Genomic DNA, 72,089 nt, shown 5'->3' with positions numbered 1-72,089 from the left:
GCTATGTAGAGTTGTTCTAAGTTCAATCTGGACAGAAGGGGTTTTAGGGTTATTTGGGGTCCTTAATCACCTTGGATCAAGGTGAAACTTTACGTGGACACCAAATATGGCTTAGGTATACCACTGGAATTTTCTAGGATTTTATTGAGAATATTTCCTTTGGAAATATTTCAAAAGGTCAAAACAGACATAAATGGCTTCCAAGGTTTTATTCAAATATTTATAATATAAAATAGGGTTTAAAATCTTATGTATGGAAAATATATGTCCTTCTGATCATCTCCAAATTTAATCAGATTTTTCTAGGGCAGAAAAGTATTTTTCCATGTAGGAATACCAATTCTGGCCTCAGAAATGGACATGCAATTAAATTAGGGAAATAATTATAAAAATAATTATTTTTGTGGTTTTGGAATATAAAGACAAGTTAAAATCAGATCACCAACTTTGGGTAGAATGACCTCTTGCCATCAAGGGCATGTAGTGCAACTCAAAGTAGGGTTTTTACCTTGATCAGAAACAAGTAAAGGTTTTTAGAAACAATACAATATTGTGAAATGGGTTTTTGTCATCTCATGATCACACACACAAGCATACAATGACAATCATGGCACTCACATCATTAGTTTTGAAAAAGTTTTAACAAGCTCAGATTTGCACAATACAGAGAATGTGGTAGTAAAAACGGGGTGTGACACTACCATATTTCATAATCGAAAAATGCAGCTATTGCTAACATGATTCAGACGTACTTAAGCATCGCTACGGGTGAGAAACTCTCATCATAGTCAACTCCTTGAACTTGTGAAAACCCCTTTGCCACAAGTCGAGCTTTATAGACGGTTATATTACCGTCCGCATCCGTCTTCTTCTTAAAGATCCATTTGTTCTTAATAGCCTTTCGTCCTTCAGGTAATACTTCCAAAGTCCATACTTTGTTTCCATACATAGATCCTATCTCGGATTTCATGACCTCTAATCATTTGTTTGAATCCAGGCCCACCATTGCTTCTTCATAATTCGTAGGGTCATTATTGTCTAACAACATGATCGACAAGATAGGATTTCCGTACCACTCAGGAGCAGTACGTACTCTTGTCGACCTACGAGGTTTGATAACAACTTGATCCAAAGTCTCATGATCATCATCATTAGCTTCCTCGTCAACTGGTGAAGCCTCGACATAAATTTCTTTCTGCCCTGCACCACCATCTTGTTGAAGGAGAGGTTCCTCAACCTCATCAAGTTCTATCTTCCTCCTACTCAATTCTTTCGAGAGAAACTCTTTCTCAAGAAAAGTTCCGTTCTTAGCGACAAACACTTTGCCCTCGGATTTGAGATAGAAGGTATACCCAACTATCTCTTTTGGGTATCCTATGAAGACACACTTTTCCACTTTGGGTTCCAACTTTTCAGGCTGAAGCTTTTTGACATAAGCATCACATCCCCAAACTTTAAGAAACGACAACTTTGGCTTGTTGCCATACCATAGCTCATATGGTGTCGTCTCAACGGATTTTGATGGTGCCCTATTTAAAGTGAATGCAGCTGTCTCTAATGCATAACCCCAAAATGATAGTGGCAAATCGGTAAGAGACATCATAGAATGCACCATATCTAATAAAGTAGATTACGACTTTAGGAAGTATCATTACACTTTGGTGTTCCAGGCGGTGTCAACTGTGAAACAATTCCACATTGTCTTAAGTGAGCACAAACTCGAAACTCAGATACTCTCCTCCTTGATCAGATTGCAGGAACTTGATCTTCTTGTTACGATGATTTTCCACTTCACTCTGAAATTGCTTGAACTTTTCAAATGTTTCAGACTTGTGCTTCATCAAGTAAATATAGCCATATCTACTCAAATCATCAGTGAAGGTGAGAAAATAACGATATCCGCCGTGCGCCTCTATGCTCATCGGTCCGCACACATCAGTATGTATGATCTCTAACAAGTCACTTGCATGCTCCATTGTTTCGGAGAATGGAGTCTTAGTCATCTTGCCCATGAGGGATGGTTCGCATGTGTCAAGTTATTCAAAATTAAGTGACTCCAAAAGTCCATCAGCATGGAGTTTCTTCATGCGCTTTACACCAATATGACCTAAGTGGCAGTGCCACAAGAAAGTGGCGCTATCATTATTAACTCTACATCTTTTGGTCTCAATCTTATGGACATGAGTGTCATCACTATCGAGATTCAATATGAACAAACCCCTCACATTGGGTGCATGACCATAAAAGATATTACTCATAAGAATAGAACAACCATTATTCTTTGATTTAAATGAGTAACCGTCTCGCAATAAATAAGATCCAGATATAATGTTCATGCTCAACGCTGGCACTACATAACAATTATTTAAGTTCATCACTAATCCCGATGTTAAATGAAGTGAGACCGTGCCGACGGCGATCGCATCAACCTTGGAACCATTCCTGACGCGCATCATCACTTCATCCTTTATCAGTCTTCGTTTATTCCACAGTTCCTGTTTCGAGTTGCAAATGCGAGCAACAGAACTGGTATCAAATACCCAGGCACTACTATGAGAGCTGGTGAGGTACACATCAATAACATGTATATCAAATATACCTTGTTTGGCATTGGCCGCCTTCTTATCGGCCAGATACTTGGGGTAGTTTCGCTTCCAGTGACCAGTCCCCTTGCAATAACGGCAGTCAGTTTCTGGCTTAGGTCCAGCCTTGGGTTTCTTCGTTGGAGGGGCAACAGCTTTACCACTCTTCTTGGAGTTACCCTTCTTGCTTTTGCCGTTTTTCTTGAAACTAGTGGTCTTATTGACCATCAACACTTGATGTTCTTTCTGGATTTCTGACTCAGCGACTTTTAGCATCATAAACAGCTCACCGGGTGACATATTCATCCTTGCATGTTATAGTTCAACATGAAGCCTTTATAGCTAGGCAGCAGTTACTGAAGAATTCTGTCAGTGATAGCTTCTTATGAGGGTTCAATCCCCAACTTAGCTAGACGTTAGAGTACCCAGACATTCTGAGCACGTGTTCACTGACAGACGAATTCTCCTCCATTTTGCAAGCATATAACTTATCGGAGGTCTCATACCTCTCGATCCGGGCATTCTTCTCAAAGATAAACTTCAACTCCTGGAAAATCTCATATGCTCCATGATGTTCAAAATGTCTTTGAAGTCCCGGTTGTAAGCCATACAAAACTGCACATTGAACTAGTGAGTAGTCATCCTTACGTGCTTCCCAATCGTTCGAAATGTCTTGGGTTGCTACAGCGGGTGGTTCATCTCCTAGCGCTGCATCAAGGACATATTGCTTTTGGCCAGCAGTGAGGATAAGCCTTAGATTACGAGCCTAGTCAACAAAGTTGCTTCCATCATCTTTCAACTTAGCTTTCTCTAGGAACGTGTTAAAATTCAGGGTTGCTACTGCGCGAGCCATTGATCTACAACATAATTTTTTTGCAAAGATTACTTAGACTATGTTTAAGATAATTGATTTTAGCTAATCATATTACTAATAAACTCCCACTCAAATTGATATCCCTCTAGTCATTCGAGTGTTGCATGATCCAAATTCACTAACTCAAGTTCGATCATCACGTGAGTTGAGTATAGTTTCACTGGTGAACATCTCCATGTTGATCATATCAACTATTGAAAGTGCATTATATCGACTAGAGGGGGGGGGGGGGGGGTGAATAGGAGATTTTGAGAATTTCATCACTGAGGAAATTCCTTTTGAGTAAATTCCTCACTAATGGATAACTTGCAGCGGAACAACGGAGGATCACGGGTGCAAAGTATCACTATAGCAGTTTTCAAGATGAGGAGTATGAAAAACAGTTTGCACAGTACGCAATCACAGAGTAAGCAGGTGATGATTAACTTGCATGAAGAATTTGAGGTTGAGGAAATTCAGAGAAAGTCTTGAGCAAATTTTTCAAACAAAGACAATGAAAATCTTCAACATACAATATTGAGGAATTTAAAGAGTTGAAGAAATAGAACCCGTATCACAGTGAAGACAGTGGTTGATGACCCAGTTCCAACTGCTGTGACAGTTGTACATCTGGCTTGGAGCGGCTTGGTATTGAAAACAAAAGACACACAGTCCCGAAACACACAGTCCCTACCGTATTCTCCTTGAGCAAAGGACACACATTCCTCACTCAACTCTCGTGGTAAGTCTTCAGGACAGACTTCCAAACCCTCACAAACTCGGTCACCCAGCGATCCACAATTGACTGCTGGATTGCTCTAGACCATGATGCGTAACCATCTGGAGGATGAACAGTCCTCAAAGATAAAAGGCTTCAGTTCCACACAGGAACAAATTCTTCAGTGATGCTCAATCACTTGGTTTTAGGTTTGTGGTTTGGTGTATTTCCTCACTGATGATTTACTCTCGAAGACTCTGAGGAATTTGGGTTGCTCTCAATGACAAGTGTTAGTTTCTCACGGAGGAGCCAACCAGCTAATGGTTATGGGGGCGTCTATTTATAGCGTGGGAGCATCCCGACATGACATGACATAAATGCCCTTAAATATTATGACCGTTGGTGTGGATAAGATTAGTGAAGTGGCGCGAATTGCGGTAACGGTCGGGACCCTCAACTGTGGGAGTCCTCATGTCTCTCATATTCCTCACTTGAGGCTTTTGGTAGCATTAGGCTTGGGTTGAGCATCATGAGGAAATTCATTCCAAAGTGTTACCTCGACCCCCTTTAACAGTACGGTGTTCCTACGACTCAAGAGTGAAGAAAATAAAACAGAAAGAATAATTCTTCATGCTTCAAAGTCTTCGAACTGATTTTCTTCAAGACACACCGAATTCATCATCTTCAATATCTTCATGAGGAATATCAATTCCATTGCAATTTCTTCGCGATCCAAATCTTTAGCATTAGACCAATTTCTCCAACCGAAGATATACATATTTAGGGGTCGATATTCATCGTATAACTCAAACTCCTCAGCGACTTATAGATCCCGTGTACACTCATGAACACATTAGATACTTAACCTATAAGTCTTCAAACCACCAAAATCACTAAGGGCACTAGATGCACTTACAATCTCCCCCTTTTTGGTGGTTGATGACAATTAGGTTAAGTTTTCAACGGGGATAAAAATATGAAGTGTAAATACTCAGTTGAGGAATTTGAAGTCAAGATACTCAGAGACTCTCCCTGAAGATGTGCATACTTTGAGGAATTTGCTTTTCACAGCAAATGCACATTGATGATTTATATCATGGAGATCTCCCCCTGTATCTTGTAAATCATGCATACATTTGACATATAACATGAGGAATTTGAGAATGCATGATGACAAATGGTATTTGACGAATTTCAGCATGCGTGCATTAAATTTTTGAGGAATAAGCATGCGAAGAAAAACGATCAAAAGCGTCAGAGTACCATCGGACTTAAGTTACAACTCATTACATGAAACACTTCAGAAGAGCCAAGAGTTTGTACCTTAATAGAGTTCATAAGTCCCAAAATATATCCCGCGTGAAGACTAACTCTCAGATTTCTCCCTCTTTGTCATCAAGTGAAGAAAAGGGACAAAACTGAGAATTAACTCCCCGTGAAGACTTTCACTTCTTGGCTAATGAAGACGACGTGTGAGGATTCTTGGCGACGGGCTTCCTTCTGGGGCCAGTGGCAGTGTCTTCTGGTTCTTCATCAGATTATGCAATGCGGAATGAAGAAAAGGAACTGTCCTCAAGGTCTGGAATTGGAATTGGCTTGAATTTCTTCTTGGGAGGCCACGACAAGTCGAAGTCTTGAGTAAACTCCAATTCATCAAGTTCTTCTTGAGTCTTCAGATGAGCCAGAGTGGCCGAGGTGCGATCAAAAACCTCATGAAGATAGTAGTAATTTTTCTTCACTGCATTCTGGGTCTCGTTGAGGGTTTTCACAATGGCACTGAATTGACGTTTTACCCATTTGTGATTCTGATCGACCTTCCAACAAAGACTGAGGAGTAGTTCTCTGTTAGTCATCACCCTTGGGGCATCAAGGCTAGGCGGCTCCTGAGTTTCAGTGTCATCCCATGAAGAATATGCATCTGGTTCACGAAACTAACCATCAAGGGGCCGACTTCCTTCATCGATGACAGATTTTCCTTTTCCTTCAACAGGCTCAAAAGTCTACTTGTTGACTCTGATAGGAGGCATATATCCAATGTGATTGTTGAAATCAGCATGATAGTTGATGCGTGACCTGCGTCTGACGAATCTCATGATCCATGGAGCGTAAATCTTCAGATCGAAGGGTGACATAGCATTGTGAGCCAGAGTCCCGAGGAAGTAATCGTGAAGGTTTATTGGGATGCCATGGATGATGTTGAAGAGGATATTTTTCATGATGCCTACAACATCTTCTTCATCATCATGACCCTTGATTGGAGCGATGACACTGCACAAAATCCTGTAGACAGTCCTAGGTTCATACTTCAAATTTTGAACCAGAAAAGTCGTTCTTGGTGGTTGACCCTTGGCCAAAGGCTTCATGAGGACTTCCATCAGTTTGTTGGGAAATTCTCGTTAATCATATATCATCATAGCTTGTTCTGAGGGAATTGAAACCGTAAGCACTCGCAGCAGCTCAGTAGCAGTGGCTTTGTAATGTGTGTGCTGAGTCTTCCAGTCCAGCACCCAAGTGTTGATATTTTTCGGGTCTCCAGAGATGTGCAAAGTAGCATAAATTTGAAGAATGATATCAATGTTCCAATCACAGATATAAGTGTAGAGAGGTAGCAGTCCAGCTTCATGAAGAACATTGAGGACTGGGGCGAAGCAAGGAATTTCTTCCAACTCAACATGAGAAACATGCTTGTGCTGAAATATCTTGTTTCTCCCACAGAGCACAGAGGCATAGTAGTTGAGCTGAGTCCTCGTCCAAAAGTTCCTGTGCATGATGCAAAGCTTGTCATATGGATTGTCTCCGATAAAATACATGCGTTCTTCATAGAACTCTTCCTTCTGAAACTTTGGCCTCTTTGAAAAAGGCTGATTTTGCTTCAGTTGAAGATTATGCTACTTGTCTTGAGGAGATACTATCATTGCAGTCTCAGTGTTGACCACAACAATAGCAGTTTTAGTATTGGGTGCAGGAGCATTTTCTTCAGCCTGTACCTCAGGTTGAGGATTTTCCTCTAATGGAGGATTTTCTTCAGCTTGAGGAGTTTGCTTGGAGGAGGAGGCAAAATCTTCAGCTGTTGCAGCTCATCCTTGAGCAGGTTCATCAGACGTCTTGTGAGGAATGAAAGAATGAGGAATATCATTATTTTGAATTTCCTCATCCATGGTTTCTTCAGAATCAACATCTTTCATTTCCTCATCAATCGAATTATCCTCATCTTCTTCAGGAATGACATAGTTAATTCCGAAGGGAATCAAAGTATATGATGGAGCAACCTTCAGAGGCACAACATCGAGTGGAGTAGTTTCATCAAGTGTTTTGAGGCGCTTGGCCTCTGATGATTCTGGAGTTAAAGAAGCTTTTCTTTTCTTCGCTTCTTTTTCAGTAGCCTTGGTTTTCTTCACGTCTGATGCAGATGGAACCATTTTCTTCACTTTGAGGATTCAGGTGAAGCAATTTTCTCTTTAGGAACTGGTGCAGTGTCAGTCCTATCAGTTTCCTCAGCTGAAGCATTTTCTTCAGCTGGAACAGATTCATTAGCTGGCACAGATTCATCAGCTGGAATATACTTAGGGATTTGCTCAATTACTGGTTCATCAGCTCGACTTTCTTGAGGCATTTCCTCAGCAGGAGGTTCTTCTTCTTCATCTTCCTCACTGAGCTGAACATAATAGCTAGGCGCAGGCTGCTTTGGTTTTGCTGGAGGAGCAGCTTTCTTGTTATATTCATCAACAACATCAGTTGCAAACTTGATGAAATTTGACTTGAGACTTTGACGGTCAGATAGTTTTGAGTACTTGTCGGTCAAAGTCTTCAGTTCAGCCTGGGTGGACAAAAGATCTTCAGGCGTTAGGCTGAGGATATTCTGCCTGAGGAATTTCTCCTTCTTCTGTTTTGTAGCCTTTGCTTGCTTGGCTTGCGTCTCTTTCCATTTGGCCTCATTGATGAATGTGGCCACCATATGACTGATACCTGGGGGAAGCTTCAAATCATCAATGGGTGTGTTTGGGTCATCATACCAGACATTGATGTAGTCCAGCAGAACCTTTAGATCCATGGCAAGAGGAATAGAGCTGCCTGAAGCTTGTGCAACTCGTTCCTGCTTGTTCCTGATGATGGCTTGAAGAGTTTCATCATCAAATTCATCACTTCCTTCTGATGCAGAAGGGATATTGATGACTTTGCTTGGGCTGGGCCTGAAGCCCCTTCTAGCAGTCATTTTAGTCTTCAGAGGTGTAGGTTGTCTCTGAGCTTGTGCCAGAAGGTACAAAGTAGCTGGAGTGAGCATGCTGGTGCTTGACAATCTTCTTGTGTTCAGGCTTTGAAGCCTGTGTGGTTGCTGAGGGTTTTGGAGCGGGAGCAGCCTTCTGAGGCAATTGCTCTTTAGGCTTTGAAGCCTTTGGTTTCTTTGGCACAGACTTCACTTGAGGAATAGCTGTACGAGAGGCTTCAACAGCTTCTGCTTTCTTCTGAAGTTTAGACAAGTGTTTGTCTTTCTCCTCAGGATAATCATCAACAATTTTGATGCTTGAAGGATGTGCTACCTGATGATCACCGAGAGGAGGCCTTTTGCAAGGTGGCTTGAGGGCGAATTTCTTCGCATACTTGGGAGTGACGAAGCGATATTCCTTCCACTCCTTAGTCCACCTGCGTTCTATCCTTTGAAGCTTGATTTTCCTTTTCGCCATAGGTTGTTGATCATCTGACGTACAGTAGTCAAGGTATATATCCTCAGGGGTATCAATTGCAGTGTTATATTCCAGTTTCTTTCCACCCTTTTTCTTTCTGTCATCTTCCATTTTCTTCAGCTGAGGCTTTTGCTGAGGAATTTACACTCTTGAGGATTTTGATGGCATTGGCAAAGTTTCTTCGAGGAACGCTGCAAATGAGTTAAGTTGGTGAGAACCTAGAGATTCATCAGCTGGCATTTTGTACCTGTGAACAGAGTATAGGTGTGAGGAATTTGGAGAGGTCATATGCGTTCTCAGATTTGAAGAAAATTGAAATTTTTAAAAGTTGAGGAATTTGACCAGTGGGTTGAGGAATTTGTCTAAGCACTCTGATCTTGGGTTCCAAAGTTGTGCAGATTAAATTTTTTGCACAATTGAGGAATCACGTGAAGAATTTTAGTGGCTTAGTGAAATTCATCAAGTGTTTCAGGAATAGAGTGTGCGAAGCTGATAGACACTGAGGAAAAACAGATTTCTCGAATCTAAGGTAAAATAGTAGATCGAAAGGGACAATAAAAATAGGATTTTATTTACCATATTTGGCAAGCACGAAGAACAGAGGCAACAACAGTAGATGCTCTTCGCTTCGAGTCCGCTGCGCCCTAAGTTGGCGGCAGAAGACCGCTACGACGGGGGCGGATGTAGATGTTCCGCTTCTGGCGTGAGTTCAGCAACGGGGAGGTCGAGGAAGTGAAGCTGATCCTCGCTGGCAACGAGATTTCTAGCGGTGGCGCTAGGTTTTGCTTCAGGCAGAGAGAAGGTCAAGAGAGAACGAAGAGTTTGGACAAAAGGGGTAAGGACGTATTTATAGCTCAGGTGAAAACTGTCCGGCCGATACTTTCGGACCAAACTGCCCTTGCCCATTCGTCTCCGCACGACACGTGTAGCCAGAGTTTAAAGCGGTGGAGATCGTGCTTATCTGATCATGGGAAGTGGGGTTCAGTTATTGTGTAACAATATAAAAATCATTTTTGAAGATTTGAGGATTTCGTTGCAAAATCCTTAGCTGACAAGGACACAGTGAGGGCTTTGAACAAAGTTTCAAGTAGAACACATAAGAAGAATTGAATAGACTGGGTGAGTATATCATAGAGGGGAGTAGGGTCCGATCACATTCACTTAGATGAAATATCAAGTTGAAGAAATAGCTATAAGTGAATGCTGTTGAGGACTTTGAAATCACAGTCTATATATATATATATCTAGGCAAATGAAAATCATCAAATATTTTGAGGATTTTGAAGATTTGAAAAACTTGAGGATTTTGTGACAAAGCGTCAAGTTGATGAATTTCAACTTTGAAGAAAAACAACTTGAACAATTTCAAAGTTGGGTGGTGGCGTGACCCACCGTATAAGAATGGTGATTTCAGGCGCCGTGTACCATTGTCGTAGGGCCCTGAGAGTCAGATTCTTCATTGATTTCCTCACACTAAGGGTGATATTCTTCAGTGATTGAAGAAAATCGATTATTCATGTGTTGCACATCTAAGTCATCAATTTTGCATAAGTGTTAGGATGTGTGCATGTTTTTACAAAACATTTGAAGATTCTAAGATATTTTGCTCACACCGCAACTTGCAAAACCTTTTCTCATCCAAGGGCTTAGTGAAAATATCTGCTAGTTGATCATCAGTCTTCACATGGTCGATGAGGATATAGCCCTTGAGGACATGGTCCCGAAGAAAATGATGACGAATCTGGATGTGCTTAGTCTTCGAATGTTGTACTGGGTTGTATGCAATCTTGACTGCACTCTCATTGTCACAGTAGAGAGGCACATTCTTCATGTTAATGCCGTAGTCCTTGAGGGTTTGCTTCATCCATAGCAGTTGAGCACAACATGATCCAACAACAATGTACCCAGCTTCGACAATGGAGAGAGAAACACAGTTCTGCTTCTTTGAGGACCATCACACTAATGATCTTCCAAGGAAATGACAAGTGCCAGAAGTTGACTTGCGATCCACACGGTCACCAGCATAGTCAGAATTAGAATATCCCACAAGATGAAGATTTGAGCCCTTGGAATACCATAATCCTAGTGTTGGTGTGTGAGCTAAGTTTCGAAGAATATGTTTCACAACCTTATGCTGTGATTCCTTCGGGTTTGCTTGAAAACGTGCACACATGCAAATACTAAGCATTATATCTGGCCTAGATGCACACAAATACAGTAAAGAGCCAATCATTGAGTGATATACCTGCTGATCGAATTATTTACTATTTTTGTCAGTGCAGAGGTGGCCGTTGGTAGGCATTGGAGTCTTGGCGCCTTTGCATTCATGCATGCCGAATTTCCTCAGAACATCCTTGAGGTATTTTCCTGTGATATGAAGATCCCATTGCGTTGTTGACGAATTTGAAGACCTAAGAAGAATTTCAGCTCCCCCATCATAGACATCTGATACTCTTCACTCATCATGTAAGCCAATTCATCACTGTAACGTTTGTCAGTATAGCCAAATATGATGTCATCGACGTATATTTGACACACAAATAGTTCATTGTGATAGGATTTTGTGAAAATAGTTGGATCGAGTGAACCAGGTTTGAAGCCTTTCTTCATGAGGAATTCCTTTAATGTATCATACCACGCCCGAGGGGCTTGCTTGAGGCCATAGAGTGCCTTTTTGAGTCTCAAGACTTTGCCTGGATTCTTTGGATCCTCAAAACCTGGGGGCTGAGCAACATATACTTCTTCCTCAAGGTTACCATTGAGGAATGCACTTTTCACATCCATTTGATATAATATAATGTTATGATGATTAGCATAAGCAAGTAGTATTCGAATAGCTTCAAGTCTAGCAACAGGTGCAAAAGTTTCATCGAAATCAATTCCTTCAACCTGTGTGTAGCCTTGGGCTACCAGTTGTGCCTTATTCCTCACCACTTGACCATCCTCATCTTGCTTGTTTCGGAAAATCCACTTGGTGCCGATGATATTGTGCTTGCGAGGATCTGGTCGTTTGACAAGCTCCCACACATCATTTAGCTTGAATTTAAGAAGTTCATCTTGCATGGCTTGAATCAACTCAGGTTCCATGAAAGCCTCAACAACTTTTGAAGGTTCTGTGATAGACACAAAGGAAGAATGACCACAAAATTTAACTAACTGTGAAGCTTTTGAGCGAGTGAGAGGACCTGGCGCATTGATGTCATCGAGGATTTTGTCAATTTCTACTTCATTTGCAATCCTCGGATGAGCTGGTTGAGGATTTTGTCTCGGCTGAGGAATTTGTTCTGGAGAAATTTCCTTAGGAGCATCTTCTTGATTATCATCAGTGCTAGGAGTGATTTCTTTAGTAATTTCCTCAGTGGGAACAATGTCTTCAGTAGCTTTGAGCTTCATTGCTTCCTGAGGAGACAATTTATTTGGACCAGGAGGCAATTGCTCTCTTTGCGAGCCATTAGTTTCATCGAACCGCACATCTATAGTTTCAAAAACCTTGTTGTGATAGTTGTTGAAGACTCTGTAGGTGTGCGAGTCTTTTCCATAACCGAGCATAAAACCCTCATGTGCTTTAGGTGCAAACTTTGAGCTATGGTGAGGATCTCTAATCCAGCATTTTGCACCGAAGACTTTGAAATAACTTACATTGGGTTTCTTGCCAGTGAGGAGTTCATATGAAGTTTTCTTGAGGAATTTGTGAAGATATACCCCGTTGATGATATGGCAAGCAGTGTTGATTTCTTCAGGCCAGAAACGACAAGGAGTCTGATATTTTTCAAGCATGGTTCGTGCCATCTCAACTAGAGTCTTGTTCTTTCTTTTGACGATGCCATTCTGCTGAGGAATATAGGAAGCAGGCAATTCGTGAGTAATACCAAGTCCATCAAGATAATCATCAAGACCATTCTTTTTGAATTCTGTCCCATTATCACTCCTGATGTGTTTGATCTTGACACCGAAGTTCGTCGAGGCCCTTGAGGAAAATCGTTTGAAGACTTCCTGCACTTCAGTTTTATATAGAATGATATGCGCCCAAGTGTATGTAGAGTAATCATCTACTATAACAAAGTCGTATAGAGATGCTGAATTTGTTAGAGTGGCATAATGAGTAGGTCCAAATAAATCCAGGTGAAGCAATTCAAATGGACGAGTAGTAGTCATGATAGTCTTCGAGGGGTGTTTGGATCTGGTCATCTTTTTAGACTCACAAGCACCGCAGAGGTGGTCCTTGAGGAATTTGACTGATTCGATGCCAATGACATGCTTCTTCTTCGCCAATGTGTGCAAGTTCCTCATGCCTGCATGACCAAGTCTTTGATGCCATAGCCAGCCTTCTGAGGTTTTTGCTAATAAGCAAGTGGCTGGTTGAGGACATGTAGAGAAATCAACAATGTACAAATCCCCTCTTCTAACACCTTCGAAGACTTTGGATCTGTCAGATTCCATGATGACAACACATCTATATTTTCCAAAGATAACTACCATATCAAGATCACAAAGCATTGAGACCGACATGAGGTTAAACCCAAGGGATTCAACAAGCATCACTTTGTCCATGTGCCTGTCCTTGGAAATAACCACTTTGCCAAGTCCCAATACCTTGCTTTTACCTTTGTCAGCATAAGTGATTTGCTTCACTGGTGATGGAGTCAGTGGCATATTCATCAGCAAGCTTTTGTCACAAGTCATGTGGTGTGTGCAGCCACTATCAAGAACCCACTCAGTACTCTTGGATTTGCCATCCTGCAGATGAATTAGTACAGCTTACCATCTCATATGCTTCTACTTGAAGAATATGATATCAATTTCATCATAAATAGTAATATTTAGGATGTGTGAAATGTTTTCATTTCATCAATGTTAGCTTGCGTCCTATCAAGCATTTTACTCATGTCTCCAGCAAATTCTTCAGATGATGATTTTCATCTGGAGACCTGACCTGCAGAAGTGATTAGTTCACTTTCTTCACCACCCACATCTGAAGGGGTGGTAAAGAATTCATCATCCTGCGAGCACCATATGAGAAAGGGGGCATTGAAGCTAATTCACTTCTTTTTACAGTAGGGGGGGGGGGTAGAGTACTCAAATGAATAAGCAGAGAAGTTCTTTGAGGATTTATGAACATAATGATTTGAAGAGTAATGCTCATATTCATATCCCTTGTAATTTCCCTGCATATTAGAAGCATTAGCACAAGTACGAGCATAGTTTTGACTACTTGAGGATTTTGATCCTCTTGAAGACTTTGGTCCTCCTGAGGAATTTGATCTGGGGTTCAGATTCTTCACAAGTGGTGTCATGAGGACATTCACGTGAAGATTTTCAAGGCAACTTTTGGGGACCCAGATTTTCCCCAGGGGTGGTCCATTCCTGCAGTTAGTTCCAACATATCGAGCAAATACTTCACCAGATTGATTTTTGAACAATTTATAGTTGGAGTCAAATGACTCATCTGTGGAATAAGATAATTCACATGCAAAGCCTGTTAGATTGGATGGATCAATAGGAGGCCCTTTAGCAGCAACCCATGAGGTTTTGGGGTACTGCACAGATTTCCAGTATGATCCATCGGCATTGAGTTTCCTTTCAAAGGCAATTCCTTCTTTCCTTGGGTTCCTGTTCAAAATCTGTTTTTTGAGCACATCGCAAAGGGTTTGGTGTCCTTTGATACTTTTGTACATGCCTGTCACATACAATTCCTTCAGTCCTGCATTTTCATCAGTAACATTTGTGGTTTCCTCAAGTGAGGAATTTGATACCATATGAGCAATTGAAGAATTTGTAGCAATAGAAGCATTTGATGATTCTGGTGAAGAATTGGCAGTTTCACGTTCGATGCATTTAAGACATGGAGGAATGAATTCAACCTGAGCGGCACTGATCTGTTGAGCGAGTAGTGAATCATTTTCCATTCGAAGATCATCATGAGACATCGTCAGCTTCTCAAGATCAAGTTTCCTTTGAAGGAATTCATAGGAAAGTTTCTCATGATCAACAAGGAGTGTGCCATGACGATCTTGAAGATTATCAAATCTGGACTGAAGACTTTTCATATCTTCAGTGAGGATTTGGGTAAGATTCATTTCATCATTCAACAGGTCATCCCTTCTGTCTAGCAGTTTCTGAAGCTTTTCAAGGCAAGTTTGTTGTTTAGTTGAAATGGTGGCAAGTTTACTGTAACTCGGTTTCTTATAATCATCAGGTTCACAGTCACTTGAATCAGAGGAGGAAGTATCATTCGGTACCTTTGAACCTTTTGCCATGAAGCAATAGGTTGGAGCGAAGTCATCAGCATAGTCATCAGTGTGGATGAAGTTATCGCTTTCTTCAAGGTTGAAGATTGACTTGGTGACGAATGTGGTAGCTAGAGCAAGACTAGCCTCTCCAGATTTCTGAGTCTTCTTTAGATCCCTCCTCGTCATCACATTCCTCAGATTCTTCCTCAGAATCCATTTCCTTGCCAATAAGTGCCCAAGCCTTCCTGAAACTAGTCTTCTTGTGCGATGAGGATTTTGAGGATGATGATTTTGAAGATTTCTTCTTTTTCTTCGAGTCATCAGAACTTTCATCCTTGTATTTCTTCTTCTTTGATTCCTTCACCCAATGAGGACAATCAGCAATATAGTGACCTGATTTCTTGCATTTGTGGCAGGTTCTTTTCTTGTAGTCCTCAGATGAAGATTCTGATTTCCTCATATCTCTTCTTGAAGATTTGCCAAACTAGCCACATCTTGTAAACTTCTGGAATTTCCTCACGAGCATAGCAAGCTCCTGTCCAAGTTCTTCAGGATCACCAATGCTGCAATCCAAGTCTTCTTCTTCAGATGAGGAAATTGCTTTTGCCTTCAGTGCACAAGGTCTAGAATAGCTTGGTCCATATAGATATCTCTTTTCTTCCTATTGGAATTCATGAGTATTGAGTCTTTCGAGAATATCAGCAGGATCAAGCATCTTGTAGTCTGGTCTTTCTTGTATCATCAGAACCAGTGTATCAAATTATGAATCCAAAGATCTTAGCAGTTTCTTCACAACTTCGTGGTCAGTAATGTCTTGAGCTCCGAGTGCTTGCAGTTCATTTGATATGTGAGTGAGGCGATCAAAGGTATCTTGGCAGCTTTCATTGTCAAGCCTCTTGAAGCGATTGAAGAGATTGTGAAGAACATCAACATGAGAGTCACGCTGAGTTGATATCCCTTCATTGACTTTGGACAACCTTTCCCAGATTAGTTTTGCTGAGCCCAAAGCACTCAATCTGCCATACTGACCTTTGCTCAGATGGCCACAAATGATATTCTTCGCTTGAGAATCAAGTTGCTTGAATTTCTTCACATCAGCGGCAGAGACAGTAGCAGTGATGAGGGGAACACCATGTTCCACAATATACCAAAGATCAGTGTCAATAGCTTGTAGATCCATCTGCATCTTGGTCTTCCAGAAGGGAAAGTCCTTTCCTTCGAAAGTAGGACATCCTGCAGTAACCTTGATCATGCCTGCAGTCAACATAACTAAAAATCTAGGTGGTTAAACCAAAATCACACAGAACAAGGGAGTACCTTGCTGTGATACCAATTGAAAGTGCGTTATATCGACTAGAGGGGGGGGGGTGAATAGGAGATTATTAGAATTTCATCACCGAGGAAATTCCTTTTTAGGAAATTCCTCACTAATTAATAATTTGCAGCGGAACAACGAAGCATTAGGGGTGCAAAGTATCACTACAACAGTTTTCAAGATGAGGAGTATTAAAAACAGTTTGGACAGTACGCACGCACAGAGTAAGGAGGTGATGATTAACTCGCGTGAAGAATTTGAGGTTGAGGAAATTCAGGGAAAGTCTTCAGCAAATTCTTCAAACAGAGACAATGAAAATCTTCAACATACAATGTTGAGGAATTGCAAGAGTTGAAGAAATAGAACCCGTATCACAGTGAAGACAGTGGGTGATGACCCAGTTCCAACAGTTGTGACAGTTGTACATCTGGTTTGGAGCGGCTTGGTATTGAAACCAAAAGACACACAGTCCCGAGACACACAGTCCTACCATATTCTCCTTGAGCAAAGGATACACAGTCCTCAGTCAACACTCGTGGTAAGTCTTCAAGGCAGACTTCCAAACCCTCATAAACTCGGTCACTCGGCGATCCACAATTGACTACTGGATTGCTCTAGACCATGACGCCTAACCGTCTGGAGGATGCACAGTCCTCAAAGGTAAAAGCCTTCAGTTCCACACAGGAACAAATTCTTCAGTGATGCTCAATCACTTGGTTTTAGGTTTGTGGTTTGGTGCTTGGGGTATTTCCTCATCGATGATTTACTCTCGAAGACTCTCATGAATTTGGGTTGCTCTCAATGACAAGTGTCAATTTCTCGCGGAGCAGCCAACCAGCTAATGGTTGTGGGGGGCGGCTATTTATAGCCTGGGAGCATCCCGACATGATATGACATAGCCCTTAAATATTATGACCGTTGGCATGGATAAGATCAGTGATGTGGCGCGAATTGCGGTAACGGTCGGGACCCTCAACTGTGAGAGTCCTCATGTCTCTCATATTCCTCACTTGAGGCTTTTGGTAGGATTAGGCTTGGGTTGAACATCATGAGGAAATTCATTCCGAAGTGTTACCTCGACCCCCTTTAAAAGTACGGTGTTCCTATGACTCAAGAGTGAAGAAAATAAAACAGAAAGAATAATTCTTCACGCTTCAAAGTCTTCGAACTGATTTTCTTCAAGAGACACCGAATTCCTCATCTTCAATATCTTCATGAGGAATATCAATTCCATCGCAATTTCTTCATGATCCAAATCTACAGCATCACACCAATTTCTTCAGCCGAAGATATACATTTTTAGGGGTCGATATTCGTCATATAACTCAAACTCCTCAGCGACTTAAAGATCCCCTACACACTCATGAACGCATTAGATACTTAACCTATAAGTCTTCAAACCACCAAAATCACTAAGGGCACTAGATGCACTTACAATCTCCCCCTTTTTGGTGGTTGATGACAATTAGGTTAAGTTTTCAACGGGGATAAAAATATGAGGTGTAAATATTCAGTTGAGGAATTTGAAATCAAGATACTTAGAGACTCCCCCTGAAGATGTGCATACTTTGAGGAATTTGCTTTTCACAGCAAATGCACATTGATGATTTATATCATGGAGATCTCCCCCTATATCTTGTAAAGCATGCATACATTTGACATATAGCATGAGGAATTTGAGAATGCATGATGACAAATGGTATCTGACGAATTTCAACATGTGTGCATTAAAATTTTGAGAAATAAGCATGCGAAAAAAAACGTTCAAAAGCGTCAGAGTACCATCGAGCTTAAGTTACAACTCATTACATAAAACACTTCAGAAGAGCCAAGAGTTTGTAACTTAATAGAGTTCATAAGGCCCAAAATATATCCCGCATGAAGACTAACTCTTAGATTTCTCCCCCTTTGTCATCAAGTGACGAAATGGGACAAAACTGAGAACTAACGCCCCGTGAAGACTTTCACTTCTTGGCTGTTGAAGACGACGCGTGAGGATTCTTGGCGACGGGCTTCCTTCTTGGGCCACTGGCAGTGTCTTCTGGTTCTTCATCAAATTCTGCAGTGCGGAATGAAGAAAAGGAACTGCCCTCAAGGTCTGGAACTGGAATTGGCTTGAATTTCTTCTTGGGAGGCCACGACCAGTCGAAGTCCTGAGTAAACTCCAATTCATCAAGTTCTTCTTGAGTCTTCAGATGAGCCAGAGTGGCCGAGGTGCGATCAAAGACCTCATGAAGATAGTAGTGATTTTTCTTCACTGCATTCTGGGTCTCGTTGAGGGTTTTCACAATGGCACTGAATTGACGTTTTACCTATTTGTGATTCCGATCAACTTTCTGATGAAGACTGAGGAGTAGTTCTCTGTTAGTCATCACCCTTGGGGCATCAAGGCTAGGCGGCTCCTGAGTTTCAGTGTCATCCCATGAAGAATATGCATCTGGTTCATGAAACTGGCCATCAAGGGGACGACTTCCTTCATCGATGACAGATTTTCCTTTTCCTTCAACAGTCTCAAAAGTCTTCTTGTTGACTCTAATAGGAGGCATATATCCAATGTGATTGTTGAAATCAGCATGATAGTTGATGCCTGACCTGCATCTAATGAATCTCATGATCCATGGAGTGTAAATCTTCACGTCGAAGGGTGACATAACATTGTCAGCCAGAGTCCTGAGGAAGAAGTCGTGAAGGTTTATTGGGATGCCATGGATGATGTTGAAGAGGATATTTGTCATGATGCCTACAACATCTTCTTCATCATCATGGCCCTTGATTGGAGCGATGACACTGCACAGAATCCTGTAGACAGTCCTAGGTTCATACTTCAAATCTTGAACCAGAAAAGTCGTTCTTGGTGGTTGACCCTTGGCCGAAGGCTTCATGAGGACTTCCATCTTTGTTGGGGAAATTCCCGTTCATCATACATCATCACAACTTGTTCTGAGGGAATTGAAACCGGAAGCACTCGCAGCATCTCAGTAGCAGGGGCTTTGTAATGTGTGTGCTGAGTCATCCAGTTCACCTGAGTGTTCCACGTGTGCAACTATTTTGCACCAGTTGTATGTGAACGTTGAGTCTATCACACCCGATCATCACGTGGTGTCTCGAAACGACGAACTGTCGCAATGGTGCACAGTCGGGAAGAACACAATTTATCTTGAAATTTTAGTGAGAGATCACCTTATAATGCTACCGTCATCCTAAGCAAAATAAGGTGCATAAAAGGATTAACATCACATGCAAATCATAAGTGACATGATATGGCCATGAACTTGTGCTTCTTAATCTCCATCACCAAAGCACCAACGTGATCTCCATCGTCACCGGTGCCGCACCATGATCTCCATCATCGTGCCGCCATCGAGGTTGTCGCGCTATTTATGCTATTACTACTAAAGCTACAACCTAGCGATATAGTAAAAGCATCTCCAAACACAAACGTTAGTTTAAAGACAACCCTATGGTTCCTGCCGGTTGCCCTAGCATCGACGTGCAAGTCGATATTTAACTATTACATCATGATCATCTCATATATCCAATATATCATATCATGTCTTTGGCCATATCACATCACATGCATATCCTGCAAAAACAAGTTAGACATCCTCTAATTTGTTGTTGCAATTTTTGCATGGCTGCTATGGGTATCTAGTATGATCGCATCTTACTTACGCAAAGCCACAATGGTGACATGCAAATTGATATTTAAACTTCACCAAGGACCGCCTCGATCAAATCCAATTCAACTAAAGTTGAAGAAACAAACACCCGCCAGTCATCTTTTTACAACAAGTTGCATGTCAGTCGATGAAACAACTCTCTCGTAAGCGTACGAGTAAAGTTGGTCTGGTCCGCTTCAATCCAACAATACCACTGAATTGAGAAAAGACTAAGGAGGGCAGCAAATTAAACATCAATGTCCACAAACTCTTTTGTGTTCTACTCGAGATATCATCTACGCACGAACGTAGCTCATGATGCCATTGTTGGGGAACGTTGCATGGGAAACAAAATTTTTCCTACGCAAACAAAAGACCTATCATGGTGATGATCATCTACGAGAGGGAGATTGGATCCACATACCCTGTAGATCGCTAAGTGGCAAGCGTTAAGAAACGCGGTTGATGTAGTGGTACGTCTTCGCGATCCAAATCGCCGTCCCATGATCCATCCCGATCTAGCGCCGAACGGACGACACCTTCGCGTTCACCACACATACAACTTGGTGATGATCTCCACCTTGTTGATGTAGCAAGAGATACGAAGAGGTAGCTGAATTCTCCAGCAACACAACAGCGTGGCGGTGATGGGTGTGGAGCTACTCCGACAACCTCACGAGGACGTGGAGAGAGAGAGGGTTGCGCTATGGCTTGGGGTGCAAAAACCTCTCAAAGCTCCACTATATATAGGAGGAACAAGAGGGAGCGTGGTTTGCCTCTTACTCCAAGTAGGAGGGGTCGTCCGAGCCAAGGAGGAGCGTCTCCTCCTCCAATTTGGTTTGGTGGAGGAGTCCTTTCCTTCTTGTCCACCTCCTTCTTTTTTCCGTTTATTTTCCCTTTTATTTTGTTTCACCTGAAATAGTCTTATTGGGCTGGTATCAGCAGCCTACAAAGGGCTGGTGCGCCACCCATGGCCTATTAGGTCTTCTCCCGGGTGAGTGGCCCTTCCCTGTAAAACCCCGGAACCCATTCGCCACTCCGAGTACATTACCGGTAATGCCCGAAATCCTTCCGGAAGCCAAATGCAACATTCATATATATCAATCTTCATTTCCGGACCATTCCGGAGACACTCGTGACGTCGGGATCTCATCCGTGTGGGGACCCTGACTAGCAAGTCGAGTTCGCCGTGCCCAGTGACCCCAAGGATCAATGTTCACTGAACACAGATACTGAATAATAGAGCCTTACATCCAAGTACCGAAATTATTACATCAAACAACCAGAAGGTCGGGTTCAAGAGCGAGGCCTAAAGCCAAATTAAACAGATACATCGAGTAGTGGAAACTCGTAAGGGCTAAGCGGTGTGCATGCCATCAAGCCTACACCAACATGCATTCTGACTTGGAAGCGTCCTAGATCGCAGGTTCGTCTCCGACGACGTACTCATCGCAAAACTCCGGTCCTTCCATGTTTGGTCAATAATATAACCAGTGGCAAGCCAATGAGTACTTTGAATGTACTCGCAAACAGCCCATGATATGAACATTTATAGTGAAGAATAACAGTTACATGTATCTTTAGTGGGATGCAATTTGATGGAATGATCAGGTATATGCAACAAGTTAGATAATTACTCTTTAAGAACAGGTTACTGATATCAACATATCTGCTAAGGGTTGAACACACCGGATCACCCTATATGCCAAGTCATCGGACTTGTCATAACCTCAATGTATTAATGAGGGCTAAACCATCCGGGTTTACCCTATATGTCAAGTCACCGAACTTGATCAAATTATTGTGATTATCATAACAACACCTTTTTAACAACACACACACTCTCTTGGTTTATGCGGAAACGCTGGACGTAGTTTAAGCAGCACCACCCAACTGTCCTTGACCGTGGACACGGGTATTCGAATAGTTTACACTCTGCAGAGGTAGTACGCTCGACCCACGAGAAATGGGAAACTTCCGTGTCATCCACGACTCGCGGTATATCACATATACCCGAGGTAAGTACCCGATCATCATCTTTCCCTTGACGATAGTAGACAAAGAGGTCCACTCGATTGGTACCCAGCCCACATGTTGTACGTCTTACGAGCACCGACTCTGGACTGTATCAACCATGCAGGGACCAACGGTGTGCCTGTAACTCATAATAATGGCATAGTCGTCCTACCTGGCACGACCCCATCACGAGAATGACACCGATCACTCCTGCCACTAGTAATGTGGCTCTTTGATAACACCGACCAGAGTAATCAACAAAGCCCCGTCCCATAAAGGGGTATCGTGGTAGTCCTGGTAAGGTTGGGACGGTCGACACATCATAAATCTAATCCCATTTCCGAAACCATACTCACACAAAATCACCGGTGCATCACTTCACCAAAAGTGATTACCAACTCATCATCACCCTCAGGCATTAGTGGCACCCGACGGGGTTTTCATAAACTCTTTATTTTAACTCATCATCATGCTCATCATAATATGCTCTATCTTTCCTTGTCAACATGGTAATAACATGACCCTCAAGGGGTAGGGTCAAGCTCAATGCAATGGTCTTACTCTACTAGTCAACATGACAGTAGCATGATCCCCATAGATGGTAGGGTCAAGCTCATCATGCTTGTGCTCCGAGGAGCCATATGAATAACATCATCAACATGCAAGTGCTTTGAAGAAGCCTTCGGTACCATCACCGCAATGATGAACCGGCATCGTGATCACATGCAACGGGAAAATACCAACTACGCTAGCATGCACCAATGTTTGTGCTCAAGTCATGGTCAAAGGGCTGCTTGCCTTGGTCAGCTAGGTATCCGGGGTCTTCGAGGTCTTCCGCTCCGGATCCTCCGTCACTCGGTTACTCTACCGTCGAGAAAGGAATAAATAAATAATAGCTCACACTAAAACAGATCACAATGTGCTTTTAAAAATGTTGCAAAGTTTGAATAAATTCAGTTTATTATTTTGGAAAATGTTTCCTATAGTTTTTATCAGCAAAGCATATTTGTTTGAAAGCAAACAGAAGCAAGAAAATGCTTTTAATATCATTTCATTATACCAAACTAGTTTCTGTTTTTGATAAATGTCAAAAATTACAGAATCAATTACTACACCTTTTTTAGAAAAATACTGGTGGAAGAATCATATTTTTCTACTAGCTACATATTTTTATAAAAATCATTTAAGTTGTTGGATTTAAATAAAAAGAAAAAGGCCAGGGGGGTTGGATCCACCCGGCCCAGCCAGCAGGCCTGGCTAACAGGCGCGCGTGGGCCAGGTTCAAACTTGACCTGCGGGCCCCTGGGGTCAGCGTCAGCGGCTGCGCGCGCTGGCTGCCCCAGGACACCGACAGGTGGGCTCCACCTGTCGGGTCCTTCTCCTACCTCCAGCCAGAGAGGTGGAGATGGACGCCGGCGAGGCTACCGTTGTCCGCAGGCCAATCTAGGAGCGGGAACGGTTCCCTTGTTCCTCCGCCTACCTTCTCGTGGTCGGGACGTCACTGGAGGTGGTCGGGGTCGCCGACGACGAGGTGATTGTGGCGGAAGGGTTTCGGGTCGGCGTCGAACTAGTGGCTAGGGGCACGGATTCGCTCGGGAAAGTTAGGGGAAATGATCCTGGCGTCAAGGGGAGTGTAATGGGAGGTCGGGCAGTGCAGGAGCCGACGTGTAGCCGGAGATCGACCGGAGCTCCGAGGCGGAGGGGCCTCGGTCGATCTCGAGCATCGGGGCTCTGCGAGCTCGATTGGGTGGCTAGGGGGTGTCTACTGGTTGTGCTGAAGCTGCTTGAAGGGTGCTGGGGTGCCGGGGGGACCTATTTATAGGCCAGCGGCGGTGAGCCGACTCTGGTGCGCCGGTGACTCACCGTGGCGCGCGTGCGAGCATAGTGAGGTGCTGGCCGCGAAACCACGGTTTCGGGACGTGGTTTAGGACTTCCTGGTGCATCGGCCGTAGAGGGAAAGCGAGTGGGGTCGAGTCGCAGCGACCGTGCATGCTCGGCCGTGTCGGGCGCGCACGAGCACGCGTCGCCTGAGCTCTTGCGCGAGGGGAGAGGGTCCGTGGGGGTAGCTTTGCACTGAATGGTTGTCGGGGGAGCGCTTGGACATAACTAGGGAGGTTGGGACCGGTCGGGGCGTCGTCCCCTTGCTGGAGGCTCTCTGCAGCGCGCCCAGAGCGTAGTTTTGGAATGCCACGGCATGCTGGCACGCTCTGGGGCACTTGGGACGTGTCCTCCATGTCCTGAGTGTTGCTCGGAGTGTGCCTAGCCATTGTGGGTTAGTGGGAGCTCGAGCTGGTCAAGGGAGCAAGGAACACTAGTGTTGCCAGTACTGCCCTGCGGCTCAAATTGGAGTTCTTGTCACTTGTGCTTGGAGTTGGGGAGGGGCTGATTGACTGGGTGCTCAGGGTGTTCTGGGCTCTAACCCACCAAGTTTGGGGCCTTGCCGTTGGGTAAAACAGTGGCTAGGAGGGTTTTTACCTTCCTGTCAGTAGGTGTTCGACAATGACTTGGGGTGCTTCCACTCCACCACTGGAAATGAAACTTAACAGGTTTGGTCTTGGGGTAAAAACACGGGGTTCCACCAAATTTGAGCTCCATTGAACAAGTTTAGATTTGTAAACTTGAAAATGCCTCAAAATGACCAGTACTGTCCTTTACGAAGGAAGTGTGGCCAAACGGAGTCTCACAAATCCCATCTTTGGTGCGGAGTCCTCATTTGGGGTGTCAAACACCTCTGCAAAGTTTCAGCTCCATTCGAGAAACTTTGCAATGTAGAGTTGTTCCAACTCTTCTCTGGACAGAGAGGGTTTTGGGTTCATTAGGTGCAGTTCCCCACCTTGGATCAAGGTGAGATTTTATGTGAGCACCTAATATGGCTTGGGAGGGCTCGTGTAATTTTATGGGAAATTAGTGAGACCATTTCCTTTGGAAACATCTTAAAAAGCTAAAACAGACATAAATGGTTTTCAGGGTTTTACTCAAATAATATTAATATAAAATAGGGTTGAAAATCTTATATATGGAAAATATATGTCCTTCTGAGTTTCCATGAATTTACTCAGAATTTTCTAAGGCAGGAAAACAATTTTCCTTGTGCGAATATCATTACGGGCCTTAGAAACATACATAGATATAAAATAGGAAAATAATATTTGAAATCACCAATTAATATTTTTAAAGAATGAAAATAATATTTGGATCAGATCACCAACTTTGGTTGGAAGTGTCACTTAGCTTCATGAGCTAGTAGTGTATCCCAACATGATGAAGGTGATCTTGATATAAAGGAAAAAGGGTTTTTGAAGAGAGCAAAATAATAAGTTTTCATGGGTTTGAGTCATCAAACAAGCAAGCATACACTCAAACGAAGGCTGACATAGCACTCACAACATTATTTGAAAAAGTTTTAACAAGCTCTGATTTTTGCAACATAAAATACTTGTGGTGAAAAACAGGGTGTGACAGACCTATCCCTCTTACAAGAATCTCGTCCCCGAGATTCCTGAGCTAAGCGTTAAATAGCTCGGGAAATACTGATCGGAGATAGTCTTCACGTTTCCACATGGCTTGTGCTTCGGTATGGTTGCTCCACTGAACATTGAAAAACTTGATGGTGCGGCTTCTGGTGCAACACTTGGCTTCATCCAAAATGCGGATCGGTTTCTCGCGGTAGGTAAGGTCTGGTTGAAGGTCAATAGCTTGATGCTCAATGTCCTTGTAAAGATCAGGACGGTTTGGCACTTGTAAACACTTCCGGAGCTGTGACACATGAAACACGTTGTGCACACCCGAAAGCTCAGGAGGTAGCTCCAACTAATAAGCTACTTCCCCGCGCCTTGCCGTGATCTTGAAGGGTCCAATGAACCTTGGAGCTAGCTTCCCCCTGACGTGGAAACGCTTGGTCCCCTTGAGAGGCGTGACTCGCAAGTACACCTGGTCTCCGGGAGCAAACTCCATGTTTCTGCGGCGAGGGTACGCATAGCTCTTCTGCCTTGACTTAGCTGCCTCCAAGTTCCCTCGGACAAGCTGAACCTTGTCCCCTGCTTCCTGCAGTGCTTCTGGTCCGAAAACTAGTCCTTCACCGGTTTTGGACCAATTGAGCGGGGTGCGGCACTTCCGCCCATATAACGCTTCGAATGGGGCCATTTGAAGATTGGACTGGTAGCTGTTGTTGTAAGAGAACTCAGCAAACGGCAGGCAGTCTTCCCACTTGGCACCATGAGCCAAGACACAGGCGCGGAGCATGTCCTCAAGTATCTGGTTTACCCTCTCGGTCTGTCCGCCCGTTTGCGGGTGGAAAGCCGTACTGAAGGAGAGTTTGGTTCCGAGAGCTTCTTGAAACTTCTTCCAGAATCTTGAGGTGAATTGGTGCCGCGGTCGGACACGATCTCCTTGGGAACTCCATGGAGACTCACCACTCGATGAATGTACAGACTGGCCAGCTGGCTGCCATCGTAGGTGATGTTAACGGGGATGAAATGGGCCACCTTGGTGAAATGATCGACTATGACCCAAATGGAGTTATGACCCTTATTCGACCGGGGCAACCCGGTGATGAAGTCCATGCCGACTTTATCCCACTTCCATTCCGGCACTTGAAGAGGTTGTAGTAATCCAGCAGGTCGCTGGTGTTCAGCCTTGACTCGCTGGCATACATCGCATTTAGCGACATAGGAGCCAATTTCCCTCTTCATGCCATGCTACCAGAATCGTTCTCGGATGTCTTGGTACATCTTGGTACCACCTGGATGGATAGAGTACTGTGTGTAATGAGCCTCTTGCAGGATCAAATCCTTAAGTTCGGCCTTGTTAGGTACGCATAAGCGCTTCCCGTACCACAGTACTCCTTGCTCATCAATCGAGAATCCTGGGGCTTTGCCTTCTCGCACCTTCCTCTTGAGGCCTTCGATACTCTTGTGCCCCTTCTGGTCTTCCTTGATGTCATCTGCCAGAGTAGGCTTGACTTCGAGGTTGGCCAGGTACCCTGGTTCGACGATCTCAAGTCCGAAGCCCTCCATCTCTTCATACAAGACGGGTAACCTTTCCTTGAGCGTGACGTTCAAGGAGCCTGCCTTCCGGCTTAAAGCATCGGCTACCATGTTTGCCTTGTCGGGATGGTACTGAATGCTGAGGTTGTAATCCTTGATTAACTCAAGCCATCTCCGCTGCCTCATATTCAGCTCCCTTTGAGTGAAGATATATTTCAGACTTTTGTGGTCTGTATATATCTCACATCGCTTCCCCAGAAGGAAATGTCGCCACGTCTTCAGAGCATGCACTACAGCTGCTAGCTCGAGATCATGGGTGGCGTAGTTCTCCTCATGCGGTCGCAGTTGCCGTGACAAGTATGCCACGACCCTGCCATCCTGCATCAGGACTCCACCGAGCCCGGTTCCAGAGGCATCACAATATATCATGAAATCCTTGTTGATGTCTGGGGTAGCCAATACCGGGGCGGTAGTTAGCCTCTTCTTCAACTCCTGGAAACTTGCTCCACACACTGGTGTCCACTCGAATTTCCGGGCTTTCTTCAAGAGCTGAGTCATAGGTCGGGCGATGTTGGAGAATCCTTCTACAAAGTTGCGGTAGTATCCCGCGAGCCCGAGGAAACTCCTGACATCCTTCACGTCCTTTGGTGATTCCCAGTTGGTCATTGTAGCAATCTTGGACTGATCTACAGCCAAACCGCGTGCCATCAGGGTATGACCCAGAAATCCAACTTTGTTCAGCCAGAACTGACACTTGCTGAATTTGGCATAAGCTGGTGCTCTCGAAGCTTTCCCAGAACTAACCTCAAGTGTTGCTCATGCTCCTCTTCGGACTTGGAGAAGATTAATATGTCATCGATGAACACGACGAAAAACTTGTCCAAATATTCCATGAAGACCTTGTTCATGAGGTACATGAAGTAGGCTGGGGCATTTGTCAAACCGAAGGGCATGACAGTGCATTCATATAGACCGTATCGGGTCATGAATGCAGTCTTGGGTATATCTTCAGGTCGAATCTTCAACTGGTAATATCCCGATCGAAGATCGATCTTGGAAAATACCCTGGCCCCGTTTAACTGGTCAAACAGGTCTTCGATCTTGGGGAGCGGGTACTTGTTCTTAATTGTGACTTCATTAAGAGAAGGTAATCGACGCAGAGTCGAATGGTACCATTTTTCTTTGAAACAAATAGAAGAGGTGATCCCCAAGGTGATGCACTCGGACGGATGAACCCTTTCCTGAGTTGCTCATCCAGCTGCTTCTTCAGCTCTGCCAGCTCTTCGGAACCCATCCTGTAAGGCTTTTTATATATAGGCCTTGATCCGGGCATGAGCTCGATGATGAACTCGATGTCTCGGTCAGGAGGCATTCCGGGTAGCTCGTCAGGAAAGACATCCGGGTATTCACAGACTACGGGCACTTGCTCAAGCTCTACCTCGGATAGACTGTTGACTCGAGCCACTTGAGCCGATACTGGCTCGGAGACAAACTTGACCTTCGCCCCATGGTTGCTTGTCATGGTAATGGCGCTGTTGGCACAGTCCAAAAGACTCTGGTGCTTGGCCAACCAATCCATGCCAAGGATTACTTCTACACCTTGCGATTTAAGCACAATGAGGCCTGCCAAGAAACTCGTCCCATTGATAACTATCTCGACCCTTCTACACCCTAGGTTGGTCCTCAATACTGCTCCCGGGGTTTGAATTGCCATCTGTCCATGGAGTAGAGTGGGTTTTAAACCACACTTCTCTGCAAACCCTTGAGTAACAAAAGAATGCGAGGCACCACAATTAAACAACACTGTTGCTGGAGTTGAGTTGACGAGGAACGTACCCAGAATGCAGTCCGGGTCTTCCCGCGCCTCTTCTGCAGTGATGTGATTGATCCGGCCCCTGCCATTGAACTGCTGGTTGCGGGGGGCCTGGTTTCTTCCTGGTGCACCTCGACCGGGGTTTTGGTGCATTGGGACGCGGTGCGTCGGGCTTCTTGTTGGGGCACTGCCTGGAATAGTGCCCAGTCTGACCACACCCAAAGCAGGTGACCTGCTCCGGAGGGTTGGTCTTCATTCCACCGCTGTTCGGCGGGTTGACTACTGGCTTGGCTTGCTGCTGAGGCTGATAATTCTGGCAGAACACCGGGTACTTGTACATCCGCTGTTGAAAGTTGGGTCTTGCAGGTGCTGTCTGCCATGGTCTTGGTCTTGCGTTACCGGGTCCTCCACTGCCTATCAGTTTGCGCTTGCGGGTGTCGTCCATCATACGAAGATTCTCTTCCAGCATAAGCGCTTTGTTAACCAACTCGCTGAAAGTCTGGCAGTCGCAAACCACCAGCTGGTATTGCAGGGACTGCTGTAACCCTTCCATGAAGCGTTCCACCTTAGTGGCCTCAGTGTTAACATCTTCGGGCGCGTACCTCGACAAGAGGTTAAACTTCTGCAGGTACTCCTTAACAGTTCCACTGCCCTGCCTCAAGGCTCAGAATTCCCGCTTCTTAATGGTCATCAGTCCAGGTGGAATGTGAGCCGCGCGAAATCCTTCCTTGAACATCACCCAAGTGATGACTTGCCCAATCCGCATGATCTGGAATCCATCCCACCATGCCCTGGCGGTGCCTCCGAGACAGTGAGAAGCATAAAGGACCTTCTCATGATCGTCGGTGCACTTGACCGGCACAAGGAGGTCCTCAATGGTACGGATCCAGTCATCGGCGTCCAGTGGTTCAGTCGTCTCCGTGAATATGGGGGGCGTAGTCCGCATGAACTCAGAAAGAGTAGAGCGACCACCTCCATTCCCATTCCGCGGCGGGTTGTCCACCAGGACTTAAGTCAGCTGCTGAATAGCGGCATTGCTGGCTTGACGCTCCTCCCGAAGAGCTTGAAGGAACTGAGCCATCGTCAAGTTCTCAGGAGGAGGTGGTGGCGGAAGGTCTCTAGGCTGCTCGTGGTGACCTCCAGCGTGAGCTTCTCCTTTGGTTCCCTGTGGCGTCCCTGAGGAGCCAGCGCCGGGGTTGCCGAAGGTGCTGTTACGGGTTGCGTTCACCATCCTGTCATAAAAATAGACAGGTCAAAATGCCACCTAGCTCGGGAATACAAGGATTCGCTCCTAGTAAGAGGGGGTCCAATACGTGCATGTGCCAAGTTTTTTAAAACCAAAGTTTTTGACAAACTGGAAATTGCATTCATAAAAACTAGGTGCTGCAGTCACTTACAGGCTGCCTAAGGCAATATGTGACTTACATCATGCACACATACACAAATTAGAAACGGATACATGGATACCCTATGCTCGGGGGTACTCCTAATAGCCTACGCTAAATCCTACGCGGCGGACTGCTCGGTCTCAAAGGAGGATTCAACAGGATCCTCATCTTTGTCCTCGTCTTCATCAACTTCTTCTTCCTTTATAGGAGTGGAAGAAAGAATCCGCACATCACGGCGTCTCTTAGGCGAGGCGGCGGAGATGTCAGTGTACCCTTCCGCTGTCAGGCGGCGACTCCGAAGAGGGACTGCCTGGATGGGTAACACACCACCCCTAGTGGCAACAGCTGTCTTCCCTTCAAGTGCGCTTGCCTTCTTTACTCTGCGGTTCTGCATCTTCTCAGTGTGGAGCAGGCCCTTGACTAGATGCAGCTCTTAGCGAAGCTTGACTGATTCCTTAACCAGGAAGTGCGTCAGGGTGTCCGACGAGAGACTGAAGCAGGTCTGAAACCTTAATGGCATCCCATCCTCCGTGGCTGGGGTGAGTGTCCAACTCCCATCCACTCCTTCCTTAATGAAAGGTAGGTGACGAGTGACAGGCTCATTAGCCATCTGAGGGAGGATGCTGCGGAGATGCACGAGCGCCTCTCGTGCGGCCGTCTCCACTGCCAACATCAGCTCTCCCATCTGTGGTCCTTCAAAGAAGCAACTAGACTGCGAGTCATTAGCCTTCACTATCACGTCCACGTGATATTCCTTAGTGTCGGCGTTGACCCAGTGCTCATGGTAGAGGAAGATGGGCGTGCGACGTACGTGGCACTTCTCGAGACAATCCACTAGAAGTAGTGGAAAGCCGGTCTCCAGAAGTGCCTCAGGTATGACAGCCATCTACAAGGCATAGGAGAGAAGTCAGAAGGTGGTATGTGCAAAAGTTTTGTGCAAGGCTGGCGTTCTAACGTTCTCGGCTAACGTCCACACTATCTAAGGCTTCCTATAGTCAGGATGGCTCTGATACCAGTTCTGTGGGGACCCCGACTAGCAAGTCAAGTTCGCCGTGCCCAGTGACCCCAATGATCAATGTTCACTGAACACAGATACTGAATAATAGAGTCTTACATCCAAGTACCGAAATTATTACATCAAATGACCAGAAGGTCGGGTTCAAGAGCGAGGCCTAAATCCAAATTAAACAGATACATCGAGTAGTGGAAACTCGTAAGGGCTAAGTGGTGCCCATGCCATCAAGCCTACACCGACAGGCATTCTGACTTGGAAGCGTCCTAGAACGCAGGTTCGTCTCCGACGGCGTACTCATCGCCAAACTCCGGTCCTTCCATGTCTGGTCAATAATATAACCAGTGGCAAGCCAATGAGTACTTTGAATGTACTCGCAAACAACCCATGATATGAACATTTATAGTGAAGAATAACAGTAACATGTATCTTTAGTGGGATGCAATTTGATGGAATGATCAGGTATATGCAAGAAGTTAGATAATTACTCTTTAAGAACATGTTACAGATATCAACATATCTGCTAAGGTTGAACACACCGGGTTCACCCTATATGCCAAGTCATCGGACTTGTCATAACCTCAATGTATTAATGAGGGCTAAACCATCCGGGTTTACCCTATATGTCAAGTCACCGAACTTGATCATATTATTGTGATTATCATAACAACACCTTTTTAACACCACACACACACTCTTGGTTTGTGCGGAAACGCTGGACGTAGTTTAAGCAGCACCACCCAACTGTCCTTGACCGTGGACACGGGTATTCGAATAGTTTACACTCTGCAGAGGTAGTACGCTCGACCCACGAGAAATGGGAAACTTCCGTGTCATCCACGACTCGCGGTATATCACATATACCCGAGGTAAGTACCCGATCATCATCTTTCCCTTGACGATAGTAGACAAAGAGGTCCACTCGATTGGTACCCAGCCCACATGTTGTACGTCTTACGAGCACCGACTCTGGACTGTATCAACCATGCAGGGATCAACAGTGTGCCTGGAACTCATAATAATGGCATAGTCGTCCTACCTGGCACGACCCCATCACGAGAGTGACACCGATCACTCCCGCCACTAGTAATGTGGCTCTTTGATAGCACCGACCAGATTAATCAACAAAGCCCCGTCCCATAAAGGGGTATCGTGGTCGTACTGGTAAGGTTGGGACGGTCGACACATCATAAATCTAATCCCATTTCGGAAACCATACTCACACAAAATCACCGGTGCATCACTTCACCAAAAGTGATTACCAAGTCATCATCACTCTCAGGCATTAGTGGCACCCGACGGGGTTTTCATAAACTCTTTATTTTAACTCATCATCATGCTCATCATAATATTCTCTATCTTTACTTGTCAACATGGTAATAACATGACCCTCAAGGGGTAGGGTCAAGCTCAATGCAATGGTCTTACTCTACTAGTTAACATGACAATAGCATGATCCCCGTAGATGGTAGGGTCAAGCTCATAATGCTTGTGCTCCAAGGAGCCATATGAATAACATCATCAACATGCAAGTGCTTCGAAGAAGGCTTCGGTACCATCACCGCAATGATGAACCGGCATCGTGATCACATGCAACGGGAAAATACCAACTACGCTAGCATGCAACAATGTTTGTGCTCAAGTCATGGTCAAAGGGCTGCTTGCCTTGGTCAGCTAGGTATCCGGGGTCTTCGAGGTCTTCCGCTCCGGATCCTCCGTCACTCGGTTACTCTACCGTCGAGAAAGGAATAAATAATAATAGCTCACACTAAAACAGATCACAATGTGCTTTTAAAAATGTTGCAAAGTTTGAATAAATTCAGTTTATTATTTTGGAAAATGTTTCCTATAGTTTTTATTAGCAAAGCATATTTATTTAAAAGTAAACAGAAGCAAACAAATGCTTTTAATATCATTTTATTATACCAAACTAGTTTCTGTTTTTGATAAATGTCAAACATTACAGAATCAATTACTACACCTTTTTAGAAAAATACTGGTGGAAGAATCATATTTTTCTACTGGCTACATATTTTTATAAAAATCATTTAAGTTGCTGGATTAAAATAAAAAGAAAAAGGCCAGGGGGGTTGGATCCAGCCGGCCCAGCCAGCAGGCCTGGCCAACAGGCGCGCGCGGGCCAGGTTCAAACCTCACCTGCGGGCCCCTGGGGTCAGCGTCAGCGGCTGCGCGCGCTGGCTGCCCCAGGACACCGACAGGTGGGCTCCACCTGTCGGGTCCTTCTCCTACCTCCAGCCAGAGAGGTGGAGATGGACGCCGGCGAGGCTGCTGTTGTCCTCAGACCAATCTAGGAGCGGGAACGGGTCCCTTGTTCCTCCGCCTACCTGCTCGTGGTCGGGACGTCACCGGAGGTGGTCGGGGTCGCCGGCGATGAGGTGATCATGGCAGAAGGGTTTCGGGTCGGCGTCGAACTAGTGGCTAGGGGCACAGATTCGCTCGGGAAAGTTAGGGGAAATGATCCTGGCGTCAAGGGGAGTGTAATGGGAGGTCGGGCAGCGCAGGAGCCGACGTGTAGCCGGAGATCGACCGGAGCTCCGAGGCAGAGGGGCCTCGGTCAATGTCGAGCACCGTGGCTCTGCGAGCTCGATTGGGTGGCTAGGGGGTGTCTACTGGTTGTGCTGAAGCTGCTTGGAGGGTGCTGGGGGTGCCTGGGGGACCTATTTATAGGCCAGCAGCGGTGAGCCGACTCGGGCGCGCCGGTGACTCACCGTGGCGCGTGCGAGCACAATGAGGTGCTGGCCGCGAAACCACGGGTTCGGGACATGGTTTAGGACTTCCTGGTGCATCGCCTGCAGAGGGAAAGCGAGTGGGGTCGAGCCGCAGCGACCGTGCATGCTCGGCCGCGTCGGGCGCGCACGGGCACGCGTCGCCTGAGCTCTTGCGCGAGGGGAGAGGGTCCCTGGGGTAGCTTTGCACTGAATGGTTGTCGGGGGAGCGTTTGGACATAACTAGGGAGGTTGGGACCGGTCGGGGCGTCGTCCCCTTGCTGGAGGCTCTCTGTAGCGCTCCCAGACCGCAGTTTTGGCATGCCACGGCATGCTGGCGCGCTCTGGGGCACTTGGGACGTGTCCTCCATGTCCTGAGTGTTGCTGGGAGTGTGCCTAGCCGTTGTGGGTTAGTGGGAGCTCGAGCTGGTCAAGGGAGCAAGGAACACTAGTGTTGCTAGTACTGCCCTGCGGCTCAAATTGGAGTTCTTGTCACTTGTGCTTGGAGTTGGGGAGGGGCTGATTGACTGGGTGCTCAGGGTGTTCTGGGGCTCTAACCCACCAAGTTTGGGGCCTTTCCGTTGGGTAAAACAATGGCTAGGAGGGTTTTTACCTTCCTGTGAGTAGGTGTTCGACAGTGACTTGGGGTGCTTCCACTCCACCACTGGAAATGAAACTTAACAGGTTTGGTCTTGGGGTAAAAACATGGGGTTCCACCAAATTTGAGCTTCATTGAACAAGTTTAGCTTTGTAAACTTGAAAATGCCTCAAAATGGCCAGTACTGTCCTTTACAAAGGAAGTGTGGCCAAACAGAGTCTCACAAATCCCATCTTTGGTGTGAAGTCCTCATTTGGGATGTCAAACACCTCTGCAAAGTTTTAGCTCGATTGGAGAAACTTTGCAATGTAGAGTTGTTCCAACTCTTCTCTGGACAGAGAGGGTTTTGGGTTCATTAGGTGCACTTACCCACCTTGGATCAAGGTGAGATTTTATGTGAGCACCTAATATGGCTTGGGAGGGCTCCTGTAATTTTATGGGAATTTATTGAGACCATTTCCTTTGGAAACATCTCAAAAACCTAAAACAGACAAAAATGGTTTTTAGGGTTTTACTCAAATAATATTAATATAAAATAGGTTTGAAAATCTTATATATGGAAAATATATGTCCTTCTGAGCTTCCATGAATTTACTCAGAATTTTCTAAGGCAGGAAAGCAATTTTCCTTGTGGGAATATCATTACTGGCCTTAGAAACAGACATAGATATAAAATAGGAAAATAATATTTTAAATCACCAATTAGTGTTTTTAAAGAATGAAAATAATATTTGGATCAGATCACCAACTTTGGTTGGAAGTGTCACTTGGCTTCATGAGCTAGTAGTGTATCCCAACATGATGACGGTGATCTTGATATAAAGGAAAGAGGGTTTTTGAAGAGAGCAAAATAATAAGTTTTCATGGGTTTGAGTCATCAAACAAGCAAGCATGCACTCAAACAAAGGCTGACATAGCACTCACAACATTATTTTAAATTTTTTTAACAAGCTCTGATTTTTGCAACATAAAATACTTGTGGTGATAAATAGGGTGTGACAATCCGGGACTCCAAACAACATTCGGTTACCAACATCAATAATTCAACTATACCGTAAACATCACCGAACCTTAAGTGTGCAGAACCTGTAGGTTTGAGAACTATGTAGACATGACCTGAGACATTCTTCGGTTAATATCCAATAGCGGCACCTAGATGCCCATATTGGATCCTACATATTCTACGAAGCTCTTATCGGTTGAACCTCTATATCAAGGATTCAGTTAATCCCGAATATCATTCCCTTTGTCCTTCGGTATGTTACTTGGCCGAGATTCGATCGTCGGTATCCCAATACCTATTTCAATCTCGTTACCGGCAAGTCTCTTTACTCGTTCCGTAATACAATATCCCGTGGCTAACTCTTTAGTCACATTGCTTGCAAGGCTTGTTTGTGATGTTGTATTACTGAGTGGGCCTTGAGATACCTCTCCGTCATATAGAGTGACAAATCCCAGTCTTGATCTATGCTAACTCAACGGACACCTTCGGAGATACCTGTAGAGCACCTTTATAGTCACCCAATTACGTTGCAATGTTTGATACACACAAAGTGTTTCTCCGGTGTCAGTGAGTTACATGATCTCATGGTCATAGGAATGTATACTTGACATACAGAAAACAATAGCAACAAAATTACACGATTGTATGCTACATTCGTAGTTTGGGTCTTGTCCATCACATCATTCTCCTAATGATGTGATTCCGTTATTAAGTGACAATATTTGTCTATGGCTATGAAACATTAACCATCTTTGATCAACGAGCTAGTCAACTAGAGGCTTACTAGGGACATTATTTTGTCTATGTATCCACACATGTATTTGTGTTTCCTCTCAATACAATTATAGGATGGATAATAAACGATTATCTTAAAATAGGAAATATAATAATAACTATTTTATTATTGCCTCTAGGTCATATTTCCAATAGTTATCCCCACTCCTAAAGATGGGGGAAAGAGTAGTTTTTGTTCCTCATTTCATTAGAGGCTTAAGTTTTCACCCATTTGTTCGGGGGATCATGTTTTACTATGGGCTTGACATCCATGATCTCCCCCCAAACTCCATCACCCAACTTTCCGCTTTCATCACGGTCTGTGTGCCCTTCTTGCGGGTCCAACCCCACTTTGGCCTGTGGCTGAAGGTCCTCAACATCAAGCCCAAGGTCGTTAATGGCGAGCAGGCTGACTGCGGAGGGGCGATGATCGACAAGCTCAACGGGGCTACATGGCCAAAGGGCACATTCATCGACACCATCAATTCATGGCAAAAGGTGTGGTTCTAAATCACCGAGCCGTGCAACACAGGCGAGGCAACTCTTCCTGCATTCAGATCTGGCCCCCCTACGCGCCTCACCTCCTGGACAGAAAAGGCCCTAGATTGGGAGGAGGACATAGATGTGAAGGAGCTCATGAAGAGGATCTCCGATCTAATGGAGAAAATCAACCTCACAAACGTGGTACAGGTAATGCTGCATTGCGGCCTTCTCCCCTGCCAGTATCGACCCATCCCGATGTGGGAGTATGATCTGGAGAATTCGGACAGTGCAGCTGGCCCGGTACGGAGCTTTTTCTGTATTACATTCGAGAAGGTGTGAAAGGCTTTGTTCAAGTCACAAAAGGCATGGCCTGACGAGTAGGAGGACGAAGGCCTTTCCCTCCTCAATCCTACGACACCGGTAATAATGTTTTAACCGAATTGTTTAACTTTCATCCCTTCCTTCTCTAACAAGGCACTTACCCCTCCCTCCCCCAATACCTGCACATCTGGCTGAAGAAATCTGGACGGATCAACTGTCCGTCGCCTTTGCCCGAGGATGTCATGACCCCTTTGCTGGTGGCCATGCTAGTCGAGAAGTCGTATACAACTTCGAGGGAGAAGGAGGAACAGAAGAAGGGGAAGGAGAAGATCCGGGAGGGCCTTCGATCGAAGGACCCCCCGGACAGTAAGTCCAAGGAGATAGTGGCTCCTTCCCACGTGGAGGGAGAGGAAGAGAAAGATGAGGAGGAGGTAAGTGACTCCTCCCACACTAAAAAGAGAGTGTCATTCAAAGAAACCACGTAGGGCCCCTATGGACCTATTCGATGACATTCCGGACTCGGATGTGGAGTTTGTGGATGAGGAAACCGGTCCCTCGAAGGACCCAGAGGGTGAAATCCCGAACCAAGAGGTATGTACAAAAAAAATCCTAATATGCCTTCCCTCTAATTTCCGCGGTTCTAGTTAGGCTTATACTACGCATTAGAGCCTGCAATGTGATTTCCCCACCGATCAAATTTCTAAGGGGGGTTCCCTGCCAGCTAACCATGCTGAAAGTGGGACCTTCTCACCCTACTCACCCCCTGCAGCCGAGGGGACCAGGGAGGTGGTATCTAGGGAGGTCCCCCCGCACTGGATACCATGGCTGGGGGTGACGATATTATGGCCGAAGTCAACACTTCGGGCACAAAGGACCAAGAGGATGAACTCCCCCTATCGAAAAAGGAGGGAGGGCACGGGCCCTCTAGGTCTCCTTCAAAGACAACTCCGACGGGTCCTCCGTCTCTGGTGCTAGCAGTAGTAGTCTCTCTGCCAAGGGAGACTGCTACGACGCACTCAGAGCCATCCACGACGGAGCCACTCAGAACTGGATGGCCAAACCTAAGGGAGGGAGGTCTGAATGATCCTTCCTTTCCCGAAGAATGTCACACTCATCTGAGTGCATTTTGCAAAGCATTCAGTTTGTTGATAACGGTCTAAAAGGAGCTTTCGATGCACTTTTAGCAAGCATCAAGGTAATCCGCATACTTTTCTGTTTGCAATTATGCATTGTCTAACAGTTTTATTATGCCCCATAGCCCCCAAGACCTGTGTGAGTTTAAAAGACTCATGCACGGGTTAGTATTATTCGGAAACAGTGTATGCAACCCCCAAGGCTTTGGTGGATTGATGAGAATGCACCTTGGCAAAAAGATTTCGAAAGAATGTGAAAACTAACAAAATATGTCCTACTGCAGGCTTCTGTATTAGCCGGGGCCCCCAAGTCTCTAGACCTCGAGCAGATGAATTGGAAACTAAAAGTTTCCGAAGAGGAGCTGGATCGCATCAACAAGCGTTTTGAAGAAGCTCAAACTATGTGTGCAAGATTTAGCTCTCTAATTCAACTATTTGTAATTTTGTCTCTAAATGAGTATTGTCCAAATGACTGTCACAACTGTTGCTGGTGACATGGATCGGCTCAAAGCCGAACTGGGCCAAGCCAAACAAGAGGCCACCAAACATAGGGCAGTGGGTGTACATGCAAAGGCTATTAGCAAAATCCAAAGCCCGGGTCAGTGAAGTTCAACAAGAACTTAAGGTGGCCATCACGAAGAATGAGGCTGTTGAGCAAAAAGAAAGAGAAAAATCAATAGAACTGACATCGGTCACCGCCACCCTCCAAGAAGCGCGGAAGGAGGCACATGATCTCCGGAAGGAGGTCCATCAGATCAAGAAAATCATGGCTGGTAAGTGATATTTATTACAATGTACCTTTGGCGGGCGAAGATTTGTATCTCTTAATCAAATACGGAGTTCTCCAGGTGCGATTTCTGATCTGTCAAAGATTGCAACAGAGGCTGAGAAGTACTATGCTTCTCAGGAGGGTGCAAGTTTTGGGCGCAGTTCCAAAATTCGGAGCATCCTCTGTTGGAATCTGATTAGTTGAAGCGGCTGATGGATCTGCACAAGATGACGGAGCCTCCCATGAAGGACTTGTGCATCAGGTTTTGGCCAGCCGAACCGTTACCCGACAACTACTTCGGCTTGGTTAAAAAGTTAATTGCTGCATTACCTCGAATCGATGTCTTGAAGCATTCGGTATGCATTGAAGGATATTGTATGGCCTTTGCGAAGACAATGCCGCATTTGCCAAAGTTAGAGCCCACGAAGATGGCCGCCGCACCTCCGCCACCTGGGAAGGAGCACAGACGCCCCAAACGGTATTTCGCAACTCCTATGGAAGGTGCCCGAGCTATAGAGGCACTATGTTCTAAGGACATAGTCTTTGACTAGAAGATACTATCCTGTAAAAGTGGTTGTATGATACAATATGGTCCAATTATTTCATGGTAGACCATGTCTTTAAATCGCAACTCTTGTTGTCATTATTTTGATATTGAAAGTTTCTGATCGTCAGCTTCAGCCCCCCGCTAGAGACTAGTGGGGGTGTTTTTGGTTTCTGCATCATTATCTTTAACCAATGTCTTGGCACCCTAAGGTGGTAATGCAAAAAAGAAAACCAGACAATTAGACTATTTGGCTTTAACGCTTCCATTGAACCATAAGAGCTTGACTGCCGGTGCTAGATGGAACCCTCTTGTCATATTCGGCTTATGCCATGGTTTGAAAACCATTAATCACTTGGACTAAAATGATTTCAAATCCTTTGTAAAGTGCGATGAACCCCGAGTAGTTCTTTTAATTTAACATTTGTCTTCGGATTGCAGACCAGTTCTCGCTTATCGTGTCGGTTAGTTTTTGGCTTTCTGCACTGAGGTACTTAACTAGACTAGCTGGCAATAAAATCATAGTGGTTCTCCCTTTACCCTTTTATCCGAACTAGTAGAACGTAAATGAGTAAGCACAGGAGCGGGACAACCCAACATTTGACCAAAGACACAAATCGGAACCGATGCATATAAAACTAATCCAAGAGTCCACACACATGATATGCCAAATATTATTGTAATGATTTGAAGTAGTGATCGTGACGTACAAGCCCCCCGTTCATTCAGTCATTATCAGAAGTGTGCGTTAAACACAACTTGTATATGTTTTCAAGAAGCAGTTCGGAAAAAATAGGAGGCAAAATAATTGCAAAGCTCGTAAACAACAGAGTGTGTTTCTTACTTCCATTTTTTTGAATCAGATAATTCAAACCCGACAAGTAGCTTGTATATATATAATATATATATATATATATACATATACATATATATAACTAACTTGATGTTCCTATAAATACCCTGTTGCACGTCTGCACCTTTACGCTTCAGATAATACTCCTTGAGCAGGATAAGAATGTCGATGAACAACTCTTGTGGTCAACGATGGTCTTGAGCAGCCGCCGATGTGTTATGTGTGCTTGCCGCACATATTGGTCCTTAATGGTACCGGTATATGTTCGAAGACTGTATTGTCCATGATTCGGTTTATCCGGACAGTAAACCGTATATTATTAATCCTCATAGCTGCCCATGGTATCCTGAGTGCAAAGTTATGTCTTCGAGGTACATACTTTGCTGGAGGAAAGGTGCTGCTATGAGGAGCGTATCCCTATTAACCTGCCGTGGTATGTGACTGTGAAGGGGCACGAGCCCATTTATGCTCCTTGACAGATACCGTTGGCTTGGCGATCGTGTCGCCGGCCTATACTTCGGCTGCTAAGGCCGCAGTGTGTTCCTCGATCTAAAGGGATCGTTCGATGTTGCCATTGACTGTAATAACACATTTAGGTCCTGGCATCTTCAGCTTGAGGTATGCATAACGGGGGACAACATTAAAGACATCGGAAGACGTACGACCGAGGAGTGCATGGTACCAGCTACAGAAAGGGGACGATACGATATTGAAGATTAAATCTTTGCTACGAAAGTTGTTGGTTGAGCCGCACACTACCTCTAGGATTATCGTGCCTCAAAAGCAAGCTTCGACGCCAGGAATTACTCCTTTAATTGTGGTCTTAGTGGGTTTGATTCGTGATGGGTCAATACTTATTTTCTGCACTGTATACTCGTAAATAAGATTAAGGATGCCACCCCAATCCATAAGGACTCGTGTGAGGTGGTACCTGTTAATGATGGGATCGAGTACGAAGGACGCTGACCCCCCATGCTGAATACTAGTGGGGTGGTCCATGCGATCATAGGTGATCGGACATGCCGACCATGGATTGTACTTCGGGGCTACTCGCTCTATGGCATATACGTCCCGAAGCGCGCTCTTCCTCTCCTTTTGGGAAAATGGGTGACATAGATCATGTTCACCATTTTTTTACTTTAGTGGGAAACTACTTTCGACCCCCGTTGTTCGGGCAACGAGGCTCTTCATCATCCTTGCTGCACAGGCTTTTGGTCTGATCTTCGGCCATGCTCTTACCCGCTGCTTTGAAAACCCAACAGTTATGATTGGTGTGTGCAGCAGGCTTATTTTGAGTGCCATGTATCTCAGAGGGCCTCTCGAGTATTTTGTCCAGCACGGTCGTCCGGTCCCGGTTTCCCTTGAAAGGTTTCTTCTTGGGTCCAGGCCTAGAATAGTTGAATCAGACATTGACCATCGTGTCATCAGCTTCACCACCATTGTGCCGATGCTTGATTTTGTTGTGTTGTGGCTTTCCATTGCTATCCCGAACTGTATAAGTGCTGGGGTTTGAGGCAGGGTTATTCCGTCGAGCCAACCAAGTGATACGTCACCAACGTATCTATAATTTTTGATTGTTCCATGCTGATATATTATCATTCTAGGATACTTTTTGGGCATTTATATACCAATTTATAATATTTTTGAGCACTAACCTATTGACCGAGTGCCCAGTGCCACTTCTTGTTTTCTGTGTGTTTTTTTCTTTGTAGGTTTACCCTACCAAACGAAGTCCAAATGCCACGTAACTTTAATATGATTTTTTCTGGACCATATGAAGACCTGCAAGCATCGGAAGTGGACGAGAGGCCGCATGAGGGAGGCACAAGACAACAGCGCGCGGCCCAGGGCTTGGCTGCACCCTGATGGCTTGTGCCCCCTTGGATGACTCCCGACATCCCTCTTTGGCCTATAAATTCACAAATATTCTGAAAACCCTAGGAGCACTCCCGAAACACTTTTCCCGCTACAACAAGTTTGTGTTCCAATGGGAGGCCATCTAAACCTCAGTTCAGGCGATCTACCGGAGGGGAGATCAATCACGGAAGGCTTCTACATCAACCTTGATGCCCTCCCCGTGATGTGTGAGTAGTTTACCGCAGACCTACGGGTCCATAGGCAGTACCTTGATGGCAATCTCTCTCTCTTATGATCTTCAATACCATGTTCATCGCATCTTCGCTTTGATCTATCCAATGTAATCACTATGTGTGGTGTGTTTGTTGGGATCCGATGAATTGTGGGTTTATGTTTAGATTATTCATGAAAAGTATTTGAGTCACCTCCGATTATTATGATTCTTAATTGCATGATCATCATAGCTTTATAATGTTCTCCGATCTATTGAGATAGTTTGGCCAACTAGATTAATATTTCTTCAGTGGGAGTGGTGCGTTGTAGCAGGTTCAACCTGGCGAGTTTCTATATCCCAGTGACAGAAGGGGACAAGATGCATCTTTGTGTTGCTGCTACTAAGGATTAAACAATGGGGTTTATTCATATTAATTGAGTTTACTTTGTCTACATCATGTCATTGTTCTCCAAGCATTACTCTGTTTTTACTTAATACGTAGAGAAGCAAGCATAGAAGCGCTCTTGAAGTGGAGTAATAGTAATAGGTGCAAGCATGAGTCGGCCTATTTGCTTATGGACCTGATGCCTATATACACATGATCATTGCCGTGAAATTCACATAATTATTCGCTGTTCTATCAATTGCCCAACAGTAATTTGTTTACCCACCATATGCCTTTGCCATGAGAGATGCCACTAGGGAACACTACGGCCCCCGGGTCTATTCACTTATATATTGTGTTTTATTTGATTTTGCAATTTACAATTATCAATAATTATAAACACACCTCATTTGCTTGCAAATAACGAGATCAAGGGTATTGACAACCCTCTTGCCCGCATTGGGTGCAAGTTGTTTGTTTCTTTGTGTGCAATCACTGAAGACGGTTGAGGATTGATATTCCTATATGTTTGATAAACCTTGGTTTCACAACTAAGGGAAATACTTACCCGCATTGTGCTGCGATAACCCGTTCCTCTTCACGGAAAATCCAACACACATCACACTCACCAGGAAGGATTTCTGGCGCCGTTCCAGGGGAATACCATCACCAACTATCAAGTAGCTTCTCACAAATTTTCATTCACTTGTAGATCTTTTTTATTTGTTGTTATATTTAATTTGTCACATAAAAATTAAAAGTACAAAAATATTTACCTTTGCTTGTTCTAGTACTCTTGTTTGAAGTCATGTCTAGTTCTTCTTTTGTTCGTGTTACTCCTCATAATGATGTTATAAATTTTAAACAAAGGAGAGGAGAAAGTTTGAAAGATGCATGGTATAGGATTTGTAATGCTCAAAATAAATCCAGTAATAAGTTATCCACCACTACTTTGCTCCATACTTTTTTACGTTGGTGTGACAACTTGGTTTAGGTTTGTTCTTGACACCATCACCAGAGGGAACTTTTTAATGCGTCACACTTTAGATGCCTATAATGCCATTGAAAGCCTTGTTGTAACACCACTTATTATTTTTAATGAAACCAATTTACCTTTGGAACATGCTATGCAAAGGCTTGATGCTATAGAAAATAAAATGATCACGCATGAACCAACTGAGGAGTTAGAAAATAAACTTCATAGTCAGATTATTCAACTTGGGTCCTCACGTAGGAATTAATTTGAAAACTCGAAAGGAAAAGGAGACTATTATTGATGAGAGGATAGGAATTTTTTTGGCTAGAATTGATAAGATGGAGGAGGTCATTGATAAAGTAGGTTCAACTTTCACACCTCCTAAAACTTATGCTAGCACCTCTCGAAATAAAAGTCCCAAGTTCATATATGTTCCCAAGAGCGTTAGCACACCTCCTACCAAAACAAATGAGGATCTAAAGATGATCAGTGTTCATTCCAAATTTATAAATTTTATCAAAGATCCTATTGCTCCTATCACTCATGGTTGTGTTATTGAGGAGATTTATGTCAAAGATGACAACACTTGAAACTATGCATTATGCCTAGCTAAGGGCATGAAACAATAACGCTTGTTGCGAGGCAATCGAATAGTTATCTTAATTTTTTCTTTTTAGTTTATGTTGTTTTGTGTTTACATGATTATTTCCTTGTAACTATTATGTTTTTATGTTTTAATTAATGTTTGTGCCAAGTAAAGCCTTTGGGATAACTTATTTGATGAGTATGATTGATGTTGTGCAAAAATAGAACCTTTTGTCTCCAGTGCAGAATTTTTAATTCTCTTGTTGGAGCGTGCTAAATTCATGAAATGTTTACACAATATTTCTGTACAAATTCTCCATGTTTTCCTAATCTTTCAGAATTTTTAGAGTTACACAATTATGGGAGCTTTACATATTTCTACAGACTATTCTGTTTTAAACAAATTCTGTTTTGCCTGCATAGTTTGCTTGTTTTGATGATGCTATGGATTATATGGGGGTGTATAAGTCATGGATAAGTTTTAATACAGTACCTATTATGTAATTATAAATTAATAATCAATTTATAACAGTACCTAAAGTATGCAATATGTTTCTTATAGTAATGGATCTCACGGAGTTTTGTTGAGTTTTGTGTGATTGAAATTTACAAGTTTTGAGTGTGATCGCGATGGACCATGGAATAAGGAGTAGCAAGAGCCAAATATTGGGGATGCCCAAGGTACCCCAAGTATTATTATAAGTAATACTCAAGCGTCTAAGCTTGGGGATGCCCCGGAGGGCATCCCCTCTTTCGTCTCAAACCATCGATATGTCACTTGGAGCTACATTTTTATTCATCACATGATATGTGTTTTGCTTGGAGCGTCGTTTGCTTTTGTTTGCTTTTACTTTCAGTTTGTCACAATCATCATTTAATAGACACACCTATTAGAGAGAGACTCACCTTCATTATGATTTGCTAGAATACTCTATGTGTTTCACTTATATCTTTTGAGCTTGGAAGTTGCTCTAGTACTTCACTTATATCTTTTCGAGCACGGCGGCGTGTAGATTTTATAGAAATAATTTTCTCTAGATCTTCACTTATATTTGTTTGAGAGATGAATAAATAGTGATGGTAATTTGCATGGGTCATAAGACTAGTCCAAGAATAATAGGCATTCAATGAATGATAACCAAAACCATTATGTAGCACACATAGAGAAATTGTGAGTTAATGACATTGATATGGTAATATGAAAAAGGTGTAAGTCCATAATTGTTGATTCATATAAGTGTCAGGATTAAAGGGGTGTTAACTTGTTGCTCATCTAAATATTAAAGAGGCATGGTGATGATGTGTGAGCATTCTTATTCCTCATTAAAATCCTAGTGTTGTCTCGAGTCGGGGGCGCGCGGCGGTTAACTCCTACCAACCCCCTCCCTCGGGCCATGCGAGTAGTGCTTTGATGCGTGATAAAACCAATAAAACTTTGTAATAAGTATGTGAGTTATTTATGACTAATGTGACACCTTGGACATACACGTCTTTACCTTCTCATATTTGCTAGCCTCTTTGGTACCGTCCATAGCCCACTCTCACCTCGAGGATTGGTGCAACTTTCGCCGGTGCATCCACACCCCGCGGCATGATACACTTTGTTGCACATAAGCCTCGTTATATCTTCCTCAAAACAGCCACCACACCTACCTATTATGGCATTTCCATAGCCATTTCGAGATATATTGCCATGCAAATTCCATCGTCACTTCACATGACTAGTTCGTTCATCGTCATATTGCTTTGCATGATCATATAGAGCTAACATAGTATTTGTAGCAAAGCCACCTTCAATCATGTTTGTGATACATGTCATGCTAGATCATTGCACATCCTGGTACACTGCCAGAGGCATTATCAAAGAGTCATATCTTCCTATCAGTTCTCCATATTGAGTTGTAAGTAAATATAAGTGTGATGATCATCCTTGTTAGAGCATTGTCCCAGTGTGGAAAGGATGATGGAGACTATGATTCCCCTACAAGTCGGGATGAGACTCTAGACGAAAAACAAATAAAATGGGGCAAAATCAGCCCACCATATATATATATGTATAGGAAAAAATTTATCTACCACCGGTGGTAGTTACCACCACTTGCGTTTTGTATGTTGTATGTAGTATCTATCAAATCGGAGAGTATGTACGTGTAGTATGTAGTATATAATAAAGTTTAGGTAGTATATATACTATTTTTTGGTAGTATGTATCATATTTTGTGTATGTTCTTTTTAACGTACAAAAATATACGTATTTCACAAATATAATAAAAACCATGGGTCAACTTGTAATTTTTTCATGTAACTCACTTAAAAAAATCTTATATATAATATATAAACATAATAAAAATGATAAATTAATATATATACTACTACATCATAGTATATGGAACATGTGGGGTAACTACCCCTGGGTGGTAGGATTTATTTTTCCTATATATATATAATATAATATTATGGGGGAGGCAAAAGAAAAGAAAAAAGCCCACCATAAAGAAAAATAAATGAGAAAAAAAGAGTGAAGGGACAATGTACTATCCTTTACCACACTTGTGCCTCAAAGTGGCACCATGATCTTCATAGCGAGAGTCTCCTATGCTATCACCTCCATATGCTAGTGGGAATTATCTTATCATAATAAACTTGCCTTGTATATTCCAATGACGGGCTTCCTCAAACGCCCTAGGTCTTCATGAGCAAGCAGGTTGGATGCACACCCCACTTAGCTTCAATTGAGCTTTCGTACACTTGTATCTCTAGTGCATCATTTGCATGGTAATCCCTACTCCTCGCATTGACATCTATCGATGGGCATATCCATAGCTCGTTGGTACACCTAGTTGATGTGAGATTATCTTCTCCACTTTTTACCCCTTTGATATCTACCACCATATTCTATTCCACCTATATGTTATGTCCAATGGTTCACGCTCATGTATTGCGTGAAGAATAAAAAGTTGATGCATATTGAAAATGTACGATCCAATTGCCTGACTTGAACACCGTGGTGCTTAGCATTTGTATTTATGTAGTGAAGACGGAGTCATGCCTTGCTAATATAATAAAGATTAATAGGGGGTAAACATTCTTTTAGGATCGTATACTTTGAAAATCAATAATTGTGTTGCTTACACTTCATAAATATTATTATGTTGTTGTTTGTTAATTCATCATTTCTCAATGATCATACATACTAGAGATTAAATTATGGATAGCATGTCACATCAAAAATTCTTTTTTATCAATTACCTACTCGAGGACGAGTAGGAATTACCAAGTATCCTCACCCGTGCAATGGGGAGCCATGAGGGAGGTGAGGACGGTGTCGTGGCACTTCAGGGCAGATGCCACGGGGTGGCTTAACTCATGGATTGGGGCCTATGGGCACTGACGGCGTCTGGGAGCGGGTTTAGGCGGAACACACATGACGCCGGTGTACCCAGGTTTGGGGCCCTCCGGTGAGGTAACATCCCTAGTCCTGCCCGCGTGACTATATGAGAATCATAGTACGATGGTGCTCCTAGAGATGTATAGGAGGAGGGAGATGGAGCACTGGCGCCCTATCTCGCTACCTCACCTATGTTCTACGGGTGTTGTGGGATGAGCTGGGTCTAAGCTTGAGATCTATCTGTGCGTGTGATCCTATTGAACTAGCCCTCTCTCGGTGGGCAGGTGAGAGGCTTTGTAGTGTAGCCAGGGGATACAAAGTGAAGGATAAGACTGACGGTGGGATCCGGCTGCCAGCCTCTGGGTTGGCCGTGGGGCTCGCCGGCTCTCGGGTCTTGTCATGGGGCCTGCCGGCCATGCGTAGCAGCGGCTGGTACGCCAAGCTGTCAGGGCGCGTGCGTGATACGTCTCAAACGTATCTATAATTTTTGATGGTTTCACGCTGTTATCTTGTCAACTTTGGATGTTTTGTTTACCTTTTATATCTTTTTTGGGACTAACTTATTAATTCAGTGACAAGTGCCAGTTCCTGTTTTTCTGTGTTTTTGACTCTTTTCAGATCTGATTTTGGAACGGAGTCCAAACGGAATAAAATCCCCGAAATAAATTTTTCCAGAACGGAAGAAGATCGGGAGGCTTGAGGGCCAAGGCAGGGGGCCCACAAGCCCTGTTCCCGCATCCAGGGGGGCCGCGGCAACCAGGCTTGTGGCCTCCCTGGCACTCCCCTGCCCTAGCTCTTTGACCTATAAATTCCCTAAAATCACAGAAAAAATCAGGGCATCCACGAAAACACTTTTCCGCCGCCGCAAGCTTCCGTTCCCGCGAGATCTCATCTGGAGACCCTTACCGATTCCCTGCCGGAGGGGACTTTGGAGTTGGAGGGCTTCTACATCAACATCATCGCCTCTCTAATGACTCGTGAGTAGTCTACTTCAGACCTACGGTTCGTAGTTAGTAGCTAGATGGCTTCTTCTCTCTCTGGGATCTTCAATACAAAGTTCTCCATGATCTTCATGGAGATCTATCCGATGTAATCCTCTTTGGCGGTGTGTTTGTCGAGATCCGATGAATTGTGGATTTGTGACCAGATTATCTATGAATTATATTTGAGTCTTTGCTGATTTCTTATATGCATGATTTGATATCCTTGTAAGTCTCTCCGAGTCTTGGGTTTTGTTCGGCCAACTAGATGTATGATTCTTGCAGTGGGAGAAGTGCTTGGTTTTGGGTTCATACCGTGTGGTGACCTTTCCTAGTGACAGAAGGGGCAACAAGGCACGCATCGTGTTGTTGCCATCAAGGGTAACAAGATGAGCTTTTATCGTAGATATGAGATTGTCCATCTACATCATGTCATCTTGCTTAAGGCGTTACTCTGTTCTTTTGGACTTAATACACTAGATGCATGCTGGATAGCGGTCGACGTGTGGAGTAATAGTAGTAGATGAAGAAAGTATCGGTCTTCTTGTTTTGGACGTGATGACTATAGATATAATCATTGCCTTAGATAACGTCACGACTTTGCGCGGTTCTATCAATTGCTCGATAGTAATTCGTTCACCCACCATCTACTTGCTTTCATTAGAGAAGCCACTAGTGAACACTACGCCCCCCGGGTCTATTCACAACTATCGTCTCCATTTTCACTTTTACTTTGCTTTGTTTACTTTTTTGCTTTCAGTTCTCACTTTGCAAACAATTTATAAGGGATTGACAACCCCTTCATAGCGTTGGGTGCAAGCTCTTTGTGTTTGTGCAGGTACTTGTGACTTGAACGCTCCTCCTACTGGATTGATACATTGGTTCTCAAACTGAGGGAAATACATACCGCCGCTGTGCTACATCACCCTTTCCTCTTCAAGGGAACACCAACGCAAGGCTCCAAGGCCGCGGGGAAATCCTTTGCATATTTGCCAAGGAAGTCCCTATAGGCATAGACGTAGCAGCAGGATTCCTGGCGCCGTAGCCAGGGAAGGTCTGTTGTCGCAGTAGCAGAAGGATTTCTGGCGCCGTTGCTGGGGAGGAGAGATCAAGTCAAGATCTATCCAAGTAGGTGTCACAAACTCATCTCTTGCATTTACCTTTTTTGCCAGTTGCCTCTCGTTTTCCTCTCCCCCACTTCACATTTGCCGTTTTCATTTGCCTTTTTCCTTTGCCTTTTTTAGTTTGCCTTCTTCGTTCGTCCTTTTCTCTCGCTTGCTTTCTGTTTGCTTGTGTGCCATGTGCCTTCATTATGCTTGCATCTTCGCTTGCTGAAAATCTTGTGATATGGATCCTCACCCACTTGCTAATGTCTTTAAGAGATCCACTTATGTGGAACCAATTGCTAGTGAGTTGAGTGCACTTGACTATCTTTTTGGAGTTTTGCTTGAGATGCGTGAATCTGAAAATCGTGATGAAGAAACTTATGAAGTGATTCACGAGGGCTCGTTGAATGATAAGCATGATTGCAATGGTTTCCCTATAAATCCTATTAGTGACAATCACGCTAAAAATATGCAAAACCCTAAGCTTGGGGATGCTAGTTTTGCTATATCCCCTGCTTGTTGCAATAATCATGATTGGGGTGATGATCTTTCTTATGATCTTGAAAATTTGTTCAAGCCTCATGATGAATATGATATTTGCAATATTATTGAAAGTGGGATTGGAGAAGTCATGACTTTATTTGATGATAATCCCATTATTTTTGAAGAGCGTCAACTTTGCATGCATGTGGATCATGAAAAGAATATCCTATGTGATAGCTACATTATTGAATTCGAATATGATCCCACACGTAATTGCTATGAGAGAGGAAAATATTGTGGTAGAAACTTTCATGTTACTAAATCACCTCTCGTGATGTTGAGATTGCTCTTGTCTCTTTCTTCTTACTTGCATATGGCAGCTATTGGTTGTCTTGACAATTTGTTTTCCTATAAAATGCCTATGCATAGGAAGTATGTTAGACTTAGATGTGATTTTCACATGCTTTAGGATGCTCTCGTTGCGCTTCAATTCTTGTCTTTTGTGAGAGCATCATTGAATGCCTAGCTAAGGGAGTTAAACAATAGCGCTTGTTGGGAGGCAACCCAATGAATTTTTCTTTTTCTTTCTGTTTTGTTGCGTCCACACTTTCATAATTCTGTTATGATTGTGTTTTTTGTGTTTATTTTGCGTTTGTGCCAAGTAAAACCGTTATGATTAGTCTTGGGGATGATCGTTTGGTCATGCTGGAAAAGACAGAAACTTTCTGCTCACGAAAAGATTTTTTTTTCTGTAAGAGCTTTTGAGTTGATTCTTTTTGCTGCTGATTGCTACGCAAATTCTTCAGACTGTCGTAGTTGTTCAGAATTTTTGAAGTACCAGAAGTATACGAAGTATACAGATTGCTACAGACTGGTCTGCTGTTAACAGATTCTGTTTTTGTTTGGCCAACTAGATCTATGATTCTTGCAATGGGAGAAGTGCTTGGTTTTGGGTTCATACAGTGTGGTGACCTTTCCCAGTGACACAAGGGGCAGCAAGGCACGCATCATGTTGTTGCCATCAATGGTAACAAGATGGGCTTTTATCGTAGATATGTGATTGTCCATCTACATCATGTCATCTTGCTTAAGGCGTTACTCTGTTCTTTTGGACTTAATACACTAGATGCATGCTAGATAGCGGTCGACGTGTGGAGTAATAGTAGTAGATACAGAAAGTATCGGTCTACTTGTTTTGGACGTGATGCCTATAGATATAATCATTGCCTTAGATAACATCATGACTTTGCGCGGTTCTATTAATTGCTCGACAGTAATTCGTTCACCCAACGTCTACTTGCTTTCATGAGAGAAGCCACTAGTGAACACTACGGCCCCCGGGTCTATTCACAACTATCGTTTCCACTTTCACTTTTACTTTGCTTTGTTTACTTTTTGCTTTCAGTTCTCACTTTGCAAACAATCTATAAGGGATTGACAACCCCTTCATAGCGTTGGGTGCAAGCTCTTTGTGTTTGTGCAGGTACTTGTGAATTGAACGCTCCTCCTACTGGATTGATACCTTGGTTCTCAAACTGAGGGAAATACTTACCGCCGCTGTGCTACATCACCCTTTCCTCTTCAAGGGAACACCAACGCAAGGCTCCAAGGCCGCGCGGATATCCTTTGCATATTTTCCAAGGAAGTCCCTATAGGTGTAGCCGTAGCAGCAGGATTCCTGGCGCCGTTGCCACGGAAGGTCTGTTGTCGTAGTAGCAGTGCGCATGGGCAATCATCACTACATGGACGCACTGTCTAGCCAGTGTCAGTGTCGTCTAGGCACCCTATAGCCTCGCTGACTTAGTCATGATCATGTTGTGGCCTCGCCGTGTGTCAGCACGTATTGCTACCTTGATGGGCTCTGGATCATACATCTGTCTTGTCTTCATATGGCGCTACGGCCTGACAGGACGGGATAGGCCGTCTGGCTGGCGACCGGCCAGGCGGTCAGCCAAACTGTGCGAGGCGGACCGGGTATGTTGATGTGATGGGCCGGTTATCACCAGCTGGCCAGGTATGTGCCGGTCGAGGAGGGGCCGACTGTCGCTAGTCGGCAGTGCAGTTGTGGGCTAGCAGGGCCGGCTGTCGCTAGCCGGTCAGGGGGGCAGGCGGCCCCCTAATGTGTTGGAGAATGCTAATCTCCGCCTTTGGTATACCCAGAGGTAGTATCCCCATCGGGCGGACTACGAGTCGGACGGTGGCGGCCCCGACGCCCCCGAAATCTCGGACACGCTAGTGGTTGGAGGGGATGAAGGAGACAAGGGCGACGACGTGGGCGAGCCGACTCGTGCCCCGGCCGATGAGGTGAATTCGTCAAGCTATCCCCCCGACGGGTCCGTTTGGAACAGGACGGATGACGACGACAAGCTGCATGTGCTGGATGAACTCCCAGCCATAATGGTGCCGCCTTAGAACTGTCGCCATGGAGGGAGCGCCGAGGTGCCGGCTGGGCGCTGGCTGACCGTTACCCAGCCGGCCCACCGCCAGACAGCGGAGGAACCCCACCGCGAGAAGCGGCCGACTGATGGCCCGGCCTATGGCCCGGTCCCCAAGAAGGCGCGGTCGGCGGCCTTGCCAGCAGGCGCCACTCCGCCGGTGCAGAGGAAGCTCAGGTGCGGGCCCCACGAGGTCCCTCTTGGAGACAGGTAAGACTCTCTACGAGGCTCGTGCCTCCTTTTTCATTTCCTGGTTGCCGTGTGGCATTTGAGCTCATGCTCATTTTTGTCTTGTAGGCCTGCTATTGAGCTGCCCGAATCGGAGCCGTCGGCCTTCAAGGCCATGCAAGTCTCGTCGCTCGCCCTGGAGCATGCGGCAACGGCACGGCTCGAGAGGGAGCGTCGTGCGAAGAAGGCAGTGCCGGCTGGGACATTCGGCGTCAGCAGCTGATACGTCTCAAACGTATCTATAATTTTTGATGGTTTCACGCTATTATCTTGCCTTCTTTGTATGTTTTATGTACCTTTTTATATATTTTTGGGACTAACTTATTAATTCAGTGCCAAGTGCCAGTTCCTGTTTTTTCCGTGTTTTTGACTCTTTTTAGATCTGATTTTGGAATGGAGTCCGAACGTAAGAAAAACCCCGAAATGATTTTTTCCCGAACGGAAGAAGTCCACGGGGCTTTTGGGCCAAGCCAGGTGGGCTCCAGGGAGCCCACAAGCCCCCACTCCGCCAGCAGGGGGGAGGCGGCGGTGGTCAGGCTTGTGGCCTCCCTGGCGCCCCCTGACCTAGGTCTCTGGCCTATAAATTCCCAAATATTCCGCAAAAAAGCAGGGGAGCCTCGAAAATACTTTTCCGCCGCCGCAAGCTTCCGTTTCCGCGAGATCTCATCTGGAGACCCTTCTCGGCACCCTGCCGGAGGGGACTTTGAAGTTGGAGGGCTTCTTCATCCTCATCATCACCCCTCCAATGACTCGTGAGTAGTTCACTTCAGACCTACGGGTCCGTAGTTAGTAGCTAGATGGCTTCTTCTCTCTCTTGAATCTTCAATACAAAGTTCTCCATGATCTTCATGAAGATCTATCCGATGTAATCTTCTTTGGCGGTGTGTTTGTCGAGATCCGATGAATTGTGTACTTGTGATCAGATTATCTATGATATATATTTGAGTCTTTGCTGATTTCTTTTATGCATGATTTGATATCCTTGTAAGTCTCTCCGAGTCTTGGGTTTTGTTTGGCCAACTAGATCTATGATTCTTGCAATGGGAGAAGTGCTTGGTTTTGGGTTCTTCCATGTGGTGACCTTTCCCAGTGACAGTAGGGGCAGCAAGGCACACATCAAGTAGTTGCCATCAAGGGTAAAAAGATGGGGTTTTTATCATTGGTTTGAGATTATCCCTCTACATCATGTCATCTTGCTTAAGGCATTACTCTGTTCTTATGGACTTAATACACTAGATGCATGCTGGATAGCAGTCCACGTGTGGAGTAATAGTAGTAGATGCAGAAAGTATCGGTCTACTTGTTTCGGACGTGATGCCTATAGAAATAATCATTGCATAGATATCGTCACGACTCTGCACAGTTCTATCAATTGCTTGACAGTAATTTGTTCACCCACCGTCTACTTGCTTTCCTGAGAGAAGCCAGTAGTAAACACTACGGCCCCCGGGTCTATTCACATTCATCGTTTACATCTCCACTTTTCCTTTGCTTTGTTACTTTGTTGCTTTGAGTTCTCACTTGGCAAACAATCTATAAGGGATTGACAACCCCTTCATAGCGTTGGGTGCAAGCTTTTGTGTTTGTGCAGGATCTTGAGATACTCTTCCGCCGGATTGATACCTTGGTTCTCAAACTAAGGGAAATACTTACCGTCGCTCTGCTACATCACCCTTTCCGCTTCGAGGGAACACCAACGCAAGGCTCCAAGGCCATAGGCGAAATCCTTTGCATACTTGCCTAGGAAGTCCCTTAAGGCGTAGCCGTAGCTGAAGGATTCCTGGTGCCGTCGACACAACTATTTCTGGCGCCGTTGCAAGGGATACACAGCAAACATCAGCAGCATATCGAGCGAGGAGGCAAGGGACGCCACGATTCCGCTACCGCCTGAGGCTCCTGAGATGAGGCCCTTGCCCGCGCATGTGAACCCGCGCCTGGAACCGCCTTCGGAGGTGGTGATCCCGCTGGCTAGTGAGCCAGCTACCCAGAGGCGACCCGCTCGACATTCGACCTGGGGTGGCGGACTGGAGCTGCTATCGATGCCCCTGGTGATGGCGGCCGAGCCATCATCGCGTCGGCACCGCAGACGACTTCGTCCGCTGTCCCACCCAGTTTTTGAGTTTATGAGTTTCAACACATGGTCTTGTTCACAATATTGGGCAAATCCCTCCAAAACCATTCCTGCCTATTTCAAGATTTTGGAATATTTCTATAAGAAATATTCTCAATAAATTCCAGTAAAATTCTAGCCTGTCATCTATGATATTCTTGATGATCTTGCCAAGTTTCATTATAATCCAAGTTGATTTGGCTCCCCTAATCACTCTAAAACCCTATCTGTCCAGAATCAAATTTGAGCAGCTCTACATTGTGAAGTATCTCCAATTGTGCTCAAACTTGGTGGACATGTTCCAATACTCCAATAAGGCATCCACACCAAGTGGTACACCAAGGAGAATAGAAGAACTTGTCCTAAGACCCTCAAAACCCACTCTGTTGATTTCTGACTTTGACAAACTTTACATTATAAAGTTTCTCCAATTGACCTCAAACTTTTTGTGCATGCTTTAATGCTCAAATAATGACCCTACACCAAATATCGGATTTGTGGAAATATATTTGAATAGGGTTCTAAGAAGAAACCCATTTCTGCCCCTTTCTAGGGTTTTTCAAGTCTACATTGGAAAACTTATCCACCAAATCCCAAATTTGGTGTTCAAGCCTATTTTCATCTATTATTTGACCTTGTTAAGTTTCATAGTCATTGGAATCCATATGGTAGCCCAACCACAGATCAAACACCTTGTGTGCACTCACTAAATTGGTTTCTTTTACCCCTTTCACTTTTACCCTTGAGCTCAAATTTCTACCACAGCTTTAACTAGTTACATTTTACCTCCAGTAACTTTCATTGGCTACTGGTCAATTATTGGAGAAGGTCCCTTTGTACCCTTCTCTCATTTTCACCCTTGGATCACTATTTTACCCCTTCTTCCCATTCTTCTACTTAACCCAAGGCTCCCAACTCTTTCCAGAGCATCTAATACATGCCAAGGCTTCATTTAGAACCAAGATATAGCCTGCTCATGTGGAGAAAATGAGCAGCACCTCCTCAAGTTGATTTCTGGCCAAAATATAGGATTGCACAGCAAGTACTAGCTACCCTCCTCCTCTTGATCTCAAACTTGGCAGTGTGATAGTTCTTGCATAGTTAACACTGCGAGACATAATTTCTCCCCAAGGCTCCCCTCCTAGGACCCACTTTTGTCAGCTCTAAGTTTGCTGTTAGAAACTTTGCAGCAGTCAAAACTAGTTAAAACCAACTCCACTAGTTGCCAAACTCTAGAGTTCCCTTGCTGCAGGTGTGCCCTACATGCTAGACATGTTGGACTAGCCATTGGGACCATGTAGACACGGGATTCCATGGTGACCATGCTCATAGCCTGCAATAATAGTGCTCTACCCCTTGTCCTCTTGCTGCAGCTTATTTGCAACCGTTGCAGCATGTCTCAGAGCACCAGGTAGCCCATTTGACTGGTCCAAGCTCCTCCCCGATGCTGGCTAGGCTCCAAGGTGCCCACGAGCACGTGTCCTTGCCCATGCTAGGAAGCTCCAGAGAGCCCTGAGATCTCCCTCCCCCTCTTCCCTCTTACCTTCTCTTCCCCGAGCCCCCTCGCTCCCATTGGGCTTCTCCTCTCTCCCTGGAACCCCCATGAGCTCCCCATACTCTCCTAAGCTCCCTTCTCTACTCCATGGATGGCATGGCCGAAGCTACCCCGGCGGCCTTCGCTCGAATCCAAGCACCCCGGGGTGCTTCCCCTCTCCCTTGTGCCTTCCCTAGTCACCCGAACCCCAGGGCCTCCTCGGGACCATTCCTCTCCTCCTCCTCGCAGTGGGGAGCAGCCAGCTGGGCCGTCGTCGGCCTCCCGCAGATGCGCGCCGGCTCCCCTGTTGCAGCCCCTCTCCGCGGGCGCTGTGGGTGGGGAATGAAGGCGGCGCGACCTCCTGAGCCCGTCGGCGCTCTCACCTGGGCAGGGGGTGGCCCGAGGCGCGTCGCCCACGCGGCAACCATGCCCCTGCTGCTCTCCCGTGCCGGCAAGAGGTTAGGGACGAAGCTGACGAGCGGGGCCCATCGTCAGCCTCTCCTCATCAGGCCGCCCCCTTTTAAAAGGAAAGCGCACCTCTGGACTCCGCTTCCACAAGGCCAAAGGCGCCCTTCCTCCACTGCGCCATCGACGTGGCCACTTAGCTGGCCAACTAGCACAGCTGGGCCAGCCTAGAGGCCTACCAAGCGCCCAATGCGCATGATAGCAAAACTGGAGGTCAGTTTCTCTTTTTCATATATCTGCAAACTTCTAAAATCTCCCATAAAATCATTCTAACTCCAATTTCATTGATTCAAATTTGTGTAGGATCCTAAAAATGAGGCCTATCGAAATAAGTGCTTTGCACAATTTTTCCTACCCCACTTTCTATGGCATGTTCATTTAAATCCAAATTTGTCCATATTTGACTCCACTTTGGAAAATTTCATAGGATGCAAATCAACTCCAAATGGAGTGATTCAAATTCCTAGGGTCTTCTAAAATGACCCCCTATTTTTAGAGCCTGGGTCAACATTTTTATCAAGCTTCATTCTGTTGCTTAAAATAAATAGCTCCCTATTGCTATTTACTCCATAGTAGAAAATCTCCAGAATATTCATACCAACTCCAAATCAAGTGAAACCACCTTCCAAATATTTCTAAAATCATGCTCTGTTAAATGGGTGCCCCCACTCATTTTTAACAGAAAGATTTCTGTTGGCTTCTTCAATGATCACCTGTTGCTCTTTCCATCCATTCAAAAATCTTTGATGATTCCAATCTCCTAAGTAATGATTCAGGTATTTTTCTTATGACCACAGAGGTCCAAGAAAAATAAAACTTCTATTTAAAGAACACCTTTATTTCTGCTTAATATCTGGCTTACTATGGTGATTTCCGATGATAGTTGACGGTAGACGGAGTATTCGGAGTTGGAGCGGAAGACCTCGAAGACCCTGAGGACTTATGTGAGGAAGGCAAGCAGCCCTTTGCCCATGACCGAGCATTGTTACCTTGCATGTTATTAATAGCAAGTTATTTCCGTTGCATATGACCATAAGTGTCGGTAATCATCTGATATGATTTTACCGAAGGCTCCCCCGGAGCACATGCATTGAGCTTGACTCTACCCCTTAGGGTCATGCTAATACCACGTTGACAAGTAAAGATAATAGTAGTATCATCATGAGCATGATGTTGTCATAAAACAAGAGTTTATGAAAACCCCGTCGGGTGCCACTAATGCCCGAGAGTGATGATGAGTTGGTGGTTACTTTTGGTGAAGTGATGCACCCGGTATTTGTGTGAGTAAGGTTTCGGAAATGGGATTATATTTATGATGTGTCGACCGTCCCAACCTTACCAGTACGACCATGTTACCCCTTATGGGACGGGGCTATGTTAATTTCTCTGGTCGGTGCTAGCAAAGAGCCACATTACTAGTGGAGGGAGTGATTGTAGTCACTCTCGTGATGGGGTCATGCCACGTAGGACGACTATGCCATTTTTATGAGTTCTAGTCACACCATTGGTCCCCGCATGGTCGGTACGGTCGAGAGTTGGTGCTCGTAAGACGTACGACATGTGGGCTGGGTACCAATCGAGTGGACCTCTTTGTCTAGTATCGTCAGGGGAAAGGCATTGATCGGGTACTTATCTCGGGTATGTTAAATACCGCGAGTCGTGGATGACACGAAAGTTTCCCGGATCTCGTGGGTCCAGCGTACTACCTGTGCAGAGTGTAAACTATTCGAATAGCCGTGTCCACGGTCAAGGACAGTTGGTAATCCTGCTTAAACCACGTCCTGATATTTCCGCATAAACTAATTGTGCGTGAGTTGTGTGTGTGATGTTGAGAAAGATGTTACTATGATAGCAATGATATGACCAAGCTTGGTGACTTGGTATATAAGGCGAACCCGGACGGTTCAGCCCTTAGCAGATATATATTGGTATCTGTAACCTGTTCTTCAAGAGTAATTCTTTATCTTGATGCATATTCATGATCATTCCATCGAGATGAGTTATACTAGAAAATGCATGATATTGTTATCCTTCACTTCCATTGTTCATGTCATGGGCTGTTTGCGAGTACATTCAAAGTACTCATTGGCTTGCCACTGGTTCGTTCATTGACCAGGTGTGAAAGAATAGAACATGGTGAAGATTAACTCGGTGACGTTCTTGCGAGCTAGGACGCTTCCCAGTCAGAATGCCTGTAGGTTAAGGCTGATGGCATGGGTTCATGCTTTCAACCAATAATTCCGCTATTGGTTTAGTTTCAAGTGTAGGCCTTTAAGGCCCTACATATGTAAGACTCGACCGAAGTGGTCATTTATTGTATCGAGCGGTATGTATGGATGTAAGACTCTTTTATTCGGTATCTGTATTCGGTGAGCATTGATCTCTGGGATCACTCAGCACGGCGATCTCGACTCGTAAGTCGGGGTCCCCACAGAGCTGATATCAGAGCCATCCTGACTGTAGGAAGCCCTTAGTTAGCACAGACGTTAGTTAGGATAAAACTGCTTTCCAGATCCTTCAAAAATACTTACAAACCTATATATTTTCTCGAATCTCCTAAATATTCAAAGAAATTGAAAGTTATGCTCTAGCCTTCCACTCTTATTTTCTTGACACTCCTCGTCTAGTTTTTGAAAATTTGCAAGCGGTCGCTAGAACCTTATGCCCTTTTACCACGGGATAAATTGAAATCCTCATGGGCAGCCCGGAAGGAAGTAACCCTTCCAGGCGAACACCTGTGCTGAGAGACAGAGAAGGAAACTCTGTGACCACACGACACCAAAAGAAGTACCTCCATGAGGGACAAGGATATCGAGGCTTAGAAATGGTGAAACCCTGGGCACTGTTCCAGAGTGATGCCACTTTCGCCTACGATAATCTGGACATAATATATGCAAACCATGATCTGCATCAATAATAGAGCGACCCTGTCGATTATAAGGAATTGTGTCGACCACCACCAGTGGATGAGAACCTCGCCATTTGGTCGGCCTCACCTTAGTGAGCAGGAAAACGGTTCTCTTCATCCCCCGCTCTAGGTGTCGATATCACAATCAGTATGATTGACAGATCAGAACACTATCATGTCTTGCAAGTATCGATGCATGAAGATGTCCACTTGAGACTCTCGAAGACTCAAAATACAAGAAGGCGATGACAGGATCATGAAGACAATAGAAGACCCTAACACTGACAACAATGAAGAACTACCTTCGTCAACAAACCTCGAGATGAGAAGTCATCAAGGAATCCCTTCAACTCAACCCCAGAGTTCGGCGAGCAACAACAAGAGGCATGACAACACCATGAGAAGGTCCAGAAGACTTAGAGAATTCCTCTCCGAAGCACGAAGCAAGCACGACTGTCGAATCCCAGAACCTAGGACAGGATGGGTCGTAAACTCCCTTGTGTGAAGTCGAGTCTGTGAAATGGTTCGGATGGACTATGTGAGGTGTTGTTTGTTTTTATTGTTTGTGCTTGATATAAATCGCACTCTTGCTTAGGCAACAATCATGCGGTTATATCGCTCGTCTTATTATTGATGTTCAAAAAGAATTTTGGCACTTGTTTGAGTTGACTTCTCAATGATTGTTGATTGCACTAAGACCCTTAAACACTCCCCTCTGTGCTCTCTCCCTCTCTCACCCCTCTTGATAACTGAAGACGGCAAGGCAAGATGCACCAATGATCCACTTCGAAGGATGGTTGACACTGGAAACACTGACTGTGCTATGCTTAACTGCACATAACTGTAGTAGTGAAGCTTTTTCCTTGCGATCGGAAGAGCCACACACTAGACCAGACTAACCTCCACAAGCCTTTCCGGCACAAATCTTCTGGTCATGTGTCTAGTACACGGACTTGCCAGAACCCGTGTAGATCCCCGATAAACCCCGCCAAGCACCGGGTTCTTAAAGGAGCGGGTGATCACCGTGAACAAGTATCCTCCAATCCTAAGCTAGCACTGTAACCTTGATGCCATAAGAGGATCGTTCTCGGATGTAGGGTATTAGACTAAAGATTGTCTTGATGATATGAGTCCTGAGGATATAGCTAGACTATCTTGGTGGAACATATATACCCTTGGAGTAAGATTGGATTTAGTAGGACTATCATAATCACGATTAACAATATTTTGGTGGTATACATGATTTTAGCAAGTAGTTGGCTTGATGCCTTTACCATGATGACTCGGAGTAACAAGTAGACTTCTTGTTGGATTTGAGTCTTGGAATTAAATAGGTAATCTTAATAGAGTAATGAGGATGACAGAAACCACATCGTTCGGAGTGAATTGGATTTAGCCCGTTAATCTCGATCGTGATACCATGTTTCTCAATGGGTATAGAGTGCGTGTACTTGGAGTTGTCAGATTGGTTTGCAACCTATGTAGTTGGCCTTGGAGATTAGATGACCATGGGTATCGAAGTTGGTGGACAAACGATGACGTAATCCCTGCAGCAATATGTGAATATGAGAACTCTAAGAGATTACGTAGAACCCCATCAATGTTGGATTTGTAGGAGTGATAGGTTTCGTAATGATTGATTGGATTGATGGACCACTTGATCGGATTCATAGAAAGGAAACAAAATATTGGATTGGTATACTACGTGTTTCCTTAATATAGTAATGCGGTACCCTGTCCATGGGAAGACTAGATGGACATTTGGATTTGTTGTGTCTCAAATTCAATCATAGGAGCTCGTATGCCTCCTGAGGTTATTGCATAGGAATGCATGTGCATCGTTGCTACACCATACTTGTAGTGTTTGGGTTTAGTTCTTCCCTCAACCCGGAGTTGACTAGCATGAGCAGTGTGGAGTTGACCCCGTGGGAGGGTATTTTTGATGAGATGAGGCGATATCATCCCGAGATTAGAGGTCGAACTATTAGCATCTAAGGAATGTGCTTAGAGATAAGATGATAACTGTTCGCCCACATCCTAAGTTTCTTAAGACCCTAAAGCATCGCTGAGCCACGAGATGGACAGACTGCGACCATAGAAGACGACTCTAAGTCGTTAAGATATGGTCAGAACCGCCCATAGAAAGTCCCTGTTTTCCTCATCGGACTCTCGGGCACTGTGCTTATGTCATGTTTAGGGAAGGTATGTTGTCTTCCTCACTGAGGACATACTGATTCACCCATCAAGAGGACAAGTGCCTCGGTGCAGTTTAGCTGGACCGCAGACACCGCAAACTGCAACCCGACAACCGAAGATAGTCTCCACGAGCATGGTGAAACATCCACATGAGCAAGGAGCCTCGACGGCACAGAAGAACGACGCATTTTATTGCAACTCCAACATCGACTACGCCAACCACAACATGCTAGGCAGTAAGGCCAGCAAGGATAGACCCACCAGGAACAACCTCCACCCGGACCAACTGCATCCACGACCACACAACACACCAACGCCTAACCACTCGCCAGTATGGCGCACCTTGGTTCCTTCATGAAAAGAGACCGCAAGGACACCACTAACACCACACGTGCACCGAGCTGATGCCTAATCATCATGAACCCTGCCGCCACGAAGAGCCGCCGTGCGGGCAGCAGCATCTTGGCGATCATCATGGACGATCGCGTAGTACAGCGTCGAGACCCCGACCAGCAACGCCACCATGTGAGACATGAAGATGATGAGCCATCCGGGGGTCTCGTCAGCCATTGGCATCCCTCCTCAAGCACCTGCAGGAAAAGAAGAAGAGGACGGGAGCAGCAGCCATGAGCGAGGCTGGGTTGAGAACGAGAGAGACTCCATGGCCAAATTTATAGCAAGGCTCGGAGCACCACTAGCCAGGCCACCAGCCCCGTCGGTGCCCGCTCGGAATCCCACAGCAGTGTCGACATGCCCAGGCCCGCGAGGTGACTGCTCGCTGCACCGGCAGATGGCTCACCGCACACCACCGTAGGGCGGCCCCGGACACCGTACGCCCTAGGCACCACAAGTGGAGGTAGCACACGGGGCTCACCCAGGAAAGAAGAATCATAGGTACAAGAATAGGCTGACGACGGACCCTGGGCCCACTTATTAGCCGGAGTAAGTACCGAGCAATAGGTACGACTAGCAACCAGGTATGACAACTTTCCCTTTCTCCAACATCCCCGCAGAACGCAGTTGCACCAATAAGTGGTACTCTTGAGGTGAACCCATCAGACCCCGCATTTGGATTATTGCTGTTAGCAAGTCCTGCAGCATAGCAGGAGCAGACCCTTGTCTCCGCCTTAACAAATCTCGGGGACGATATTTTCTTAAGGGGGTAAGGTCTGTCACACCCAGTTTTTGGCCTTCCTGATTAATTAACTTGTTTCAAATTTAGGGCCAATTAAATTTTTTGTGAATACTTGTGATGCTTGGAGTGACTATTGTTTGCATGTTTGCTTGATTGCATGTGTTTGCTCCCCAATGATTCTTGCCATCCTCCTAATCACCTCCTCATCCCATGATCTCCTGCCTAAGGATCATGCCATGTGTTTCGGATAAATATTTATTTTCACCAATGTTTATTTTTACCCAAAAGGCTTTTCTTTGAATTAAACTCCCAAACCCCTGAGAGGAGGTTTGTACTGCGAGTTCTCAATTTAGGGAAATTCCATTGCACCAATTATTTTATCTAAAACCTTTTATCAAAATGTCTTCCAAAAACCACCACATTATTATTTTAAAGGACATTTTATTATTTTATTTAAAAGCCTTTCTGTGAGGCCAGAAATGGTCTCCTATGAAGGGAAGTTATTTTTATTGCTTTCAAAATGTTTTAAAAAATTAAAAAATTTAGGAAACTCACTGGATATATTTATTCCATATTTATGAGTTAAAACACATGGTCTTGTTCACAATATTGGGCAAATCCCTCCAAAACCATTCCTGCTTTTCAAGCTTTTGGAATATTTCTATAAGAAATATTCTCAATAAATTCCAGTAAAATTCTAGCCTGTCATCTATGATATTCTTGATGATCACCTATTGCTATTTACTCCATAGTAGAAAATCTCCAGAATATTCATACCAACTCCAAATCCAGTGAAACCACCTTCCAAATATTCCCAAAATCATGCTCTGTTAAATGGGTGCCCCCACTCATTTTTAACAGAAAGATTTCTGTTGGCTTCTTCAAAGATCACCTGTTGCGCTTTCCATCCATTCAAAAATATTTCATGATTCAAATCTCCTAAGTAATGATTCAGGTATTTTTCTTATGACCAGAGAGGTCCAAGAAAAATAAAACTTCTATTTAAAGAACACTTTTATTTCTGCTTAATATGTGGCTTACAATGGTCGTTTCCGATGATAGTTGACGGTAGACGGAGTATTCGGAGTTGGAGCGGAAGACCTCGAAGACCCCGAGGACTTACGTGAGCAAGGGAAGCAGCCCTTTGACCATGACTGAGCATTGTTACCTTGCATGTTATTAATAGCAAGTTATTTCCGTTGCATATGACCATAAGTGTCGGTAATCATCTGATATGATTTTACCGAAGGCTCCCCCAGAGCACATGCATTGAGCTTGACTGTACCCCTTAGGGTCATGCTAATACCGTGTTGACAAGTAAAGATAATAGTAGTATCATCATGAGCATGATGTTGTCATAAAACAAGAGTTTATGAAAACCCCGTCGGGTGCCACTAATGCCCGAGAGTGATGATGAGTTGGTGGTTACTTTTGGTGAAGTGATGCACCCGGTATTTGTGTGAGTAAGGTTTCGGAAATGGGATTATATTTATGATGTGTCGACCGTCCCAACCTTACCAGTACGACCACGTTACCCCTTATGGGACGGGGCTATGTTAATTTCTCTGGTCGGTGCTAGCAAAGAGCCACATTACTAGTGGAGGGAGTGATTGTAGTCACTCTCGTGATGGGGTCGTGCCAAGTAGGACGACTATGCCATTTTTATGAGTTCCAGTCACACCGTTGGTCCCCGCATGGTCGGTACGGTCCAGAGTTGGTGCTCGTAAGACGTACAACATGTGGGATGGGTACCAATCAAGTGGACCTCTTTGTCTAGTATCGTCAGGGGCAAGGCATTGATCGGGTACTTACCTCGGGTATGTGAAATACCACGAGTCGTGGATGACACGGAAGTTTCCCGGATCTCGTGGGTCCAGCGTACTACCTCCGCAGAGTGTAAACTATTCGAATAGCCGTGTCCACGGTCAAGGACAGTTGGGTAATCCTGCTTAAACTACATCCTGATATTTCCGCATAAACCAAGTGTGCGTGAGTTGTGTGTGTGATGTTGAGAAATATGTTACTATGATAGCAATGATATGACCAAGTTTGGTGACTTGGTATATAAGGCGAACCCGAACAGTTCAGCCCTTAGCAGATATATATTGGTATCTGTAACCTGTTCTTCAAGAGTAATTCTTTATCTTGATGCATATTCATGATCATTCCATCGAGATGAGTTATACTAGAAAATGCATGATGTTGTTATCCTTCACTTCCATTGTTCATGTCATGGGTTGTTTGCAAGTACATTCAAAGTACTCATTGGCTTGCCGCTAGTTATTTCATTGACCAGGTGTGAAAGAACAAAACATGGTGAAGATTAACTCGGTGACGTTCTTGCGAGCTAGGATGCTTCCCAGTCAGAATGCCTGTAGGTTAAGGATGATGGCATGGGTTCACGCTTTCAATCTATAATTCCGCTATTGGTTCAGTTTCAAGTGTAGGCCTTTAAGGCCCTACATATGTAAGACTCGACCGAAGTGGTCATTTATTGTATCAAGCGGTATGTATGGATGTAAGACTCTTTTATTCGGTATCTGTGTTCGGTGAGCATTGATCTCTGGGATCACTGAGCACGGCGATCTCGACTCATAAGTCGGGGTCCCCACATCCGCGCCGGCTGGTGGCAGTCACGGCCGTCCGTGCTCATTGTCGTCTATGATGGACGCGTGGGAGCATCTGCACAATGCCCCACCTGAGAACGAGATGGGCCCTCTGGCCCCTTGGCAGACAATGTCGATGTTGCTGGCGTCGGGCATGATCGTCCGATGCAAGAAGGACGTGGTTGGCTTCACCCAGTCGGTGATAGCCAGCCTCAAGAATCTGGACAAGGCGCTCGAGGTGAGTTCTTCACCCATATTTTTTTCTTTATTTGCTTGGTGGTGGGTGCGCGCGAGCGCAACCACCGGGTGTAGTCCCTGAGATTCGGGCCGGCTGCGCGGCTTCGTGGCAGCCGGGCCAAATCTCATTTCTTCTTCTTTCTTGACTTTTCAGTCCGAGCAGTCGCAACGTGAGGCGATCTTCCGAGACGGGGTAGATGTTGGCCACTACATCAAGGTAATTTTCCTCCTCTTTTTTGCAAGTGGGTGCGTGCGAGCGCACCCACTGGGTGTAGTCCCCGAGATTCAGGCCGCCTGCGCGGCTCCGTGTTAGCCGGGCCAAATCTTATCATTGTTTGAGTCATTGTAGCTTAGCGGACTGCATGTTTGTCTTTCGTGGAGCAATGGCAATTCTCGCAGCCGAGGTGGAAAAGCTACGCCAATCGCTTGTCGCTGTCCCGGGCAAGCGTGACGAGATTGCCGGGGAGCGCAACCGACTGACCAAGGACCTGGCCGCTGAACAGGCAGCCGTGATAGCGCTGAAGGCGGAGGTGGAGCGGCTCGGCGGTGCGCTGCAGGCGGCGAAGGTAGCAAAGGAGGCAGCACATCACGCGGTAGTTGGCAGCGACGGAGTGCCGACCCTACGGGATGAGGTGGCTCGGCTCGGGGAGGAGGCACGCCGAGCCCTGGAGCTCGAGCGGCACGGGGGGGGGGGGGGAGTCCAGAAGGCAGCCAACGCATTTGGCCTTTTTCAGGCGGTGGATAACATCTTCGTTGGTAAGCACTACTTCCCTTTGCCCGTAGTGTTTTTAGTCGGCCTTCTTCTCTTACTTTCCTTCTATGGAGCATCCCACATTCCAGAGACGCAAGCACGGGCGGAGTGCACCGTGATGGTGTTCTGGAGGAGCAGCACCGAGCCTGCGGCGAGCCGGGTGAGGGTGCCAACTGGTCAGCGATGGATGTGGAGCATGCCTCTGAGACCCGGGTGGTCCAACTTCGGGCCCTCTGGGACCGGCTGCTGAAGGTAGGCTAGAGCGTTGTTCAGGCTCTTTGGCCTGACCGTGCTAAGGGGGTTCCTGAGGACCGAGTCGTGACGTGACTAGGGCACTCCGTTGACCGGTTCCACGCGTGGAGGGCGTCGGCTGCCTGAGCTGGTGCCCGGATTGCCTTGACCTTCACCGTATCTTTGTACACCGGCATCAACCTGGGCCGACTGACTACCTTGAGGGTGGCGTCGTAGGCCGACCTGGCGCGGCACGAGGGGAGATCAGGTTCCGAGCCTACGAGCTCGCCAGCTACGCGGCACTAGACACCTAATTCCCCGAGTTGGGTGAAGATGGCGTGCCCCTCGCCAAAGATGACTACGACATCCCCATCGACGAGGGCGAGGAAGAGGTGGCATCCAGCTTGGATGAACCTGAGGGCGAGGAAGGAGCTGCCAAGACGGTCGCCGACGGTGCGACCACGTCCTCCGCCCAAGAGGTGCAGCTGCCTACTGGTGATGGCGGGGTGCCCCCGGCTGGCAACATGGAGGTACCGCTAGCTGGTGAGACGGAGGCCAGCCAGGAAGCGCCGCCGGCTCCCGATGCCTAGACGAGCCAAACAACCGCACCGGCTAGGACCAGTAGGCAGTGCTGCCGTTGCCTGCCGCTTTTCTTTCCTGCTTTTATTTTAATTCAAAGTTTGTTATGAACAAGTCCACCCACTTGGGGTGTATTATACCATACTCTAGGCCTTGGTCCTTTATTTTTCTATCTATGCACTTCATGTTTAGTTTTAACTTGCTGTCGTCTGCCTTTTTTATTCTTTATCGTTTCTTGCTTTGAATCCTTTATCCCATGTGCCCCGCTCTTTGGCCTTTTTTCCTGTTGGCCAGCCGACTTGCGGACCGTGGCCGAGCAAGGAGTGGGCTGCCAGAGGCGTGGTGTTGGTACTTTACATTTTTCGCAAGTTAGATTTTGAACAGTCTGGACAGTGCAGCCGGACCCGGCTTGCCCCTTGTCAGTTTTTCCCATACACCCGCCTCGTTTTCTCTATGCACCTGCCGGGTGGACAACCAAATTGTGGTCTGCAGCCGGCTAGGGTTGAGTCGTCGAGGGTGATGGGCTATGGTACTTTGCCGAGCTGGGGTGGGGATCGGGCAGGCCGACAGTCCCCGGGTTGGCCGAGCCAACTCGAGGGCAACTGGTGCAGAAGAAAAACTTGTCCATAGCTAGGATGGAAAGGCAATCCCCGAGTCCTGCTTTGGGGTGCCGGCTATTTATTTATTGAAAGTAGGGCAGGTACATACATACACTTTTGAGCTGTAAAACGGGCGGAGGAGCTCTGCATTCCACGACCGCTCTGTCTCGAAGCCGGAGGCATCCTTCTTGTTATTTTTGGCCTTCTGATCGTCGACCAAATAGTAGGCATTGTTGTTCAAGGCTTTGCTGATGATGAACGGGCCCTCCCATCGGGCGGATAGCTTGTGCTGGCAGGCTGTTCGTTGGATCAGCCGGAGCACCAGGTCACCCTCTCTGAACAAGAGTGGCTTGACCCACCGGCCGTGGTAGCGGCGCAAGGCTTACTGGTAAATGGCTATTCTGGACAGTGCCAGCTTGCGTGCCTCCTCGAGGAGGTCAACGCCGTCTTGTCTAGCCTCCTTGGCGTCAGTCTGAGTGTATAGGGTGACCGGAGGTGAGTCGATGTCACGACCCTAGATTATAGCTTGTAGTTAGTTGCATCAGTGAGCATTCATACATGCATTCAAATAAATTTAGTTGAAATGGGGATGATTAAACCCTAGCACCAAATAAAATTAAAATAGGTCCAACAAGGATTATTTTCAATGAACCCAAATGGTCTTAAAAAATGTTCATCCTTTTTGGTAAATGTTGGAAACAACATACCACAGGTGATCAATTTTTTAACAACTCTTTTGTCATTTTAAATTAATCATAAATGCATTTGAAAATGATAAATAAATTGCTATAAATATTTTTAGTCTTTTCAAAAATGATGAATCTTTTTGTGGGGCCAGGAAATAACCCAAAACAAACCCTAAAAATGATTTCAATATTTTTGACTTAGGTATGAAGCAAAACAAAATATAATAAATGTAAGAAATATCAAACAGAAAGAATAAAAAAAATAAAAAGAGAGAAGAACCTTACGTGTCGCTCACCTATGGTCCAGCCCACCAGGGGAGAAGGGATCTTCTTCCACCTCTCGCCAGTAGGCAGAATTGTGGCAAGCTCCCGCAAGCCCCCGGCCACCTCGTGCTTCCACCTCCTACTCGCCTCCCCTGTGCTTATCCTCTCGCCTGGAGACGCCCCTAGACCCCCTCGAGCTCATCCCCCTCTCTGGTCTCTTCCCCCCATCTCTCTTCTTCTCTCTTCCCCGGATCCCAGCGAGGCCGTCGTCGCCGTCCGTCAGAGCCGTAGCCTCCGGCCTCCCCTCGCCCCTCCGAGAAGCTCAGAAGGATGGCCTCGTCGCCCTGCTCCTCCCTGCAAGAGGAATCGAGCCCAAAGGCCTCGGAGCGCCGGTGATAACCCACAAGTATAGGGGATCACAACAGTTTTCGAGGGTAGAGTATTCAACCCAAATTTATTGATTCGACACAAGGGGAAGCCAAAGAATATTCTCGAGTATTAGCAGTTGAGTTGTCAATTCAACCACACCTGAAAGACTTAGTATCTGCAGCAAAGTATCAGTAGCAAAGTAGTGTGATAGCAACAGTAGAAACGGTAATAGTAGCAGCAGTGATAGCAGTAGCAACAGAGTAACAGTAGCATCAGTGACAACAATATTGAGAAAGTAACAGTAGCAGCAGCGACAGCAATAGCGGCAAAGTAACATAGCAAGGACCAGTAGGAAAAACTCGTAGGCATTGGATCGGTGATGGATGATTATGCTGAATGATATTCATCGTGCAACAATTGTAACACGGAGAGATATGTAACTAGCTCTAGTTCGTCAATGTAATGTAGGCATGTATTCCGTATGTAGTCATACGTGCTTAGGGAAAAGAACTTGCATGACATCTATTGTCCATCCCTCCCGTGGCAGAGGGGTCCTAATGGAAACTACGGGATATTAAGGTTCTCCTTTTAATAGAGAACCGGAACAAAGCATTAGCAATTAGTGAATACATGAACTCCTCATACTATGGTCATCTCCGAGAGTGGTTCCGGCTATTGTCACTCCGAGGTTGCCGGGTCATAACACATAGTAGGTGACTACTTGCAAGATAGGATCAAGAACACACATATATTAGCGAGAACATAATAGGTTAAGATCTGAAATCATGGCACTCGGGCCCTAGTGACAAGCATTAAGCATGGCAAAGTAGTAGCAACATCAATCTCAGAACATAGTGGATACTAGGGATCAATCCCCGTGAAAACTAACTCGATTACATGATAGATCTCATCCAACCCATCACCGTCCAACAAGCCTACAATGAGATTATTCACGAACGCTGAAGAGCATCATGGAATTGACGATGAAGGAAGGATGGTGATGACGATGGCGATGATCTCCCCTCTCCGGAGCCTAGAACAGACTCCAGATCTGCCCTCCAGAGGAAGAACAGGTGGTGGCAGCGCCTCCTTATCGTAAAACGCGATGAACTCTCCTCCTTGATTTTTTCCGGACGAAAGGGACTAAATAGAGCTGGAGTTGGAGGTGGTGGAGCTCCATGGGCCCCACAAGCATGCTAGGCATGGCCAGGGGGGCGCCTGGTGGGCTTGTGGGCTCCTCGCTCCACTCCTCCGTTTGATTCTCGCGCCACTATTTTTTATATATTCCACAAAAAATCCTCATAAATTTTCAGGTTATTCTGAGAACTTTTATTTCTGCACAAAAACAACACCGTGGCAATTGTGCTGAAAACAACGTTAGTCCGAGTTATTTCCATTCAAATCATGCAAATTAGAGTCCAAAACAAGGGGAAAAGAGTTTGGAAAAGTAGATACGACGGAGACGTATCAACTCCCCCAAGCTTAAAGCCTTGCTTGTCCTCAAGAAATTCAATTGAAAAACTGAAAGAGACAAAAGAAAAACTTTTACGAACTCTCTTTGATCTTGTTGTTGTAATTATGTCTAACTCATATTCAAATTTTCAGCAAGATCATAAGCTAACCACATAAGCAATGACATTTAGGTCTCAAGATGAACTCATATCAATGGCATAATCAACTAGCAAGCAATAATAATAAGTTTCAAACATCAACACTTCAATCAAGACAATCATGAAGCAATATGAATAGATGGTATCTCGCTAGCTCTTTCTGAGACCGCAAAACATAAATGCAGAGCACCTTCAAAGACCAAGGGCTGACTGAACATTGTAATTCATGGCAAAGAAGATCCAGTCACATTCATACTCAATAACAATTAAAAGCAAAGCATAGAAATGATAGAGGTGTTCTCTAATTGGTGCTTTTATAAGAAGAGGATGACTCAATAGAAGCATAAATAGATAGGCCCTTCGCACAGGGAAGCATTGATTTGCAGAGGTGCCAGAGCTCAAGCTTTGAAGACAGAGATAAATAATTTTGGGTGGCATGCTTTCATTGTCTACACAATGACCAAGAGTTTTCACCATCTTCCATGGTACACATAATATAGGCGGTTCCCAAACAGAAGAGTAAAGTTTTGACTCCCCCACCACCGATCAGTCACACTCCACGACTAGCCGAATACTCGGGTGCCGTCGATACCAACAACAATCCAGGGCGAGTTTTGTTTGCAATTATCTTTTCGATTTGAGCATGGAACTGGGCATTCCAATTACCGGCCCCTTTCTCGTGCGTGATAGTGAATAAACACGTATCGAGGATAAC

Source organism: Hordeum vulgare, chromosome 1H (genome assembly GCF_904849725.1).
Source record: "Hordeum vulgare subsp. vulgare chromosome 1H, MorexV3_pseudomolecules_assembly, whole genome shotgun sequence".
NCBI lineage: Eukaryota > Viridiplantae > Streptophyta > Magnoliopsida > Poales > Poaceae > Hordeum > Hordeum vulgare.
This window is presented reverse-complemented; position numbering follows the sequence as displayed.